The sequence below is a fragment of the Glycine soja genome, chromosome 1 (genome assembly GCF_004193775.1).
Source record: "Glycine soja cultivar W05 chromosome 1, ASM419377v2, whole genome shotgun sequence".
NCBI classification, from domain to species: Eukaryota; Viridiplantae; Streptophyta; class Magnoliopsida; order Fabales; family Fabaceae; genus Glycine; species Glycine soja.
The window spans coordinates 34,827,242-34,899,330 of NC_041002.1; positions in this window are offsets into that span (position 1 = coordinate 34,827,242).

Genomic DNA, 72,089 nt, shown 5'->3' on the forward strand with positions numbered 1-72,089 from the left:
TTAGATAAAGAGTCATCCAGATCTTCCCAAGTACTCATAAGACCCTTTTTTGTCTTGTAGTGTTTCTTTTTGTCCTAAGCATCTTAGTTCATTGAGAATAGTTTGAAAGCATACTTTGTATGTCTTTGCCTTCTTCCATACAAAAGAGTTCATACTTACGAGTGAGGAGACTGAGTTTATTCCTCTTTACTTATGACATGCCTTCGCATGTTACAGCCAGAGTGTCCTACACTTGTTTGGCACTTCTGAAGTTGTGTACCATGGTGTACTCCTCTTCTAGTAGAGCACACAACATCACATTTTGAGCCATGGAGTTAAGCAGGAATCGCAGTTTTTGCTTCTCCATCCATCGGCCTCTAAGAATTTCATTCAACTGATCATCATATGGAATATAATTTCCATTTTCCCACCACGTCCCATAGACCTAGATGAATGAATTCAAAGTGAGCTATCATTCGCTCGTTCCATTAATCATATTTTATGCCTCTGAACATTGATGGTTTGTTGGTCAAGAATCCTTCTTCTATATCTTTGAAATTCTATATCTTTTCCTTAGTATTGTCAGATACTAAATCCTTAAGGCCAAGCTCAAATACCAACTAAAATAACAACAATCATAAGAGAAGGGGAGTTGAGTAGTGTATTAATCAAAGATATTAACTTTTTAAAAATTTTAACACAAATATAGACAGATATGTATATGTATGGTAAGTCATCCACTACAAAGAAAACAGGTTTTAATAAAGCCAAGCTTGATCGTCCAGTGACTGAATAAGATAGATTCTTTAAAATAGTTTTTCAAGTAAATATTTGGTATGAAAATAACGACAGAGAGTGCTAACAGAATGCTTGATAAACTATTAAGAAGAGAAGTAGAAACACTTGGTTTATATTGGTTCACTCAACCTGAGCTACGTCCAATTCTCCTTTACAAAATAGTAAAGGGCTCCAGTAATCAACATGATTACAAAACTAGTGTTATGGCTTACCACTCTTAGCTATACAAGTATTCTTAATACCACTTCTTCCACTATCTTAGACTTCCCCTAAATCAAAGAGATACAAGTATTTTTTAACACTAAGCCACTCCTGGCTTTCACAAATAGTAGTTTGAATAAAAACAAGTATTCAATAACATTCAATGAGTGAATATATAGTAAAGTTCAAATAGAAAATTACTTTTCTTAGCAAAGGATAAATAGATAAAAGCTTTAAATCAATCATCCAATGATTTCAACAAAGTTTTGCTTTAGAGACATTCCCATTTTCTCGTGATGACTTTCGTTGTCCTTCTTTTTGGATGGAGATTGCCTTTTATAAACTTCATTGAAAGATCCATTATGGGATCAATGTTGATTTCTTGAAAAAAAATAGTTGTCTCTCAATGGGAGATAAGGCTACATGGAATTCACTGATTTGTAAGGATATATGAACAAGTACAGACAGTGCCATGTGCTCTTTGTCCTCGTCAAAAGCGACCCTTGAGGAATATTCTATGCAGATCTTGTATTCTCTTCTATTCTATCCTTTGCTTAAATTCAAATGTTAGCAATTCAAATAAAGAGAGGCAAACTTAAAATTCAAGAGAGAGAATATGTGCACATCCCTTTTCTGCTATTATAGCCTTTTCAGACCATGTTGATCATTTTGAACTAGTATACAAGTCTCATACTAACTGGACGCATATGATAATAGTACACAGTGTATAACACTGGTTTTTATCAGGAATGGACGCTCTTGGTTTTAGCGTGCTGGATGCTAGTTAGTATTTAATAGAGCGTATCCTTTTTTAGTGTAGACCATACATGTAGATTATAGTTAAATCCTTTAATAATATTGATTTTGTCCACTTGTCATAAACTCGTTAAAACGTCAATAATTTATACTTATTGTTAATCATGAAAATTCAAGGTAGATTTGACAAGTGGTTGTCCAGACCTAACAGATGTACATCAAGTTCAACCATTACAGGCTCTAGCTAATCATTACAAATGGAGATATACCCATCACCAGATTTGAAGCAAAATGGACAGACACAGACCTAGCTATAATGGAGCTAAATCCAAAATCTCATTATAAGCTGACATGTCCCTTATCCATAAAAGAGTACAACAAGATATGCAGATTAAAGACAACCAAAGAGATTTGTGATTCTTTGAGCATCAACTATGAAGGAACATAAGATGTCCAACTGAGAAAGGTTGCCACTTTGACGCGGCACTATAAGAGCTTTTCCATGAAAGTAGGAGAATTTGTGGAAATGTTTAGGAGATGCCAAGCTCTTCTGAATTGACTTGAAGCCCTAGGACACACCTTCACCAAAGCTCAAATTAACCTAAAAATTCTAGATAGCTTTCCCAAGGTGTGAAAACCAAGAACAACAACCACCCAAGAAGCGAGAAACCTAAAAATTTAGCATCGGATGAACTGTTGAGTATCCTAAGAGTTCATGAAGTTCACTTTCAGAATAGGGATCATCTACCTAAAAGAGATTTTACTACCCTTAAAACTGGAGAAACCGGCTCCAGACAAGAAGAAAGAAAGAACTTGTCTAAAGCTCTGAAAGTGTAGATGGTTGAGTTTGATAGCTCAGATAACAATTATGAGGGATCCACAGATGATGAAGTGGCTTTTATGTCTAGAAGGTTCAAACAAATGATGAGGAAGAAAGGAAAGTTCCAACACTCCTCAACACGAAAAGATACAAGATTCAAGAAGAAACACAAGGAGAAAGTAATAAGATCATTTTTTTCAAATGTAGAAAGCGTTAACATATGAAAGTGGAGTGTCCTCAGTTAAAAAGAAAGAGACACTCTGGTGATAAGAAAAAGAAAAGTCTAATGGTCAACTGGGATGACTTAGACAATGAGAAGAGTAATAGTCCAGATGATGAGCAAGCCAACATTTGTCTGATGGTAGATATGATAAACGTCAAATTTACCATATTTTCATATGCATTTTGTGATGTTTATTTGGCATTTTAGTTAGTTTTAGAGCTTATTTTGAATTAAATTAGCTTTAAATTCAGTTTTTACTTTGTCTTAGGTAAAATTTTATGTTTTAGATGTTTTTAATGAATGTTTGATAGTTTTTCAGCAAAAACAGGTCTTTTGGCTAGAGGCCAAGTTTTGAAGGAAAAATTGTAGAAATTGAAGATAAATGCTAGGAAAATCAAGGGCAAGATATTTTTCAAGGATAAATCAACTGAAGAAGAAGAGGATAATTACTTGAATTAATTAGAGATATTATGATGTTTGTAGTTTCTTGTGATTATCTCCTTCATTAAACCAAGCTATAATTCTATAAATAGGAGACTATACACTCATTGTAATAGTGTTGAAGTCCTGAGCAGTCCTTAGAATTATATTTTAGGCTTTCATCTACTAGACGCCTCCATTATTCCATTAGACACTCTAGGTTTCATTGTATTGTTTTTATGAGTGCAATTCCTTCCACCTAGGAGAAGAAATGATGAACCTTGTTTCGTACTTAATGCTTTTATTTGATTGGCCATCTTATAGATTAATTCAAGAATTGACTTGTGCTTTGGTGAGCCTTGTTGAAACCCAAACATGAATCAAGTACTTAATTGGGATTATCTTTAGGGATAGAATAATCTTGGTTAAACCTCGCTAATTCCTTACCATTAATGTTGATTGCTTGTGTCGGTATGTCCAAGGGATTGGGTATCGAGCAAGTAGTTTAGAATCTGTGACCATGCAGGAGCTGGGATAGAATGTATCATGTGAATTAGGAATAAGCAAAAGAGATGATTAGAGAATTGTGAAATTACAGTAGATCAAGCGGATTCCAAGTCCAAACCTAGACAATCATTCATCAAGATCGACGTCACTATCTAAGTCTAGTATTTCTATCTTTAGTTAATTATTTTGTTGTCATTTAATTTTTAATGCAATTTGCTTTATGTTATTTATTTTTTGACAATCAAAAAAGAAAAATACAAAAACCTAGTTCTTAGTTAAATAACTACATGAAATCCCTCCTTTATTCCTTTGAAAGATGACCTGGATGAAAGTTCAGTTACTACAACATGATTGGGTTACGCTTGGCATATAAGTTGAATCTAACATGAAATAAAACCTTAACAAGATACAGATAAGAAAGTTGAGGTAAGAACCTGCTCAGAATCTAATACTTCTTCTTGCTCTACATAAGACAATGAAGAAAACATTCCCTATGATGTTCCTTAGAATAGTCATATGATTTCTCTTTAGTGCAAGAATTATAAAGAAAAATACAAAATAACTATTTGTGAAAACACTAAGATGATGAAATCAAATGAAGATCTAAAAAAGAAAATCCAGTCTGTGGAAGAGAGTCTAAGTCAGGCCAGTAAGATTGACAAATCCTTTGCAATTGAAAAACTAAGAGAAGAGATTGCTTGTCTTACAAAAGACTTTGAGAAGTTTTTGCAGAGCTCTAACACTTTAACTATGCTCTTAAAATTCCATCAAAATCCATATGACAAGTCTAGTCTAGGACTAGAAAAAGGAGAATCATCTTCTAAGTCACAGACTATCTCAGACAAATGTGACTTTTGTGGTAAGCCTGGACCCAAAAAGAAACAAGTTTCTATGGGTACTAATGCTTACAGACTCAAAAAGATTTAGGTGCCAAAATTTCATATTGTTCCTACTATAAATATCCTTGTTAGTAAAAAGCCAGAGTTTAAGCTAGTATTTGGACAGTGGTTGCTCATGACACATGACAGGAAAAGGTCTATGTTCCTTGACCTAAAGCCAATTGAAGAAGGAACAATTGCCTTTGGAGGCATGGGTAAGGGAAATATTACTAGTATAAGTAAAATTGGTATTCATTCTTTAGCTTCCATAGACAATGTCTTATATGTTAGGTCTAAAGTATAACTTACTGAGCATAAGTGAATATTACGACAATAGTTATATTGTCTCTTTCAACAAAGACCAAATGCATAGTCAAGATAGAAGATGGCAATTCCTTCTTTACTGCTAGACAACATAACAATTTGTATGAGATTGATCTGCTATGTCTAAGTAAACAGAATGTAACATGTTTTCTTTCCAGAGAAGATGAGAGATGGATTTGGCACAAAAAACTTGGGCATGTCAATCTAAAACATATTTCAAAACTTTCTAAAAATGATTTAGTAAAAGGACTGCCTATGATTTGCTAGAAAACCCATCTTCTCTATGAAGCATGTCAACAAGGGAAACATATCAAAACTTCTTTTAAATCTAAAGATGTTGTTTTCATCACCAAATTGTTACAACTGTTGCACATGGATCTGTTAGGACCAACTCAAATGTTCAGTCTGGGATCAAAGAAATATGGCTTTTTCATAGCTGATGACTATTCTAGATATACATGGGTATACTTCCTTACACATAAACATGAGTCTTTTAAGGTCTTTGAAATATTATGTAAAAGGGTTCAAAATGAAAAAAAAAAGTTTTTGCATTTATTATATCAGGAGTGATCATGGAACTGAGTTTGAGAATGCTGAGTTTAAATCATTTTATTAAAAGAATGGTATTTTCCTCAACTTCTCTTCACCAAGAACACCTCAACACAACGAGGTAGGTTAGGAAAAAAATAGAAGTCTGCAAGAATTGGCTAGGACCATGCTTTACAAAAACTCATTTCATAAACACTTATAGCCAGAAGCAGTAAACCCAACTTGCTTTGTTCAAAACAAAATATTGATAAGAGCATTGATTTAAAAGACTCATTGGCATAGCTCCATGTGGAGCTTGTAGGCCTTAGATCTTCTTCATCAATGGAATCATTTTCTTCTTGAAGATCAATTATAGTAGAATGGAGAAGGAAGAAAGATGATTGGAGACACCACTTCAAGGAGAAGATGAGCCAAGAAGAAGCTCACCACCATAGGAAGCCATGGATAAGAGCTTGAAATTAGGAGAAGATGAGTGGAGGGAGAGGGAGAGAAGGAGCACGAAATTTTGTGCCTCAAATGAGGTCTGAACTTTGAAGTGTAATTCTCTAATAATCAAAGTTGAAAAAATGCACACACATGGCTATGATATATAATGATTGGATCATTCCAATGGAAGAAGAAGTCAACCAGTTCACCAAAAACGATGTCTGGACACTTGTTCCCAAGCCAGAAAACAAAAGCATTATTGGAACAAGGTGGGTTTCAAAAATAAACTGAATGAACAAAGTAAAGGTGGTAAGTGATGTGTCATTATTTTCTCTTATTTCTTAACCCTTTTTGTCACCATTTTAATTACTGATTAGCCTTAATTGTCAAATTAATTATGCAGTTTTATCATTTGGGGCTACTTGACTAATTTTGTGTTTTTAATTTAATTTCAGGATAATTATAAGCAATTGGGCTTGAATCCGAAATTGGACTTGGACTTGAAGAGAGTAGACAATTTTATTTTATCAAATCTTATCTTATCCAGATTTTATTTCATCTAGATTTTATTTCGTCCAGATTTTATTTCATCCAATCTTATCTTATCTTGTCCAGATTTTATTTTATTTCGTTTATGGGATTGGACTTAAAATAGATTTGTAAGCTTTGGGGCTGAGGACCTATATAACAGCACCAGGGTTTTAGTTTAGGGAGTTTTTTCTCAAAGAGGAGAATAATTCTAGGGTTTTAGAATTCCAGTTTTTACTGTTCATGCGCACTGTTCACGTAGAATAAAATTTGTTTTCTACAATTTTGTTTCTTCTTCAATCTACAATTTCTTTTTCTACTGATTAATGGAAGGCTAAGTCTCCAGTGTTGTTTTCTCTTGAGGATCAAGCAGAGCTCTCTTTGAGGTTTTGTTATTACTATTGAATTCTAATCAGTTTTTCCTCTTCACCAATTACTCTATATTTGTTGCTATTAATCCATGCATGCTTAGTGCTTGATTAATTGTCTCTGCGTTTAATTTACGTTTATGCTTAATGATCAGTTTCGTTCATGATTAATTGGTTTATGTGTTGCTTAATTACATAATGACAGCCTTATGTTAATTTTCGCTTAGTAATTTAATTTAGGGTTGGATTAAGTGGTTGAACTGATTAAGGATAAATTCTCGTAACCTAGGATAAGAGACTTGCTTGTGAATCAAGGGGAAACAACATGTTCTAATTATGTTATTTTCTAATTCAAATTTTCTTGCTGTTTAATTTACAAAAACAAACAACCCCCCAATTCGTTACTGTTTTATTACTATTTGTTATGAACGTTTGATTGACCATTGCTCGTTGGGAGACGACCTAGGATCACTTCCTAGATACTGCATTTTTAATGTTTATTTGATTCGGGTATGACCTCGATCAAATTCTAGAGTTTTAGAATTCCAATTTTTACTGTTCATGCGCACTGTTCACGTAGAATAAAATTCATTTTTTGTAATTTTGTTTCTGCTTCAATCTACAATTTCATTTTCTACTAATTAATGGAAGGCTAAGTCTCCAACGTTGTTTTCTCTTGAGGATCAAGCACAGCTCTCTTTGAGGTTTTGTTATTACTATTGAATTCTGATCAGTTTTTCCTCTTCACCAATTACTCTGTATTTGTTTCTATTAATCCATGCATGCTTAGTGTTTGATTAATTTTCTCTGCGCTTAATTTATGTTCATGCTTAATGATCAGTTTCGTTCATGATTAATTGGTCTATGTGTTGCTTAATCACGTAATGACAGTCTTATGTTAATTTTTGCTTAGTAATTTAATTTAGGGTTAGATTAAGTGGTTGAACTGATTAAGGATAAATTCTCGTAACCTAGGATAAGAGACTTGTTTATGAATCAAGGGGAAACAACATGTTTTAATTCTGTTATTTTCTAATTCAAATTTACTTGCTGTTTAATTTACAAAAACAAACAACCCTTCAATTCGTTACTGTTTTATTACTATTTGTTATGAACGTTTGGTTGACCATTGCTCGTTGGGAGACGACCTAGGATCACTTCCTTGATACTGCATTTTTAATGTTTATTTGATTCGGGTACGGCCTCGATCAAATTTGGCGCCATTGCCGGGGAGCAGTGGGCCAAAGGTTCATAATACTGTTTTTTTTTTTGTGTCGCTCTGTCGTTTAGGTTGTGAGTGTGTGTTGTTTTGTTTTGTGTAGCATTTTTTTTTGCATTTCAGTCGCGTCCCCTGTTTAGCGATTGTTTCAGTTTTATGTTTTGCTATGAACAGTGATTAGCGACTGATTCAGTTTTGTGTTTGCTGTGAACAGTGATTAGCGACTGATTTTGTAATTTAATTGGCGATTTTTGTTTTGATAGTTACAGTTGTTATTTTTGGCTGATTTTTTGTGTGGTAGTTTCTTTAGATCCATATTTTATGTGAAAAATACCAAGAGCACTTGGTGTGGCAGTATTTGAGAGAGACAAAAAATTTGGGAACTTGTTTTTAGCGAAACTTAAAACGGCCATAACTTTTGCTCCTGGTATCAGAATGACTATTATTATATATGCATTTGGGGTAGGAAGAAATTTCCCATACTGTGGCAACTGGCTCCCAAACTCGAAAAATCAGCCGTTTACTAATTTTTTTTTTCAAGTATTATTGTCCTATTTTTCTAAACTTTGCTTAGGTAGTTTTCATAGTTAGACTTTGAATTTTTGTTTGAAATTTTTTGTGCTATCTTTTCATGATTTTATGGTGTTCCTCACAAAATTTCAGCTCATTTGGATATCGTTTGAGTATAGCTGTAGTTTTACCCCCTTGTTAGGTGCTTATTGAGAAACACATTATCTGCTGCATATAATGCATGACTAGGGGCAATCCAAGTGATTTACAACCCTTTGATCCTGAAATAGATAGAACCTTTCATAGATTAGTTAGGCATAGTGTGCATCCTGGTCATTCTGTGCATTTTGAGCATTTTAAGCATTCTATTGCTGGTGATTCTGAATATTCTGATGTTGAGCATTCGACTACTAATTTTCACACTGAGAACATGGCTCAACCTGCACCTCGTGAGAGGACTCTTAGGGAGATGGTTGCACCTGATTTCACTTATGAAATCTTGTGCATTCAATATCCTGATGAGGGTGTTCCATATGTTCTCAAGATTGGACTAATACATTTGCTGCCCAAGTTTCATGGTCTTGCAGGTGATGATCCTCATAAGCATCTTAAGGAGTTCCATATTGTTTGTTCCACAATGAAGCCCCCTGATATCCAGGAAGATCATATCTTTCTAAAGACTTTTCCTCATTCTCTGGAGGGAGTGGCAAAAGATTTGCTATACTACCTTGCTCCCAGGTCTATTTTCAGCTAGGATGACCTTAAGAGGGTGTTCTTGGAGAAATTCTTCCCTGCATCTAGGACCACTGCCATCAGAAAAGACATTTTAGGCATCAGGCAACTTAGTGGAGAGAGCTTGTATGAGTACTGGGAAAGATTCAAGAAATTGTGTGCAAGCTATCCTCACCACCAGATTTCTAAGCAACTTCTTCTTCAATATTTCTATGAGGGACTTAGCAACATGGAGAGGAGTATGATTGATGCTGCCAGTGGTGGAGCTCTGGGTGATATAACCCCTGCTGAGGCTAGGAATTTGATTGAGAAGATGGCTTCCAACTCCCAACAATTCAGTGCAAGAAATGATGCTATTGTCCTTAGAGGAGTCCATGAGGTGGCCATGGATTCATCTTCATCTACTGAAAATAAAAAGCTTGAGGGAAAACTTGATGCCTTGGTCAACCTAGTAACTCAGCTAACAATGAATCAGAAATCTGCACCTGTTGCAAGAGTCTATGGTCTATATTCTTCTGCAAATCACCAAACAGATCTTTGTCCTTCTTTGCAGCAATCTGGAGTCAATGAGCAACCTGAAGCTTATGTTGCAAAAATTGATAATAGACCCCCTCAGCAGGAAAACCAACAACAGCAGAATAATTATGATCTTTCAAGCAACAGATACAATCCAGGTTGGAGAAATCATCCAAATCTGAGATGGGCAAGTCCTCCACAACAACAACAACCTGTCCCTCCTTTCTAGAATGCTACTGGTCCAAGCAAGCCATATGTTCCTCCTCCAATACAACAGCAACAACAACAAAGACAACAAGCAACTGAGGCCTCTCCTTAACCTTCCTTAGAAGAGTTAGTGAGGCAAATGACCATCCAGAATATGCAATTTCAGCAAGAGACAAGAGCCTCCATTCAAAGTCTAACAAATCAGATGGGGCAAATGGCTACTCAGTTAAACCAAGCTCAATCCAAAAATTCTAACAAATTGCCTTCACAAACTGTGCAGAATTTGAAAAATGTGAGTGCCATCACCTTGAGGTTTGGCAACCAAATTTAAGTGCCTCCACCAGTAGCAGCACCTGCGCCTGAACCTGTCAAGCTTCATTCTACACCTGAAAAAGAGGATGAGATAGTTGCACAAAAGAGAAAGCTTCCTAACAAAAATTTTCATGCAGGTGGACCCTCTTCTAGTAATTCTGACTTACCGTAGCCACCTATCCCTCTTCTATTCCCACCTAGAGCAATTCCAAACAAAAAAATGGAAGAAGCGGAAAAGGAGATCTTGGAGACCTTCAGGAAAGTAGAGGTGAAAATACCTCTGCTAGATGCCATCAAGCAGATTCCAAGATATACCAAGTTTTTAAAGGAGTTATGCACCCACAAAAGGAAGCTTAAAGGCAATAAAAGGATTAGCATGGGCAGAAATATGTCAGCATTGATAGGTAAATCTGTTCCTCACATTCCTGAGAAATGTAAGGACCCGGTACTTTTTGTATACCTTGCATTATTGGGAACAGTAAATTTGAGAATGCCATGCTAGATCTAGGAGCATCAGTTAGTGTCATGCCTCTATCCATTTTCAATTCTTTATCTCTTGGACCCTTGCAATCTATAGATGTGGTGATTCATTTGGCAAATAGAAGTGTTGCTTACCCCACAGGTTTTATAGAGGATGTGCTGGTTCGGGTTGGTGAACTTATTTTTCCTGTTGATTTTTATGTTCTTAATATGGAAAAAGGATTTTCCCATGGTTCAGTTCCAATTATTTTAGGCAAGCCATTTATGAAAATAGCTCGAACCAAGATAGATATTTATGCTGGCACATTGTCTATGGAATTTGGTGATATTGTTGTTCATTTTAACATTCTTGATGCCATGAGACATCCATCTGAGGATCATTCTGTTTTTCGTGATGAGATAATTGATCAAATTGTTGATGATTATATGTTTGATTTTGATTCTATTCTTCATGGTAGGAAACATCCATTTTTATCTGATCTGCATACTTGTCATTCCTTATGCATTGAATCTGAATCTGAGTTTGAATTTAATCCTGTATCTGATTTTTATGCTGAGAATGAATCTGAATTTGAGTCTGGTTCTAATTTTCTGGGTGTTGTACCTCTTGATGTGGATTTTTTAGAGTCAGAATGCACTAACCATGTTGCAGAAAGTACATATACTTCTGACTTGCTTTATAAGGTACAGGCTGAGGAACCTTCTTCTTCTCCTACCCTGGTTCCTCCCATTTTTCAGCCACCACCCACACCAGAGTTGAAGCCCTTACTAGCAACCCTCAAATATGCTTACTTGGAGGACAAGGAAAAATTTCCAGTGATCATCTTTGCCTCCCTTGCTGCTAAGCAAGAGGAGAATTTGTTGCTAGTTCTCAAGAAGCACAAGAAAGCCATTGGATGGACTTTAGCAGACATTCCTGGTATTAGCCCATCTACCTGCATGCATAGGATACTTTTAGAGGATGGAGCTAAGCTAGTGAGGCAGCCACAGTGGCGACTCAACCCCGTCATTCTAGATGTGGTGAAAAAGGAAGTGACCAAGCGGTTCCTAAGAAGACAGGCCTCACAGTAATTAAGAATGAAAGGGATGAGCTTATCTCCACAAGAATGCAAAACAGCTAGCGAGTCTGCATTGATTATGGGAGGCTGAACCAGGTAACCGGAAAAGATCATTTTCCCCTGCCATTCATTGATCAAATGCTTGAGTGCTTGGCAGGTAAGTCTCATTACTATTTTCTTGATGGTTTTTCTGGTTATTTACAAATTCATATTGCTCCTGAGGATCATGAAAAGACCACCTTCACCTGTCCCTTTGGCACTTTTGCCTATGCAACGCCCCTGGCACCTTCCAGCGGTGTATGCTTAGCATTTTCAGTGACTTTTTAGAGAGTTGCATAGAGGTATTTATGGATGATTTTACTATTTATGGATCCTCTTTTGATACATGTTTGGATAGTCTGGATAGAGTTCTTAGTAGATGCATTGAAACTAACCTTGTGCTGAATTTTGAAAAATGTCACTTCATGGTAGAACAAGGTATAGTTTTAGGGCATATCATTTCCAGTAGGGGCATAGAGGTAGACCCTGCAAAAATAGATGTTATTTCACAATTGTCTTACCCCTCTTGCGTGCGAGAGGTTCGTTCTTTTCTTTGTCATGCAGGGTTTTATAGGCGCTTTATCAAAGATTTTAGCAAAATGGCCTTTCCATTATCCAATCTGCTACAAAAAGAGGTGGAGTTTGATTTTGATGACTGATGCAAAGAGGCTTTTGATTGCCTCAAGCGTGCGGTGACTACCACCCTTATCATTCAGGCACCTGATTGGACAGCCCCATTTGAGCTAATGTGCGATGCATCCAATTACGCATTGGGGGTTGTCCTTGCTCAAAAGATTGATAAGTTGTCTCGAGTGATCTACTACGCTTCCAGAACTTTGGATTCTGCTCAAGCAAATTACACTACCACAGAGAAGGAGCTATTAGCGATAGTTTTTGCTCTTGAGAAATTTCGTTCATATTTACTTGGTACTCGTGTTATTGTTTATACTGACCATGCAGCTCTGAAGTACCTATTGAAGAAGGTTGAATCAAAGCCTAGATTAATCAGGTGGATGCTTTGGCTCCAAGAGTCCAGCTCACCTAGGCAAGCAAAATCTCTCCCCAGCAAGTCTTACAGGCTACAAATATGTCCAGCAGCGTAAAACACACATTTTCTTCCATCTTCTCCCCCAAACCCTCACCCAACACCCCTAACCTCCTCCTCCACCACCACCGACAACCGGTGACCACCATGAGTTGTCGTTGCTTGCCATTGAACCATCATACGAAGAAGAATAGTTTAATCGGAATAGAATCTTCAAAACTCAACTCAAGGATTTCGTAGAGAATGGAGCCTTCAATCCTCTATTCACGGTTTCTTTTAGGTAACCGTGATTTCTAAGCCTTCTCCTAGTTAGTTTGAGCCTATCTTTGCATCTATTGTGACTTGGGTATTGTTATTGGGTGTTTTTACACTTCCTTTGAAAAACCCTTGAAAATGAGATGGTGTACAAGTTGACTTTTTATAAAATAGACTTCATTTTTGTAACCTTCACTGAACCCCGATCACAATGGCGTGATTGAAATTTCAAAATGGCATCTCTTTGATGTGGATCTCGAAACACGCCTTTAACCCCTTTTTAAATTGAATGGGTATTTAACCCCCAAAATTTGATATTAATCTTGTCTTTGAAATCTATACTAAATTGTCTTCGATTTGGTATATAAAGCTCTATGTTTGGACGAATGGACGTGAACCTAAGAGATCTCAAAACAACGTTGTAAGAAACTAACAGAGAGATATAGATAGGTGAGGGGAGTTTGCTGTTTGTTTAAAGCTTTTGATACATAGTTGGGGTTAGGGAACCCAATTATATTTGTTTGTCCCTGTGTATGCTGGTTTTCAAGAAAAACTGTGTTTTTAACTAATGGGATGTGATATATTTGTTATTGATAAATGAAATTGTGAATGATGTTGACGTTGTAATGATGGGATTTTTTAGGAAAAGTCTTAATTATAGAGGAGACTCTACCCATTTTATATTTGTGCTTCTATCTACTTCTTTATTAAATTTTAAATGGGCATAAGAGTTTGTTTTGAGTACCATAGTTCTCCTCTTCAATTTAGAATTTTCCTTAAAATATCAGTCTCGTGATATTATGGATGGTTGTTGTATGAGGCTTATGTTGTTTGAAGGCTTGGGGAATGTGAATCCCAAACATGAATTTATAAGTATGTATGTGGAATGAAATTACTTGTCATGTTGATGATGATATTGATATGAAATGATGTTGATGTTCATGATGATATTGATATGAGATGATGTTGATGTTGATGATGATACTGAGATGAGATGATGTTGATGTTGATAATGATATTGAGATAAGATGATGTTTATCTTGATGATGTCATTGTGATTATGGATGTTGTGTATGTACATGGGGGGTGCAGTGACCATATTGGATATCCCTGGAGAGGGAAATAGAGTGTTTAAAAAGGTTTAAGCATCCCTAGAGAAAGAAGGGGATGACTTAGAATCTTTAACTATCCATGGTCAGTGCATTGATGATGCTCACGTTTCATACTTCATATTGCATGGAAATAGTATAAACTTTTTCAGTAAGTACTCATAGTTTTTCATGAGGAAAAATACTTGTACCTGGGGGCATGTCACTTGGTTTAGAACTTTCTTAAAACTCAGGTTGATCACCATAGAGGGGAAGTTGCATGTGCACGACAGGGTGACCTTGATAGTTGTTGCCTAGTTTTCCTAAGTGAGAGTGTCATGTGGACATGCTTAGGCTATTTCCTGATAAATGGTACCACATTGCATTTTAGAGTTGAGTCAGGTGCAAGCATCATTCTGAGCATAATTTATTTGAATTGTGGAAAAGTTAATGACTAGTTAAGTGTATGTTGAACTGATGGATTATTGAGAATGATTATGGTTATTGTTATCGTTTTCATGCAAATCATTGTCATTGAGTGTTTGTTGATCTTTTATAATAAACTCACCCTTGCAATTTTTGTACCATGTGGTTGGTGCCTATGATGATCTCAAACTTTCATTCATGGGAGCAGATGAGTAGTAATAGGTGACTTGAAGGGAAGTCTTTTGTTGGAGCCGCCAAGACAACGTGATAACATTGAAATTTATTTTGGGAGAGAGTTATGTTTTGTTATCAACTATTCCTTAGTTGGTTCCTTGACTCTTTTTGATTGGGCATGTAAAACGATAAATCCTTACATTGAATTAAAATAAATGCAGATGCAGAATAACTCAGTTTTTATACATAATTAAAATAACATCAGTAGTGCCATAGGATAAATAATATGGATACAACCCATAATTTTATGAAAGTGAGCAAAATAAACCATACACCACTACTACAACAAAATATATGCCCTCAGAGAAAACATCTCTTAAAATACATCAAAGTTAGTAAAAGAAACATAGAACCAAAGCATACCACTATCTTGCTTGAAGTACTGAACTATCTAAGACGTGTACTCAGAAGGATCATCACTCTCCTCCTTGGACGTCGGCTCTAACTGCCATAGAAGTTCCCTGTACTCCTTCATCTTTCGAATGATGTGTCCTAATGGTCTCCTCAATCCTATATAACTTCAACTAGGTGTACTGGCTCCACTTTATATCTGAGAACGTTGTCCCGTCCATCGTACTCCCCCAAAGTCAACAGGAATTTCAAATCATGACATGGCTCTCCCAGTCCAAGATACATGTGAAAGTCCACATAATAAAGGAGCTATAAGTGAGATGTAAATCCCTATGAGATATAATGGTTTGATGTGTGGTCTATGGTAGCAGGCATTGCATCCATATTTTCTACTGGCGTGAAGTGGACTCGAGTATGATAGGTGGAACATGTAGTCTGCATTACTACGCAGGCCATACCTTCTCTCTCTATGAGCTACGCCAAGCCTGCAGCTACCTCAGTGTCCTCGACATCGTTAATACCTAAAATTTGTTTGTTGTAGGGGTGAGTCTTCCACTCCTCAAATGCCACAAGCAAACAATCAAATAAAGAAGACATACAACCTATCTAACCACTACGTGTGGTTTTTATAAGCAACCAACACTCTTGAGATCCTAAGCACGTTACTAGCACACACTTGTCAACTATTAGGACCCAACCTTTGCCACCAATCCTCTCAGGTCTTGATGGTCTTATACATTTCGGTGGATGACAATCAGGAGCAATTGCCACATATGGATACAATGTACACCGGTCCCCAAGCTCTTAACTCAAAAAATCATAGTCTCGGAATCTGTCAGAAGTAGCAAAGTGAGGCCTATGACTTACCCGCGCCAAATGAGTACACCAAATGCTAGGTAGTCACCACTCACTAATTCTCCGAGGTTCTTCAAACCTCTTTGACTACTATACTCCAGTGCATCTCTGTTCATCATCCACTTTCTCAATGTAACCTCACCTTCTCACAGAAGAAATAGAACAATCGGTTCCTTACTTTTTATCCAATACTATGACTTTCACCACTGCATTGCGTGCATAGCCCTCATGCCATGTACATCAACAAATCCATACATTCAAACAAACAAGAAAGAGAGATGAGGCTTAGACCTATGTACTAATCTTAGGGAGCCAATAGTTTCCTTAAGTGATAGAAACCACTTGTCACACAAACAATCAGATAGCATAACAGTTGTAAATTCTGCCATCTAACAATCATAACAAATAATTTTTTCAAGGTCAGACACCCCCGTACCCAAACCACAATGCATACAGATAAAATGACAATATACAGATATATAGTTGAATATAAATTCACATGCCACACAAAAGTTTGTTGGAGTTCACACTCTATCAATCTTATCATTCAACAATGATAATATATATATATATATATATATATATATATATATATATATATATATATATATATCAATAATTCTATCAGTAGAAAATCACCATAATTCCAGAACATAAATCATTCATCAATTTTGCAGTTTATCTCAACAATACTATAACAATTAAATCTATTAGAGATAGGGGGAGCAACATGGTACAACCTAAGGCTAAAGCTTGAAGCTCAAGGAAAAGCTTGAAGAAGTTTTGGCTTTTACATGCCCAACTCCTTTGAGTGGCATTTGTATTGGTTGTTATCATGGTTAGTATGAAGAAAAGTTTCTAAGTTAGAAAAATTTCTTCAAAGGCAAAAACTCTATGTTTTAATCAATTACATAGTTGTCGTAATCGATTACAACAAGTTGTCTGAAGCTTGAAGAGTTAAGTCTCATATCGATTCAATCGATCACAGTAGTATTTTAATTTATTACACTATTGTTTGAGACAATGCCTGAGTTTTATAGGAGTCTCCACTTTAATCAATTACCAAGTGGATTAATCGATCACTTCTCTCTCGTTCAAGTGTTCAGAGGTGAACAAGAAAACTTTAATCGATTACTTAGGTCATTTAATCGATTACATTATTCTTGAGTTGTTTTCAAGATGTTGTATGCAAACTTTAATCGATTACTTAGATAATCTAATTGATTATTTTGCTAAAATAATCGATTACCTTATAGATTTAATCGATTACATACGGTTATAATTGTTTTCTCTGAAATTCTGATACCAGGGGACAGATGTCGTACAGGATGTCACGACATCACGCTTCAGAACATGCAGATTATATGTGTCCGTATGAACAGATTAAACAAGTAAATAACACAAGAGAATTGTTTACCCAGTTCGGTGCTACCTCACCTACATCTGGGGGCTACCAAGCCAGGGAGGAAATCCACTCTCAATAGTGTTAGTTCAAGGTCTAACAGCCCCTGTTTACAACCTTCTCACCTAACCACTACCCGTGCGATCTCTACCTAAGAGCCACTCTTAGATATGAGAACCTCCGCTCACTCCCTCTCACTCACACTCCCGTGTTTACAATTAAGTCAAAGACACACCAGAGATCAACTCTGAACAAAAGAGATCAACTCTACACACTAGAGATCAACTCTAGACACAAGAGATCAACTCTACACACATAGGTCCAACACTTGATGTTAGGGTACCATCAAGGTGGCTCACAAAAGACTCAAGTCCCAAAAACTCACAAACTAACTCTTCAATCCCGGACTTGGTACAGAACTCATGCAGCCTCCATGATTATATAGCCGTGTACGATTCTGGGCTGCAACGGCTTGATGCTGGATGAGATCTATCTTCTTCTGAAAAAATCTGCAGTTAAAGAACTAAAAGATAACTTTTGATCTTTTAGTTTGAATCTTTAATCTTTAATCTTTAATCCCTGAACGAACTCTTCTACTTTGAAATTCGAACTTTAATGATCTTTTAATTCGTTCCTAAAGATAGATCTTCTTATCTCTTGCTAACTGCACAATAATCTGTTAAAGATATAACAGATTTATGTGTCCAGTATTATCGGGCCGGATGTCAGGACATCGTGTCCGACATCGTGGATCCTGCAGCTTCACTTCTGCACTTGACTTTTATCTTGCATTGTACAGCAACTCCAGTATTCTCGGGCAGGATGTCAGGACATTGTATCCGACATCGTGGATCCTGCAACTTCACTTATGCACTTGACTTTTATCTTGCATTGTACAGCAACTCCAGTATTCTCGGGCAGGATGTCAGGACATTGTATCCGACATCGTGAATCCTGCAACTTCAATTCTTCATTTGACATTTTATCTTGTCTTGTGCATTGTGCAGCCCGATCTTATTCCTTGACATAACGTTGGACATCATGTGCAGCAACTCCAGCTTTCCTTCATTGTCTAAGTGCTTATGTTTTAACAAAATCTTAGCCAATCTTTTAAAGCTCAGTAGAGCTAAACACTAACAATCTCCCCCTTTGGCAAATTTTGTCTAAAACATACTTAGACACTTCCTGAGCAGGTACGAGCAGTTATGCAAGTGGGATCAGCAACTTCCATTATCAGAGTAATCAAGCACAGCGGAAATTCTTCAAGTTGCTAATCTACAAGTCTTCTCCAGGATGTCAGGACATCTCTCGTGACATCAGCTTTCTGCTTCTGCTCCCCCTGTCTCCATGCTTACTGCATCATCTTCTATCAGCTACTAGTCTTTTCCAGGATGTCAAGACATCTCATGTGACATCCGCTATCTGCTCCCCCTGTCTTCATGCTCCTTCTGCAGCATCTTCTAGTAGCTTACATCAATCATCAGTCATCATCAGCAGCAGCAGTCTCCCCCTCAACGTCATACAGCTCCCCCTCAAAATCATGAATCATGCATACATCGTTTCCTACTGCCATACATCATACATAGTATCCTACTACTCAATATCATGCATAATAGCAAGCATAATACTATTACTCCCCCTTTTTAGACATAAATTTGGCAAAAGTAGGATGCATGAAATTAATGTGCAAATATAACAGACCAGTAACAATGAATTGTTCAAAGGGACATGCCCTTATATCTAGTAACAGTGAGAAACAAAATTAAAGGTCTGATGATCATGGGGTGGCTTCAGAATCATCATCTGATTCTGTCTCTTCTGCTGCATCTTCCTCTTCCTCAGCAGCTTCTTCTTCTTCTTCAGCTGCTTCTCCTTCTTCCTCAGCTGCTTCTTCATCATCAATGCCACTCTCTGAGAGCCTTTTGATCAGCAGTTCTAGCTCCATCTTCTTCTCTGTGGTGGCTTTGATGGTTGCTTCCAGCACCTTGCATGTGTCCTTGAGTTCAGCAATCAGAGCATCCTTGGACACAGCACCTGAAGCAGCAGCTTTCCCTGATGTCGAGACAGATGTCGAGACAATGTCTGGGACATGTGTCCCCTCAAACAGTTTGTAATGCAGGGATAGAGGAAATTCTCTCTTCATCACAGAGTCAGTGTAGTTTAACATATTGGGATGCTGACTCAACATAATGCCACACAATACAGTAGGGAAGGCAATGGGTAATTTGACAGCAAAAGATTCTGAATGCTTAACAGTTTGATCAAATATATAGTTTCCAAAATTAAATTTGGACTTGGTTCCAACAGCATACAGAAATTTACCCAAACCTGTGGCAACAGTGGAAGTATGATTGGTGGGAACCCAGTTTGCAGCTCCAATCCTGTGCAGAATTGCATACTTCACACTTAGCTTCCCTGCTGAAAGCTTCCCTTTCTTTGGCCAATGCTGGACTCGTTTGGCAGTGATTTCCTTGGCAATTTGATGCTCAGAAACATCAATATCTATCACTCCATCAGTAGGTCTGCCCAGATATTTGTTAATCACAGCAGGGGAGAATCTAACACACTTTCCTCTGACAAACACTCTTTGATAATCATCACTTTTTCTGTTTGATATGTCAGAGGGAATGTTGACAATGAATTCCCTGACTAAGCCTTCATAGCAATCTCCCAACTTGCTGACAGTCTTCAGCAGTCCAGCAGCCTTGATGAGGTCCATGATCTCCTTGCAATCCATGGCAGCTCTTCCCAGTTCTCTTTCCAAGGCAAGTCTACGTTGATACACATATTTCCACTTTTCAACATTGCCAATGGAGTGGAAAGAGATGTTGTCCAATGGTGCATCAGGAACATTTCCAGGCACCTTTCTCCCTGAAGTCTTGGCCCTCTTAGATGTCGAGACATCTAGTTCGACATCATCATCAGTATCGGATGAGGAAATTTCTTTCCTTTTCTTGGAGGGGATAGCAACCTTGCTTCTTCTGGATGTGGCAGGAGTGATTGGAGCACTCTTCTTCTGGGCCATAGTCTTGATTCTTCCAGACCTCTTAATGGGAGTTTTTCCCTTTCGGCTTTGTAACCTTTCTGCAATGCCAGGTGCCAACCTGTTGGCAATGGGTTCTTCATCAGATTCGACTTCTTCCAAGTCAATGAGGTTACCTGGAGCAGGTTCTGGTGCCCTTGGTGCAGGGGTCTCCTCTGAGGCTTGATCCTCTTCTTCTGTTGATTCCTCTTCACTGGGTGAAGGGAGGGCTTCAGCATTTGGAGCGGAGGATGTTGGAACATCTTTATTGACATCAGGCACAGAAACATCTGGGGTGGAAGATGTTGGAACATCTTTCTCAGCATCAGGCACAGAAGCATCCTTCAGAATGCTACTCACAATACCGCGGATTTTCTTGTCCATCTCCGTGTCTACTTCCCTAGGACTTGTTGCAGGGCTAGGGTTTTCAGCAATCTTCACCCCCTGTTGTCTTCTGGGAATCAGTTTCTCAGGGACTGAAGCTTGACCAGGAATTATTTGTATGGGTTGAATGTTGAATTCCGGTTGTTCCTGGTGCGGAGATGATGGTACAGCGGGTGAACCAGAAGCGGAAGTTTCTTTTGGTGAGGTAGCCATGGAAAAGCAGAGCGTTTGGAATGATTTCATAAATCTCAGAAGGCTATTGGGAAATGCTGGTAAAAACACGAATGCCAAGCAGATATAAATTTGAATGAAGAATGTAGAGGGGCGTGTGAAGCAACGGTCGAATTTGCTTTGTGGTGAACGTGCTATTAATGTTAAATGATTCGTTTGGGCACGTTCAGATTGCAGTAGCTGCTATAATTCCTCTAGCAGACAAATGCCCAGCTTGCCCCTCAGTTTTTCAAACTGATTTGCATCCAAAGCCTTTGTGAAAATATCTGCTCTTTGTTCCTCAGTGTCAACATGCTTCAGTGTGATCACTTTATCATCAACAAGATCTCTGATATAGTGATGTCTAATGTCAATGTGCTTGGTTCTGCTGTGTTGAACAGGATTTTTAGAAATATTAATAGCACTCATGTTGTCACAGTACAATGTCATGACATCTTGTTCGACATTATACTCCTTCAGCATCTGCTTCATCCAAACTAGCTGTGAACAGCTGCTTCCTGCTGCAATATACTCGGCTTCTGCTGTAGATAGGGACACACAGTTCTGCTTCTTGCTGAACCATGAAATAAGGTTGTTGCCCAGATAGAAGCATCCACCAGAAGTGCTTTTTCTGTCATCTGCACTTCCAGCCCAATCAGCATCACAATACCCAACCAGCATTGAATCTGAACACTGACAGTACATAATCCCATAGTCACTGGTGCCATTTACATATTTCAGAATTCTCTTTACTTGAGTCAAGTGACTTATCTTAGGATTGGCTTGATATCTTGCACAAACACCTACTGCATAGGTGATGTCGGGTCTGCTAGCCGTTAAATATAATAAGCTCCCAATCATGCTTCTGTACAAACTTTGATCAACACTGGTGCCTGCTTCATCCTTTGACAGCTTCAAGTGAGTAGGTGCAGGTGTCCTTTTATGACCGGCATTCTCCATCCCAAACTTCTTGACAATGTTCTTTGTATACTTGCTCTGTGAGAGGAATATGGAGTCTTCCATCTGCTTCACTTGAAGTCCCAGAAAATAAGTCAGCTCTCCAACAAGACTCATCTCAAATTCAGATTGCATCTGTTGAACAAAATGTCGAAGCATCTCATTCGACATCTCTCCAAACACAATGTCATCAACATATATCTGTGCAATCATCAAGTTTTCAGCATCTTGCTTGACAAAGAGAGTCTTGTCAATTCCTCCCTTCCTATACCCTTGCTGAGTAAGGAATTCTGTTAGCCTTTTATACCAAGCTCTTGAAGCTTGCTTCAATCCATAGAGAGCCTTCTTGAGCCTGTATACATGATCTGGATGAGTTGGATCTGCAAATCCCTTTGGCTGCTCCACATAGACTTCTTCATGCATAGCATTGATCCAGAACTCATCAGTCAGTGCCTCTTTCACATTCTTGGGCTCAATTCTGGAGACAAAGCATGAGTTGGAGACAATTTCAATCTCCCTTGATCTTGTAGTGACTCCTCTGTTTGGATCCCCTATAATCAGCTCCTTGGGGTGCATCTTCTGGATTCTAATGGAGGGTCTCTTGTCAGGTTGGTTGATGTTTGAATCATCTGTAGCAGGATCAGAGTTTTCTGCATTTTCTCCACTTTTAGCTGCATCTGCTACATTGTCTCCCGATGTTCTGACATCTTCTTCGACATCCTTCTTTCTTGCTGGAGACAGATCATCAACAACCACATTGATGGATTCCATCACTGTTCTGGTTCTGGAATTGAATACTCTATATGCTCTGCTGTTTGTAGAGTATCCCAGGAATATTCCTGCATCACTCTTGGGATCCATCTTTCTCCTTTGCTCTCTATCTGCCAAAATGTAACATGGACTTCCAAAGATGTGGAAGTGCTTGACAGTTGCAAAGGTGTCTGATTTCTCTCTGATAAAGTTGACCCAGGTAAATCTGGAGAAATCATCCACACCCACATAGGCATACCTCTTTCCTCCAAGGCTTTCAACTTGCATAGGCCCCATCAAGTCCATGTGAAGTAGTTCCAGCACCCTGGAGGTGGTCTGATGTTGAAGCTTCTGGTGGGACATCTTGACTTGCTTTCCAATCTGACATTCACCACAAATTCTGCCTTCTTCTATTTTCAGATTGGGAATGCCTCTAACAGCACTTTTGTCAAGGATTTTCTTCATGCCTCTTAAGTGCAGATGTCCAAACCTTTGATGCCATATTCTGACTTCATCTTCTTTGGAGGATAGACATGTGGAGGAGTAGCTGGTTTCTTGGGGTGTCCATAGGTAACAATTGTCCTTTGATCTGCTGCCCTTCATTAGAACTTCACTCTTCTCATCTGTCACCAAGCATTCTGACTTTGTGAAGTTTACATTGAATCCTTCATCACACAGCTGACTGATGCTAATCAAGTTTGCAGTCAGTCCCTTCACCAGCAGTACTTTGTTCAGACTAGGAAGTCCATTATGAACTAGCTTTCCCATTCCAATGATCTTTCCTTTAGAGCCATCTCCAAATGTCACATAACTAGTGGAGCAGGGCTCAATGTTCAGCAGGAATTCTTTGACTCCTGTCATGTGTCTGGAACAGCCGCTATCTAGGTACCAATCTTCCTTAGCTGATGCTCTAAGTGAAGTATGAACAACAAGACTGACAGCCTTGTGTTTTGGAACCCACATCATCTTCTTTCTGCTGTTGCTGCTTTGAGTTCCATGATGTGGATGGCCATGTAGATGATAGCAAAAGGGCTTTATGTGACCATACTTGCCACAGTAGTGACACCTCCACTTCTTTCTTTTGCTCTTTTTCTGCTGCATTCCATGATGTCGAGACCGATGTTGTGACATCGTGGCTCCAGTCCTGTTTTTGGCAGGAACAAATTCTGTCATGGTTGTTCTGCCAGCAGACTTAGGATTAAATCCAAGTCCTCTCTGGTTTCCAGCATTCTTTCCAAGCAGCAGCACCTCATCAAGTGTATCTGAGCCTTTGTTCAGCATCTTTATTGATTTTGTCATGTTTTCCAGCTTAGAGTTCAGAAAACCGACTTCACCTTTAAGCTCAGAGATCTCCTCTTTATGTGCCTCCTTCTCAGCTTCCAGATCTGCAATGATCTTCTTCAGTTGTGCTTCCTGCTGAAGAATCTTCTCACTTTTGAAGCATAGTTCTCTATAGGATGTAGCAAGCTCATCAAAAGTGATTTCACTGTCTGTATCACTTGAATCTTCAGCAGTGTCAAATCTCCCAGTGAGTGCATTCACATCTCTGTCAGAGTCACTTTCTTGTTCACTCTCTGTATCAGAACGACATACAGAAAGTCCTTTCCTCTGCTTCTCGAGATGAGTGGGACATTCAGCTATGATGTGTCCATAGCCTTCACACCCATGACATTGAATTCCTTTGCTGTGACTGGGCTTTACATCTGATCTTTTCTGGTATTTGCTGCCTTTCCTGATGTCGAAAGGGATGTTCTGGACATGTGGCTTCTGCCTCCTGTCCATTCTGTTCATCACTTTGTTGAACTGTTTTCCAAAGAGCACAACTGCATTAGTCAGACCTTCATCAGTATCCAGGTCATATTCACCTTCTTCTCCTTCATCATTGGACATGAAAGCCAGATTTTTACTCTTCTTTTCAGCCCTATCCGAGAGTCCTAGCTCAAAGGTTTGAAGGGAACCAATGAGTTCATCTACTCTCATGTTGCAAATGTCTTGGGCCTCCTCTATTGCAGTGACTTTCATGTCAAATCTCTTAGGCAAGGATCTGAGGATCTTTCTCACCAGCTTTTCATCTGTCATCTTCTCTCCCAAGGCAGTGCAAGCATTGGCAATTTCAAGAATGTTCATGTGGAAGTCATGAATGCATTCTTCCTCCTTCATCTTCAGATTTTCGAATTTTGTGGCCAACAGTTGCAATCTGGACATCTTCACTTTGGAGGTTCCTTCATGAGTGATTTTCAGGATCTCCCATGCATCTTTGGCCACTGTGCAAGTGTTGATCAGTCTGAAGATATTCTTGTCAACTCCATTGAATAGAGCATTCAAAGCTTTGGAGTTTCCAAGTGCCAATTCGTCTTCTTCTTTAGTCCAGTCTTCTTCTGGCTTCAATTCTTCAGTGGGCTTTCCTTCTGTGTCCAGCATCTTGGGATGTTCCCAGCCTTTGATGACAGCTTTCCAGGTTCTGCTATCCAGTGATTTGAGGAAGGCCACCATTCTTGCTTTCCAATATTCATAGTTGCTTCCATCGAGAATTGGTGGTCTGTTCACTGGTCCGCCTTCTTTCTCCATGTTCATCAGAATTTATCTCCCTAGATCTCACTCTGTGATTTCGAGTGTTGGCTCTGATACCAATTGAAATTCTGATACCAGGGGACAGATGTCGTACAGGATGTCACGACATCACGCTTCAGAACATGCAGATTATATGTGTCCGTATGAACAGATTAAACAAGTAAATAACACAAGAGAATTGTTTACCCAGTTCGGTGCTACCTCACCTACATCTGGGGGCTACCAAGCCAGGGAGGAAATCCACTCTCAATAGTGTTAGTTCAAGGTCTAACAGCCCCTGTTTACAACCTTCTCACCTAACCACTACCCGTGCGATCTCTACCTAAGAGCCACTCTTAGATATGAGAACCTCCGCTCACTCCCTCTCACTCACACTCCCGTGTTTACAATTAAGTCAAAGACACACCAGAGATCAACTCTGAACAAAAGAGATCAACTCTACACACTAGAGATCAACTCTAGACACAAGAGATCAACTCTACACACATAGGTCCAACACTTGATGTTAGGGTACCATCAAGGTGGCTCACAAAAGACTCAAGTCCCAAAAACTCACAAACTAACTCTTCAATCCCGGACTTGGTACAGAACTCATGCAGCCTCCATGATTATATAGCCGTGTACGATTCTGGGCTGCAACGGCTTGATGCTGGATGAGATCTATCTTCTTCTGAAAAAATCTGCAGTTAAAGAACTAAAAGATAACTTTTGATCTTTTAGTTTGAATCTTTAATCTTTAATCTTTAATCCCTGAACGAACTCTTCTACTTTGAAATTCGAACTTTAATGATCTTTTAATTCGTTCCTAAAGATAGATCTTCTTATCTCTTGCTAACTGCACAATAATCTGTTAAAGATATAACAGATTTATGTGTCCAGTATTATCGGGCCGGATGTCAGGACATCGTGTCCGACATCGTGGATCCTGCAGCTTCACTTCTGCACTTGACTTTTATCTTGCATTGTACAGCAACTCCAGTATTCTCGGGCAGGATGTCAGGACATTGTATCCGACATCGTGGATCCTGCAACTTCACTTATGCACTTGACTTTTATCTTGCATTGTACAGCAACTCCAGTATTCTCGGGCAGGATGTCAGGACATTGTATCCGACATCGTGAATCCTGCAACTTCAATTCTTCATTTGACATTTTATCTTGTCTTGTGCATTGTGCAGCCCGATCTTATTCCTTGACATAACGTTGGACATCATGTGCAGCAACTCCAGCTTTCCTTCATTGTCTAAGTGCTTATGTTTTAACAAAATCTTAGCCAATCTTTTAAAGCTCAGTAGAGCTAAACACTAACATTCTCTATAAATAACCAACTTGTGTTCACATCTACACATCAAGAGACCGTTAAAGAATATTCATTACATCTTGAAAATAACTTCATAGTCTCAGAATGGGCAAGATTTTGTGTTGTTATTAATGAATAAGAGAATAGAAGAAAAGTGCTATATAGTAACTCATAACTTCTTAATCGTTTGATTATAAAGATCTTTTCTTGACAGTGAGTTGTTTCTTTTGAGTAGAAGAAGATCACCGTCTCAATCCAACAAGGATTTTATGGAAAGATTGGTCAAGTTGTATCTATTCTACTTGGTTTTTCTTGTGTATGGTTTTTACACGGTCTTTGTTTTTATAGGTGAATTGCTTATGGCATGCTAGAATAGGGTTTTCTAGTTTAGGCTAAGAGTAGGATTCTGTTAGGCTTATATTCACAAAGGATCCTAGTGTTGGGTGCCTTAGTCTCTTTTTTCGGGGTGGGAATTATAGATTGGTTGTGATTCATTGTAAGGATTCTTGATGCATAGTGGAAATCTAATTCAAGTTGTGGATTAGATAACTGGATTAGCTTCTCTAGAAATAGAGAGTGAACCAGTATAAAAGATTGTGTCTTTCTTCTCTTGTTCTAATCTTTTTCTCTCATTCAAAGTTTAATCAACTCATTCAAGTTTTAATCAAGTCTTTTGAGTATTAATCAAGTTTTTCACAAAGATTCAAGTTTTATGATAGTGAAAGAAAGGATGTTAATGAAGGATCATGTTTAAGGAAGGATTGATTAAGTATTGATTACATTCTATTCATATTTGTTTTGTGATACAATCCATATAAAAAGTTTTTTTGCAACTCAATTTTTTAAAGTATATTTTGTTTTGAAAACCAATTCACCCCCCTCCCTCTCTTGGTTTATTGAGTTCCATCATCTTTTTCAATTGGTATCAGAGCTAAGTCTTGAAAGATACTCAATATCACAGTTTTTCGAACAAGATGGGCTCAAAACAAATCACTTTCAAAGAGGATGCATCTTTGAATCAACCTCTGTTGTTTGAGGGTGAAAATTTTTCTTTTTGGCAAAAGAGAATGGAAATCTTTATTCAATCAATTGATCCCGGTGCATGGAATGCCATTATTAAAGGTCCTTTCATTCCTACTAAAGAACTGAATGGTGAATTAATACCTAAAGAATGGAATGAAATGAGAGATGATGAGAAAAGAAAAGTGCAAGATTATCAAAAAGCAAAATATATTTTAACTTCTAGTTTATCTTTTGATGAACTCTTTCGTACTGCAACGTGCAAAAGTGAAAAAGAAATCTGGAATATGCTTGAGGTCATTCGTGAAGGCACAATGGATGTGAGAAGAGCAAGAAATCTAAAACATGCTTTGAAGGTGGTAAGCAAGGCCATATTAAATCTAAGTGTCCTATCTACCTTAGAAAACATGGTGGTGAAAAGAAAGGGAAGAAGGACAGAAAACAAAAGAAAGCCTACATAGCATGGGAAGATAATGCATCAACAACTTCCAACTCTTCAAGTGATGAAGAAATTGCTAACGTGTGATTAATGGCAAAGTCCATGAATGATCCATCAACAAGTGAATAAATTGAGGTAAATCCTAGTTTTGAAGAACTTTTAGAAACATTTAATAAGATGCATGAGGAAGCTCAAAGGCTTGTTGTGTTAAAGAACTGAAAATGCATGTCAATAAATTGGCTTCAACGCAAGATGAGCCAAACAAACTGAAGCAAGAAAATGAAAAGCTTGTTTCAAAATGTAAAGCCACGGCTTGTAATGACACCTCTACTTCCTTTATCATGGATGATTACAATTTTTTGCAAACTAAGTCTGAAAATTTCAAAAAGGATCCCCATGTTGAATGTATGAAATTGCAAATTGAGCTTTCCTACCTTAAAGATTTGTTTGGAAAATTAAACAAAGGAAAGAGTGATCTTAATCACATGCTCAATATGTAAAAACATACTACAGATAAGACCGGCTTGGGATATAACAAGCAAACCTCCTTTTCAAAGAGAACTCAGTTATCCTCAAAAGCGATGAATCCAAATAAGGTCTCGAAAAGGAAGAACATGGTGTATTTTAGGAAAAATGCAAAAACATCTCATTATTGCATGAAAAAGGGGTCACACTTCATATTATTGCTATGTTAGAAAGTTTAACATTCCAAGAGAAAAATGCACGTGGATTCCAAAAGATTTTTTTGTGAAGATTAACCCCGTTGGACCCAACTTAAATTGGGTACCACCTCTCTCTAATTGATTTTGTCTTGTAAGTGTGCCTAAAAGCAAGAGATTCACCATGGTACTTGGATAGTGGCTACTCTAGGCACATGATGGGTGACAATTCCATACTCTTTGACTTTGTGTCAAAACATGGAGGATACATTACGTTTGGAGACAATAACAAATGAAAAAATAATGGGAGAAGGAAATGATGAGGAATACAAGGCATAGAAAGCCCCATGACAACAGCAAAAGCTAAAAAGACCCAAGAAACTTTGCAACAAATAGTGGCTAATCAGAGGGCAATCTAATTGTATGAGAGGACCCAACATCTAGAGGCCTGCATGCATAGGTTGCTAGTCACATGTATTGCTTGCTTGGAGTGAGAATAAAATACAATTATTGACTAAGGCATTTAATAAAAAAAATAATAAAGTGCTTGTAGCTAGTTTTGAGACTTGGACCTCAAGCTTAATTATGTCTCACTTAACCACTAAGGCATTTTAGTTATGCTTACAAGGTTGAGATTTTATGTTTCTTTTATTTTCTACCAAGTACATAAGAATTGACTTGTAGCGATCCTCAAGGCTTATCAAACATCATTGTTTGTGGTTCCTATCTTGTTCTTCCTTTCACATTTTTTTGTTTCCTTGTTTAATTCCCGCAATGCTAATTTTGTAATTCTGTCCGAATTTCTTATTTTCATATCTCTCATTTTACTTAACCTTTTTCGGTGTTTTTTTGTGCCTACATTGCGTTTCATAACGTCCTCTTTCACCTCGTTTTGGAATCGTTCCATTCTGTGTACTGTAGGCTAAGAAACAAATAAAAGTTAAAATGCATTTATGGCTCAATTGGTGTGCGAATTCCATCCTAGAATCGATCCGAACTTAAGCAAGGCAAGGGGGATTCACACCATTTGGTATTCAAAGCAAGGTTCTAGGGTTGGAAATAAGGTTGAGTTCATCCATCATGTTCTACATTTTTTGGTAACCCTAAACCCCTAAATTTTGTTTGCTTAATTTGAATTGTGCAATTTTGTTACAACCCTATGTTTGGTCATAATTTATTCTTTCAATTTCCCAGTGTGTCTTTTTCTTCAGTTCTTGTTCAGTGATACAGTTATGCATTTGTGTTCTTGGAGTTCATCCCATGTTCATCATTATACATAAACTTTAATCTTTTCAATCCATGTGATTTGGGCTAAGTTGTTGTTGAGTGTTAAATATTTTCTTGTTTTGTTGGGAATTTAAGTTCAATTTCATTTTCAATTGATGCAACTTCAAAGTTTCATTCCAAAATTATATATTTCATTATCAGAAGCATTTTGAGTAAAAAAAAATTGCAGCAAAAGAAGTTAAAAAAAAGTACATCAGTTGTGTTCATTAAATTCATTTGAACCACACTTGTTTAATTAAACTCCTAAGTGTCAGGTGTCTTCTCTAATCATTTTTTTCCATAAAATTAATGTTTGTCTTACTTGTTTGTTGGTAGTGAAATTGTTCTTTACTACTTCTTTGCATTTGTTGGTGCTAGAATTTTGTTTAAGCTCTATGATTGCTACCTTTAAAAGTGCTTCTTGATTATAGATTGTTGGTTCAAGTAAGAACTTTAAGTGAGGGAAAGAGTGGTAAAAGGAAAAGAGTGAAACATTAGAGAAAAAGCCATAAAAGATAGTACTATACACGAGTGATACATCTTTGAGTATAAACACTTGAGAAGAGTGGTGAGGTCCTATTACTTCATTTTTTTTCTGGTCCTTTACTTGAAATATGGTAGGTACAAGTGGTGATGGTACCCCTCCTCTAGGGGGAGACAATAGATTGTTGATTGATGCCATTACAACCCAAATGTAAAGAATGTTGACATAACATACCAAGGAGTTGTATGGGCGAATTGAACAACTAGAAACTCAAGGAATTCGTAATGATGGTGGAGGTAGAAGGAGGAGATGGAGAAATAATGAGGGTGATGCTAGAGAGGACAAAATTGAAGGAGTAAAGTTAAACATACCCCCTTCTTAAGGAAAGAGTGATCCAGAAGCATATTTGGAGTGGGAAATGAAAATTGAGCGGCTATTTGCATGCCACAATTACACTAAGGATAAAAAGATGAAGGTGGTAGCCATAGAATTCACTGACTATGCTTTCATCTGGTGGAACCAATTACAAAGGGAAAGGGCGAGATATGAAGAACCCTTGGTGGATAGTAGGGAAGAAATGAAGAGGTTGATGAAAAGAAGATTTGTTCCTTCTCATTATCAAAGAAACCTTCATAACAAGCTACAAAGACTCACACAAGGTAGTATAAGTTTTGATGAGTATTATAAGGAGATGGAGGTTTCCATGATTAGAGCTAATGTTACGGAGGATTGAGAGGCTACTATGGCTTGTTTGCTACATGGGTTAAATAGTGATATAAGGGATGTTGCAGAGTTGCAAAATTATGTGGAGTTGGAGGACTTAGTACATTAAGCTTCTAAGGTGGAACAACAATTGAAGAAAAAGAGTTCCATAAGGAGGAGTTCATCTAATTTTCACTCTCCTGGTTGGAAGGACAGAAATAAGGAGGGAGGATCATCAACAAGAAATCCCAATGTTACAGCTCAAAGAACTTAAAATAAGTCTGATGAGGCACTTAAGAAAGCAAGGATTAGTGAGATTAAGTGCTTCAAGTGTTTGGGAAAAGATCAAATAACTTCTCAATGTCCAACTAAAAAGACTATGTTACTTAAGGAGGATGGAGAAATAATTAGTTAATCTTCTTCAGAATCTGCCCCATCTAGCGATGAAGAGGAAAGAGAGTCAAAAGGGGATTTGTTCATGATTAGAAGGATGTTGGGTAGTCAAGCAGTTGAATTGGATGACTGTCAAAGAGAAAATATTTTTCATGCGTGGTACCTCATCCAAGGGAAGTTATGTTCTTTGATAATTCATAGTGGGAGTTGCACTAATGTGGCTAGTGTAAGGTTGGTTTCAAAAATGAATTTGGAGACTAGGCCACACCAGTGATCGTACAAACTTCAATGGCTTAGTGAAGATGGTGAAATGACTGTGAATAGGCAAGTTGAAGTGGGCTTCTCCATAGGGAAATATGAAGATTTTTGTTTTGTGTGATGTGATGCCTATGGAGGCTTGTCATTTGCATCTTAGGAGGCCTTGGCTGTATGATAAGAGAGTTATGCATGATGATTTCACCAATAAGTTCACTTTTGTGCATAAAGATTGCAAAACTACTCTTGCACCATTGGCTCCAAGAGAATTTAGTGAGGATCAATTAAAAATGACAAAGAAAAGAAAAGCAAAGAGAAAAGAAAAAGAGAGAGAAAAGAGAAGAAAAATAGAGTGAAAAGAAAAAGGAAAAAGAGAGTGGAAAAGAGAAAGATAGAAAAGAATCAAATCTGTTTATAAAAGAAAAAGAAGTGAAAAGGGCTATGCAACTGAGAAAGCCAATACTCTTACTTTTGAGTAAAGAGTGTAATTCAAAGGGCACATGTCCTACTAACTCTCTTCCAAAAGACGTTTCTTCTTCGTTGCAGGATTTTGAAGATGTCTTTCCCAAAGAAGTGCCTCAAGGTCTACCCCCTCTTAGGGGCATTGAGCATCAAATTGATCTCATTCCAGGAGCTTCATTGCCTAATAGGCCAGCCTATCAAAGCAATCCCCAAGAAACCAAGGAGATTCAAAAGCAAGTTGAAGACTTGATGCAAAATGGGTGGGTTAAAGAAAGCTTGAGTCCATGTGCAGTTCCAGTCATTCTAGTCCCTAAGAAAGATGGAACTTGGAGGATGTGCACAAATTGTAGAGCCATCAATAACATCACGGTAAAGTATAGACATCCAATTCCTAGGTTAGATGACTTGTTGGATGAATTGTATGGTGCTTGTGTCTTCTCTAAAATTGACTTGAAAAGTGGATATTATCAAAGTAGAATTAGAGAAGGAGATAAGTGGAAAACACAACCTTTAAAACTAAATATGGGTTGTATGAATGGTTGGTTATGCCCTTCAGGTTAACCAATGCTCCTAGTACCTTCATGAGATTAATGAATCATGTGTTGAGGAAATTCATAGGAAAGTTTGTTGCGGTCTATTTTGATGACATTCTTATTTATAGCAAATCTTATGATGACCATGTTATGCATTTGAGGTGTGTTTTGGAAGCACTTAGGTGTGAGAAATTGTATGCTAACATGGAAAATGTGTGTTTTGTATGGACCTTGTCATTTTTCTTGGATTTATTGTTAGCTCACAAGGAGTGCAGGTTGATCTAGAGAAGGTGAAAGACATTCAAGATTGGCCAACCCCCAAAAATATAAGTGAGGTAAGGAGATTTCATGGCTTAGCAAGTTTCTATAGGAGGTTTGTTAGAGATTTTAGCACTTTGGTTGCACCTTTAAATGAAATTGTTAAGAAAAATGTTGTTTTTTAATAGGGTGATCAACAAGAGAAGGCTTTTACTACTTTCAAAGAAAAGTTAACTAATGCTCATGTTCTTGCTTTGCCTAATTTTGCTATATCCTTTGAGCTTGAATGTGATGCATCTGGGGTAGGCATAGGGGCTGTGTTGATGCAAGAGGGGCATCCCATTGCATATTTTAGTGAGAAACTGAAGTGGGCTACTCTGAGCTATTATACATATGATAAGGAATTGTATGTCTTAATTAGAGCTTTGCAGACTTGGTAACATTATCTCTTGCCCAAGGAATTTTTTATTCACAGTGATCATGAGTCTTTGAAATATTTGAAAGGACAAGGAAAGTTGAACAAGAGGCATGCCAAGTGGGTGGAATTTCTTGAATAATTCCACTATGTGACCAGACATAAGAAAGGTAAGAATGATGTGGTCACTGATGCACTCTCCCACAAGTATGTATTATTATCTACCCTTGAAACCAAGTTCCTTGGTTTTGAGTGCATTAAGGAATTGTATGACCATGATTCTGACTTTTCTGATATATATCGAACATGTTCTCGTACTACATCTGATTGGTATTTGTTAAGGGACAAGAGACTTTGTGTGCCTAAGGGTTTAGTTAGGAACTTGCTTATTACAGAGGCATATGAAGGGGGCTTAATGGGGCACTTTGGGGTACAAAAGACATATGATAGCTTGCATGAACATTTCTACTGGCCTTACATGAAGCATGATGTGCATAAGTTTTTTGATAAATGTCTCTTGTTTGCAAGAAAGCTAAATCCAAGGTCATGCCACATGGTTTGTATACTCCATTGCCAGTTCCTAAACATCCTTGGATTGACATTTCAATGGATTTTGTTCTAGGTTTGCCTCGGTCCAAGGGAGGAAAGGACTCGATTTTTGTGGTGGTTGACAGGTTTTCTAAGATGGCGCACTTCATAGCATGCAATAAGGTAAATGATGCTTGTCATGTTGTTGATTTATTCTTCAAAGTGGTGGTAAGATTGCATGGTTTACCTTGGAGTATTATAAGTGACCGAGATTCCAAATTTCTTAGTCATTTTTGGCGAACTTTGTAGGGTAAGATTAGAACTAAATTGTTGTTTCAACTACATGTCATCCCCAAACCGATGGGCAAACTTAAGTGGTCAATAGAACTTTTTTTACTATTCTTAGAGCTGTTATTAAAAAAAATCTTAGGACTTGGGAAGAGTGTTTACCACATGTTAAATTTGCTTATAATAGGGTTGTACATAGTACTGCTCAGATGTCACCCTTTGAAATTGTTTACGGTTTTAATCCTTTGACTCCTTTGAATTTTTTGCCTTAACCTAACATTTCTGAATTTAAAGATAAGTTTGTGCAGTTTAAAGCATAATATGTCAAGAAGTTGCATGTCAAATTCAAGGCCCAAATTGAGAAGAAAATAGAAGGGTATACAAAGTATGCAAACAAAGGATGGGTGCATTTTAGGAAAGAGTGATTCCCTTCACAAAGGAAGTCAAAGTTTATGCCAAAAGGAGATGGTCCTTTTCAAGTATTGGCCAAAATCAATGATAATGCCTACAAAATTTATTTGCAAAGTGAGTGTAGTATAAGTCCTACTTTTAATGTGGCTGATCTAGTAGCTAGTTTTGAGACTTGGACCTCAAGCTTAATTATGCCTCACTTATCCACTAAGGCATTTTAGTTATGCTTACAATGTTCAGATTTTATGTTGTTAGACAAGTGGCCTCAGATATCTTAAGAAGGGGGGGTTGAATTAAGATATTCCAAACTGTTTCCCCTAATTAAAAATCTATTTCACTTTTTACTCAAGTTATGAATTCCCTTAATGACAATCTTCTTAAATATTAATTCAAATGAAACAATTTGAATATGAATATAAAGCAATAATAAATAAAGGAGATTAAGGGAAGAGAAAATGCAAACTCAGTTTTATACTGGTTCGGCCACACCCTTGTGCCTACGTCCAGTCCCCAAGCAACCCGCTTGAGAGTTCCACTATCTTGTAAATTCCTTTTACAAGTTCTAAACACACAAGGACAATCCTTCCTTTGTGTTTAGAATTCCTTTACAACAAGAGACTCACAGTCTCTTAATCCCTTAGAGAATGAGAAGAAGAAGAAGAACAAATCTCTCTAGAAAGAGATGGATTTTACAGATTGAGCACTCAAATAATTCCTTAATGAATTGCAATTGAATTGGCCAAGGAATTCTTAAGAGGATAAAATGAATTTGCTCTTTGAGAGGATAAACACTTTGTTGTTCTGAAAATCTCTGAGCAATTTCGTGTTTAAGTCACATATATATAGACCAATGGTGGTCATGAATAAAGCCTTTGAAAAGTTGTGACTCTTGAAATTATTTTTCTGAAAATCCTGTATGGTAATCGATTTCAGTAATTGTGTAATCGATTACAGCTTTTAAAATTTGAATTAAAACGTTTACTAACTACTGGTAATCGATTACCAAAATTGTGTAATCGATTACACAGTCTAAAATTTCGAATTCAAATTTTTGTAGCTGTTATAAAACGTATTTGGCCACTGGTAATCGATTACATCCTCTGGTAATCGATTACCAGAGAGTAAAACCTTTGAGAAACACTTTTTAATTTAAATCACTTGGCCAAACCTTTGCTAATTTAATTAGGAATTCCCTTCCTAATATTCTAGTGATCATCTTGATGTTGTGACTTGTAATCTTGAAGTATTGTCTTGAATTTTAATCTTGAAAAACTCATTTGCATCAATTGCAACACATCATCAAAACATCAAAGCCAATTGCATCTACATATGTTTCTTTTATTTTCTACCAAGTACATAAGAATTGACTTGTATAAATCAATTGTGAAGTGAATGGACAGGGACTTTTGCTGGTTTTATCATTGAAGCGAGAGAATTATCTCTACTAGGGTTCTTCCTTGAACCATTTGATCTTATCAAGAATTGCTCAATTCTTGTAGCGATCCTCAAGGCTTATCAAACATCATTGTTTGTGGCGCCTATCTTGTTCTTCCTTTCACATTTTTTTGTTTCCTTGTTTAATTTCCGCAATGTTAATTCTGTAATCCTGTCTGAATTTCTTATTTTTGTATCTCTTGTTTTACATCACCTTTTTCGGTGTTTTTCATGCCTAAGTTGCGTTTCAAAACATCCTCTTTCACCTCGTTTTGGAATCATTCCAATCTGTGTTTTGTAGGTTGAGAAACGAATAAAAGTTAAAATACGTTTCTGGCTTAATTGGTATGCGAATTTCATCCTAGAATTGATCCGAATTAAAGCAAGGCAAGGGGGATTCACATCAGGAAATATAAGGAATCAACACAAAACTCAGATAGAAAATGTGTTATATATGGATGGACTAAAGCATAACCTTCTAAGCATTAATCAACTTTGTGATAAAGGTTTCAAGATAGAGTTCAACAGAAATTGTTGTCTTATAAGTGAAGTCATATCCAATAAAGTTGTCCACATCGGTAAGAGAATAGGTAATATCTATATGTTGAATGTTGAGCATGCATCTTTTCATGAGCTAAGTTGCTTGGTGAGTAAGATAGATTATTCACGGTTGTGGCATCGTAGGGCTGCACACATTAACATGCATCATTTAAATCATTTACTTAGGAAAGACTTAGTAATTAGTCTTCCAAAACTCAAGTTTGGGAGAAATAAATTGTGTGAAGATTGTCAAAAAGGGAAGCAAGTTAAAAACCCTTTTAAAAGCAAAAATGTTGTTTATACTTCAAAACATCTTGAACTACTTCACATTGATTTATTTGGTCCCTCTAGAACTATGAGTTTAGGTGAAAATTACTATGGCTTGGTAATAGTGGATGATTACTCAAGGTTTACTTGGACCTTGTTCTTGAAAACCAAAAATGAAACTTTTGATCATTTTCGCAAACTTGCCAAGCTGATTCAAAATGAAGAAGGTCTCAACATTGTTTCAATTAGAAGTGATCATTGAGTTGAATTTCAAAATGAGTCTTTTGAAAATGATCTATATCAATGGATGCATTGAAGAAGAAGTTTATGTAGACCAACCACAAGGTTTTTTGGATTATGAACATCCTAACTATGTCTACAAACTGAAAAAGTCTCTATATGGTATGAAGCAAGCACCAAGGTCATGGAATGATAGATTGAGAAGTTTTTAAATTGAGCAATCTTTCACTAGAGGTCAAGTTGAAAAAACTTTATTTATTAAGAAAGTAAACAATGATTTTTTAATTGTTCAGATATATGTTGATGATATTATATTTGGCTCCACTAATGAAACCTTGTGCAAGGAATTTTCATGTTGTATGCAAAAAGAATTTGAGATGTCTATGATGAGAGTATTAAATTTCTTTCTTGGACTCCAAGTCAAGCAAATGAAAGATGGAACCTTCCTCAATCAAACCAAATACTTGTGAATGTATGAATACATGATTTTGATGATGCCAAAGAATAATCAAACAAGGTTACTTTCAAGATTACTTCAACAAACATTCAAAGGTTAAGCATTGCTTCAAGATTAAGATTTTGCCTCAAAACAAAGTATTTCCAAGAGATCAAGGCTCTGGTAATCGATTACCAGGCAATGTAATCGATTACCAAAAGACAATTTTGAAAAATCAGCTTTTAGAAGGGTCTTGAAATTTGAATTTAAAAGTTGTAATCGATTACCATTGATGTGTAATCGATTACCAGCAACAGAACTCTTGAAATTCAATTTAACAAGTCATGACCCTTCAAAATATAACTGTGTAATCGATTACCAGAAACCTATAATCAATTACCAGTGAAGAATTTCAAAAAAAGCTTTTTGAAAAGACACATCTCTTCAAACCATTTTGAAAAGGCGCGAAGGGCCTATATATGTGTGTGTCTGACTTCGAAAAGAAAGAGAGAAATATTCTAAGAGAACTTAATCGCCAAATGTTTTCTCAAAATCTCTTGGGCAAACACTTGCAAATCTATTGAGAATACATAGTCAAATAACACAATAAATACAATTAAACATCGATTTATAATTAGTAACAGGATGTTACATTAGTCAGTCATTGAAGCATCCCTTGTGGAAGCAAATGATGACATCATTGAAATCGTTCCTGGAGTGGCTCCCACTCATCCTAAGCCAGTGTCTAATGTTGATGAACAACTCTTTCTACTCAGTATGATACAACAAATGAAGATAGGCCAAGACGATTCGAAGCGATCTATGGAGGCCCAGAATCTATCTTTATAGCAATGATAAAAGGGCATCTAGAGGCACGAAAGCAAATGATGATGTTTGAAGAACCCTTAAGGGTATCATAAATCTTCAACAAGCTTAACCGCAGACTGATGAAGCCCGCTGAACAAGAAGCCACAGCCTGGATCTTTCCTTCAAGACCACCAGTTTAGACGCACCCAAATATTCAAGTGCATCCCTTTCTACACACTAGACTGGAGTGGCAGACTTTTACAATCTCTAGAAAGAAAAAGTTGATGTTGGGACTCATTCTTCATGTAGAAATGCTAAAATTGGAGTTGGAAAAGTCCAATCTCACCAAGATTTGGAAGACAAGTTTCCCAGGTATTGATCATTTCTCCTATTCATCTTAGGATACCTTACCTGAAGAAGAAGAGTACGCACTTAGCATCTATGGTGATAGGGGACCAATGATCAAGGAAATCCCTTCAAGACAAACTAGTGCTCTTGATCCTAATAGTCTGATTTTTTAGCATCAACCTACAAACTCAAAGGTGTATCCTCCTAGTGCGAGCGTCTAGAAAAGTAGAAAGGATGAGTCTAATGAAATTTCTTTCTCTACTCCCTTGGATCTACAACAATTGATGGGTCTCTTATGCATCTTCAATGTTGTTCTTTCTTGGGATCACACTTAGTCTAGAGAGACTTCTCAGAAAAAGGAGATTCATTTGGAAGCACTTCAAGAAAGTATGAATTTTCAAGACTAAGAGCTACCAGACTATGGCCCTGAGCTTAGAATGAAGTTATCCGCCTATAGAAAAGAGATCAAATCAAGACAAGCTTTTTTTTGTAAAATTCAAAGGCTCAATACTCACATGACTTTTAAGTTGGGGTCACAATTCTCTTGCCTGGCTACTCTAGAGACTCAATTTCAAATAGCCATTGGTAAGCATGTCCTATATCAAAAGGCTAATTGCTACAAAGGAATGGAGTTGCAAATTGATGATGAAGAAGATCCTCCACCAATCAAATTCATTAAAGCTCGACCTGGTTGTCTTTTCGGAAATGAGCTTGAAGCTCTCACACAAAAGACTAAGCTCACCAATCTGGATTTGTATGCCATGAAGAGGTTTTACAGACTAAAGGAATATTGTTCTAGTCTAGAACCTGATGAAATACCACCTATAGATGTAGCTCATCATGAAGTTGGGCAATACTATCAAACCCTGAACCATTCTTGCTTCAGCCAAGAAACTTCTTTCAACATTGTTTGTGTAACATCCTGGAAATTTCTATCCGGAATTTTTGGAAACGATGTATTTTGAATGATTATATATAAGTATTATTCAGTGTATATGCCTATATGTTCTTGGTAGAAGTAGGAATAGCGGGGGGCAAGATATGCGGGTTAGGCTAATTAAGGGAGAGAAATCCATAACTGGGAGGTTATGGGTTAATTCCTAATTAATTAGTTAAAAATCATCGTTTTGCGTGCGACTTAAAATTTAACGAAACCAACCTCTAAACCACGCTCGGGGTTTCATTCTGAGCGTTTTGATATATATATTGCTTGCTTTCGAAAACTGGCCCCGGCGGACGCAGAGAAACGCGAGAAACTGGAATCAGAGAAATGACACGCAAACCGAGGCAGGATTTTAGCGTTTCAAAGGTCAGATTTTTCTCACTTTTGTGACTGAGTATGGGTCACAGTCAAAAAGAGAAAGTGGGCCCTTTTGCTCCAATCAAATAGGGACATGTGGCAGAGCATGAATAAAATAATAGAAAAAGAGGAAAACCTTTTATTTAAAACCAAAAAGCTTTTCTCTCTCCTCACTCAGCCAAAACAGAAAATTCAGAAGCTCTCCCTCTTCCTCACGTTGCTTTTTCCTTCTCCTCCATTCTCCATTGAAACCCCAACAAAGCTCCAACCTTTGGTGCTCATTTCTGCTCCAAATCGCGAAAGGAGAGCATTTTCGGAGTCGTGAAGTGCGTGGCTACGAGTGGGACTTCGAAAATTCAGGTTTGGGTGGACTTCTTTCTCTCTTAAATTTCGTGGGTATGGGGTTTTGGGAGATATGATGGGTAGTTTTGTTAGTTTTCTGCTTCATGATGGTTATTTGTGAAGACTCTTGTTGAAAGCTTGTTGAAATTGCCATGTTTGGATGAGTTAAACATACCCATTCTGTTTTAGGGTTTTTGTGATGATGTTTGTGATGTTTATATGCTGAAATTGCTGATGGAAATCTGTTAGAGATGAAGGGTAGAACTAACCTAGGGTTAGAAAGTGAGAATGTGATGTTATGAGTGGAAAAAGAGTGAGGCTTTGAGAGTTGGAAGGTTAAGTCTGAATTCTGTGGTAAATGGAGGTTAAAGTGAGTTAATCCTAGCTTGAAATGTCATTTAGGACTTATGAGAAAGCTTGGACTGTGCTAGAGAGAAAAACAAATGACCAAAGTGAATCCAAGAGCCATTTCTAGGGCAAAATTGGGTGTTGAGGGGTCAAATTTTGATTCGGTGGAATTTTTGGTGTAAATTCAGTTTGAGCAAGTTTAGATTGATGTTATGGACTTGTGTGAGGTGAGAGTTTGCTTCAAATTTACCTCATTCTAAATTTCACTTTTCAAACCTAGAAAACCCATTGAATTGAGGGGTTTTGGACACCTAGATTTTGTGTTGCTGTGGTTTGAAGCTTGGCTTTGGTTTAGACATGTTTGATACATGATTTGAGACTTGTAGGATTTGATTTGAGCAAGATTGGATGAGGGGAAGTGTGATTTTCGAAATCTGCACTTATGCAGAATTTTGTTGTCAAAATAGGTGCAGCAGGATTTTAGCTTGGTGCAGAAAATGCTTGTGTGTGGTTGGCTGTGGAAAGAGTAATGTAGAATGAGTTCTGGATGTTTGCTAGTAGATCCCAACGGTCAAAATGTAGGCTTATGCACTATAGACTTCCAGTAAAATTTTGGAGTCGATCCAACGGTTAACGAATTGGATCGAAGGAATTGTTACTGGGGTCTTTAAGTGAGAAAAGCTGTGATTTGGTTGGTGTTTTGGCAGAGTTTTCTGCCTTTGCTCTGTTTTGCTTGGCTGTGATAGCTTGTGCTGTTTGAATGTTGTTTTGCTTTGATGTTGGGAAGGCTTGGGAGGATTGATGGGGACCCGGTGTTGAGAGAAAAGAGGATATGGGCTACGTGGGAGTACGTGAGCTCAGTTGGAGGTGGGCAACAGGGGATGGTGGGTTTATGCGCGCATTGTGGATGTGGAAAACTTGTTGTGCACCATCGCCCGACCGCCACCTAGTACCACATGTGATGGGTACCCCATAATCCTACAAGCTTGAGATGAGGAAGTGTTGAAGGGTGAAACTTCCTGCTTTTATTGTTGACCACAGAGTGGTACCTGGAGATATGTCGCGGGGGTCAGGAGACCTTGGGGACGTCAGGTGGGGTGCTATTGCCCAAAACCAAGCTTGACCAATCCCGACCCAACCCGGGCATAGTCGGTCAGTGAGAACCTGTGATGTACCTAAGCAGGCGAGCTCCTGGCAGTCAACAGATAAAAGGAACAAAGACCACAAAGCAAGGAGGCTTGTGGTGGCTGGCCAGCTGTGAACTTTGATTGATATGTGGGTTATGGCCTCTGGTAATCGATTACCAAGGGTGGGTAATCGATTACAAGGCTTAAAAATGAAGACAGGGGGCTAAGATGGTCTCTGGTAATCGATTACCAGGGGATGTAATCGATTACCAGGCTTGAAAACAGAGTCAGGAAGCTAAGGGAGCCTCTGGTAATCGATTACCAGCCTGTGTAATCGATTACACAGAGGGATGGGTCACTGGTAATCGATTACCAGGCATATGTAATCGATTACACAGTGCATTATTGCATATTTCATGTCCTGAGGCTGTGTAGTTCAAGTTCAGCCTCTGGTAATCGATTACCAGGCATATGTAATCGATTACCAGAGACGAAAAGCCTTAAGATACCCTTCTTACTTGCATGTAATGGTTTGTGGAAGTATTGTGTGCAGCATAGTTAGATTCTTGTGAAAGAGTCTACCCCTTTCTCTTCTTTCTTGTAGATCGTGATGACGGCGCAGCTAATCCGTGATCGAGTAGAGATGGAGTGCCTAAAGGGAGCTTGGGAGACCCTTGAAGGCAACACGAGGTGCCGATTTCGGGGCACCATTCGATTCCCGACTACTTCTTTGGTGCATCCAGATGAACCTGCACGGACGCTTCAGCGCACGGTGGAGTGGACAACTCCTTGGATTAGTTTGGTATACTTTTGAGGGGGGCGTATCTAGGACTGACTGTTAGGTTTACTCTTTTGCTTTGTATGGGTAGACCTGATGTATAGGAATTTGACAATTGTATACTTGTGGCTGAAGCCACCACTATGGACACCTTTGCTCTGGATGACACTATATATATTTTGTAAAACCCCCATATTTTGGACAACTTTAAATGATGAATGCATTTGTGATCGATCTTGTTATTTGAAAAGAAAGCGTTAGCAACTTTATTTGTAAAAGAGTTTATCGACCGTATTTTATTCTTTTACTTTCACGTGACGACCTAAAGTAATGGCTGGTACATTCTTTCTTTTGAAAAAGCAAAATAGTTTAGAGATTATGAGCGGTAAGAAAGAAATGACTCCGAATAGAGTTGTGAACTGGCCATTCAGGACTTTATAGTGAGGATTTTCCTTCTAAACCTAGTTATAGTGAAAAGAGAAAGAAATGAAAAAGAAAAAGAAGAAAAAAAAATTTACCATGCTTTCTTTTATTTAAATTATTACTATTAAACCAGTCATTAATTTAGGGACGCCACAATTGGTGGTATCAGAGCAAAAGTTGGATTCTAGTGAACCTGTTATGGTCTTGCTGTGTGAATGCTGTGTATCTCTGAAACTTGGATGTAGGTTTCGGGGAGTGACGTTAAGTCACACATTGTGTGTATTTCTGCCTTATTGTCTTGAGCATGGATGTGTGACTGATTCATAGGGTTGTTGTGTGTATGAGTATGTATAAAGAGAAGGATGTTGTTATAACTGTCATAGCCTGTGTGGTACACTCTCTCATTAGGATTTCTTGGGTGCTAATAGTTTCCCTACAGGATAGGTATGGCAGGACGTGGTAGAGATCAGAACCGTGATGTCCTTGACCGCATCACCGCTGTGCTGGAAACTCTAGTGCAGGAACGTGATGTGGAACCGGCGGAGTATCGAGGACTCATGGCTTTCCGTAAGAACCACCCGCCAAAGTTCAGTGGAGACTATGATCCAGAAGGTGCTAGGTTGTGGTTAGCTGAGACGGAAAAGATTTTCGAGGCGATGGGTTGCCTTGAGGAGCATAAGGTTCTTTATGCGACATTTATGCTCCAAGGGGAGGCTGAGAATTGGTGGAAGTTCGTGAAGCCTTCATTTGTTGCACCTGGAGGCGTGATTCCTTGGAATGCCTTCAAGGACAAGTTCCTGGAGAATTACTTTCCACGAGATCTCAGGAAGCGGAAGGCGAGGGAATTTCTGGATTTGAAGCAAGGAAACATGTCTGTTGGGGAGTACACGGCTAAGTTTAATGAGCTTCTGCAGTATTGGCCTCAATACCAAGATGCTCGGAATGAGGAAGATCTGTGTGCTCAGTTTGAGAATGGGCTTCGGTTGGAGATCCAACAGGCGGTTAGTTATATGCAGATTACGGATTTTAATCAGTTGGTGACAAAGTGCAGGATTTTTGAGGACAAGATGAAGGAGAGGCAAGCTAGAGGTGTTGGAGGACCTCAGAGAAACCATCCTTTTAGGGGGAATGGTAACAAGAGGATGAAGCCGTATGCTAGCAACAAGGGGAAGCAACCTATGGCTGCCTCCAACATGAGCCAGTCAAGGGGGACTGGGGTACAATGCTTCCAGTGTGGAGGACCGCATCTTAAGAGGAATTGCCCACAGCTCCAGTAGACACAGGAGAACCGTTGTTATGTGTGTGGCAAGGTGGGCCATTATGCTCGAGAATGTAGGGTGTCCGGGAGACCGACGGTAACTGCCAATTCCAACACCGTCAATCGTGGACCCACTAATTCCACAAGGAGCGGTAATGTTAGCAACAACAACATTAGTGGTGGAAGACCAAAAGTACCCTCTCGGGTATTTGCTATGAGTGGCTCAGAAGCGGCTGCCTCCGACGATTTGATACGGGGTAAGTGTTTGATTGCTGATAAACTACTAGATGTACTTTATGATTCAGGTGCCACACATTCTTTCATATCTCATGCATGTGTGGAGAGGTTGGGGTTATGTGCGACGGAGTTACCATATGATATGGTGGTGTCTACTCCGACGAGTGAGCCTGTAACCACCTCTCGGGTGTGTTTGAAGTGTCCTATAATTGTTGAGGGTCGATCTTTTATGGCGGACTTGATTTGCCTACCTTTAGCTCATCTAGATGTGATCTTGGGGATGGATTGGTTATCTACTAACCATATCTTTCTAGACTGTAAGGAGAAGATGCTAGTGTTTGGTGGAGATGTAGTTCCACGTGAACCATTGAAAGAGGATGCGGCCAACGAAGAAACGGAAGATGTTCGAACTTACATGGTGTTGTTCTCTATGTATGTGGAAGAGGACGCTGAAGTTAGTTGTATACCGGTGGTGTCAGAATTTCCAGAAGTTTTTCCGGATGATATTTGTGAATTGCCACCTGAGAGAGAAGTGGAATTCATTATTGACTTGGTGCCTGGGGCGAATCCAGTGTCGATTGCGCCTTATAGAATGTCTCCGGTAGAACTAGCAGAGGTGAAGGCACAAGTGCAGGATCTGTTGAGCAAACAATTTGTTCGTCCAAGTGCATCACCATGGGGAGCACCGGTCTTGTTGGTTAAAAAGAAGGATGGAAGTATGAGGATGTGTGTAGACTACCGGCAGTTAAACAAGGTCACTATCAAGAACAAATATCCGCTACCAAGGATAGATGGTTTGATTGACCAATTGAGGGGAGCAACGGTATTTTCGAAGATAGATTTGCGATCGGGGTATCATCAAATCCGAGTTAAGAAGGAAGATATCCCAAAGACTGCGTTTCGGACTCGGTATGGGCACTACGAGTATTTAGTCATGCCATTTGGAGTGACTAATGCTCCGGCTATTTTCATGGATTATATGAATCGTATATTCCATGATTACTTGGACCAGTTCGTGGTTGTGTTCATTGATGATATCCTAGTGTATTCGAGAAATAAGGAGGAGCATGAGAAGCACTTGAGGATTGTGTTGCATATCCTGAGGGATAGGAAGTTGTTCGCCAAATTGTCGAAATGTGACTTTTGGTTGGAGAAAGTGCAGTTCTTAGGGCACGTGATTTCTAAGGACGGGGTCGCGGTGGATCCGAACAAGGTGGAGTCGGTTATGGAGTGGCAACAACCGACAACTCCAACGGAGGTTCGAAGCTTCTTGGGGTTGGCTGGCTATTATAGAAAGTTCATTGAAGGATTTTCTAAATTGGCATTGCCCCTAACTAAGTTGACTCGTAAGAATGAGAAGTTTGTTTGGAATGAGAAGTGTGAGCAAAGTTTCCAAGAGTTGAAGAGGCGGTTGACGACAGCTCCGGTGTTAATTTTGCCCGACCCTAAGAGAACATTTGAAGTGTATTGCGATGCAAGCGGGCAAGGCTTGGGGTGTGTGTTGATGCAAGAGGGAAGAGTAGTGGCGTATGCATCACGTCAATTACGTCCTCATGAAGTTAACTATCCGACTCATGACTTGGAACTAGCAGCGGTGGTCTTTGCCTTAAAGATTTGGAGGCATTATTTGTACGGTACTCGTTTTGAAGTTTTCAGTGATCACAAGAGTCTCAAATACTTGTTCGATCAGAAGGAACTCAATATGAGACAACGAAGATGGATGGAGTTCCTCAAGGATTATGATTTTGGACTTTCCTACCATCCAGGAAAGGCTAATGTAGTAGCCGATGCGCTAAGCCGGAAATCTTTACGTGTTGCGACTATGATGAGTTTGGAGCAGAGATTGATAGAGGAGTTCCGAGATCTGAATCTAGCAATCGAGGTGCGACCCAAGAGCTTATTTGTGGGAACGTTGCAGATTACCAATGAATTTGTAGACCACATACGCGAGGCTCAAGGGGATGATCCATTTTTGCAAGGCAAGGTGTTAGATGTAATGGGGGATAGGGGTGTGGAGTTTGAGAAGGATACAACCGGGTTAATTAGATTCAAGGGGAGGATATGTGTGCCATCTCTAGATGATTTGAAAGTTAAGATTTTGGAGGAAGCACATAAAAGTCGTCTTAGTTTCCATCCAGGAATGACTAAGATGTACCAAGATTTGAAGAGAAGTTTTTGGTGGCATGGCATGAAGAAAGATGTAGCCGAATATGTAGCAAGATGTTTGACATGTCAAAAGGCTAAGGTTGAGCACCAGCGACCATCGGGAGAATTGAAGCCATTGGAGATTCCGGAATGGAAATGGGAGAGCATATCTATGGATTTTGTATCTAGTTTACCCAAGACTAGTCGTGGGCATGATGCCGTGTGGGTCATAGTAGATCGACTCACCAAATCTGCTCATTTTATTCCGGTGAATATGAAGTATAGAATGGAAAAGCTAGTGGAGTTGTACATCAAGGAAGTAGTAAGGTTGCATGGAATTCCTTCTAGTATTGTATCTGACAGGGATCCGAGGTTCACTTCGCGATTTTGGACGAGTCTACATGAAGCCTTGGGGACAAAGCTGAAGCTTAGTTCAGCTTATCATCCTCAAACAGATGGTCAGACTGAACGAACCATTCAGACTCTAGAGGATCTACTTAGGGCGTGTATTATAGAGCAACAAGGTAGCTGGATGGATTGTTTGTCGTTGATTGAGTTTACTTACAACAATAGTTACCAAGCCAGTATTGGTATGGCTCCTTTTGAAGCTTTATATGGACGAAAGTGAAAAACTCCTATTTGTTGGTATGATGATGGAGAAGCAGTACTTCTTGGACCTGAAATGCTACAACAGATTAATGAACAAGTGAGGTTGATTCGAGAGAAGATAAAAGCATCTCAGGATAGGCAGAAGAGCTACTATGATAGAAGGAGGAAGCCACTAGATTTTCAGGAAGGAGAACATGTGTTTTTGAAGGTTTCTCCCTTAACCGGAGTCGGAAGGGCTCTTAAAGCTAGGAAGTTGACACCCAAGTATCTAGGTCCATATCAGATTTTGAAGAAGATTGGGCCTGTAGCTTATCATATCGCCTTACCTCCGAGTTTATCGAATTTGCATCCTGTGTTCCATGTCTCTCAACTGAGACGGTACAACCCGGATCCATCACATATTCTTGCAGTGGACGAGGTACAGGTGAAGGATAACCTCACCTATAAAGCACAACCTCAGAAGATCACTGACCGACGAATGAAGTCGTTGAGAGGAAAGGAGATCGCGTTGGTGAAGGTGCAGTGGGGAACCGATGAGGGTGATTCTACATGGGAGTTGGAAGATAGGATGAGAGAATTGTACCCAAGTTTGTTCATAGAGTAGTAATTTCGGGGACGAAATTCCTAAAAGGGTGGGAGTATTGTAACATCCTGGAAATTTCTATCCGAAATTTTTGGAAACGATGTATTTTGAATGATTATATATAAGTATTATTCAGTGTATATGCCTATATGTTCTTGGTAGAAGTAGGAATAGCGGGGGGCAAGATATGCGGGTTAGGCTAATTAAGGGAGAGAAATCCATAACTGGGAGGTTATGGGTTAATTCCTAATTAATTAGTTAAAAATCATCGTTTTGCGTGCGACTTAAAATTTAACGAAACCAACCTCTAAACCACGCTCGGGGTTTCATTCTGAGCGTTTTGATATATATATATTGCTTGCTTTCGAAAACTGGCCCCGGCGAACGCAGAGAAACGCGAGAAACTGGAATCAGAGAAATGACACGCAAACCGAGGCAGGATTTTAGCGTTTCAAAGGTCAGATTTTTCTCACTTTTGTGACTGAGTATGGGTCACAGTCAAAAAGAGAAAGTGGGCCCTTTTGCTCCAATCAAATAGGGACATGTGGCAGAGCATGAATAAAATAATAGAAAAAGAGGAAAACCTTTTATTTAAAACCAAAAAGCTTTTCTCTCTCCTCACTCAGCCAAAACAGAAAATTCAGAAGCTCTCCCTCTTCCTCACGTTGCTTTTTCCTTCTCGTCCATTCTCCATCGAAACCCCAACAAAGCTCCAACCTTTGGTGCTCATTTCTGCTCCAAATCGCGAAAGGAGAGCATTTTCGGAGTCGTGAAGTGCGTGGCTACGAGTGGGACTTCGAAAATTCAGGTTTGGGTGGACTTCTTTCTCTCTTAAATTTCGTGGGTATGGGGTTTTGGGAGATATGATGGGTAGTTTTGTTAGTTTTCTGCTTCATGATGGTTATTTGTGAAGACTCTTGTTGAAAGCTTGTTGAAATTGCCATGTTTGGATGAGTTAAACATACCCATTCTGTTTTAGGGTTTTTGTGATGATGTTTGTGATGTTTATATGCTGAAATTGCTGATGGAAATCTGTTAGAGATGAAGGGTAGAACTAACCTAGGGTTAGAAAGTGAGAATGTGATGTTATGAGTGGAAAAAGAGTGAGGCTTTGAGAGTTGGAAGGTTAAGTCTGAATTCTGTGGTAAATGGAGGTTAAAGTGAGTTAATCCTAGCTTGAAATGTCATTTAGGACTTATGAGAAAGCTTGGACTGTGCTAGAGAGAAAAACAAATGACCAAAGTGAATCCAAGAGCCATTTCTAGGGCAAAATTGGGTGTTGAGGGGTCAAATTTTGATTCGGTGGAATTTTTGGTGTAAATTCAGTTTGAGCAAGTTTAGATTGATGTTATGGACTTGTGTGAGGTGAGAGTTTGCTTCAAATTTACCTCATTCTAAATTTCACTTTTCAAACCTAGAAAACCCATTGAATTGAGGGGTTTTGGACACCTAGATTTTGTGTTGCTGTGGTTTGAAGCTTGGCTTTGGTTTAGACATGTTTGATACATGATTTGAGACTTGTAGGATTTGATTTGAGCAAGATTGGATGAGGGGAAGTGTGATTTTCGAAATCTGCACTTATGCAGAATTTTGTTGTCAAAATAGGTGCAGCAGGATTTTAGCTTGGTGCAGAAAATGCTTGTGTGTGGTTGGCTGTGGAAAGAGTAATGTAGAATGAGTTCTGGATGTTTGCTAGTAGATCCCAACGGTCAAAATGTAGGCTTATGCACTATAGACTTCCAGTAAAATTTTGGAGTCGATCCAACGGTTAACGAATTGGATCGAAGGAATTGTTACTGGGGTCTTTAAGTGAGAAAAGCTGTGATTTGGTTGGTGTTTTGGCAGAGTTTTCTGCCTTTGCTCTGTTTTGCTTGGCTGTGATAGCTTGTGCTGTTTGAATGTTGTTTTGCTTTGATGTTGGGAAGGCTTGGGAGGATTGATGGGGACCCGGTGTTGAGAGAAAAGAGGATATGGGCTACGTGGGAGTACGTGAGCTCAGTTGGAGGTGGGCAACAGGGGATGGTGGGTTTATGCGCGCATTGTGGATGTGGAAAACTTGTTGTGCACCATCGCCCGACCGCCACCTAGTACCACATGTGATGGGTACCCCATAATCCTACAAGCTTGAGATGAGGAAGTGTTGAAGGGTGAAACTTCCTGCTTTTATTGTTGACCACAGAGTGGTACCTGGAGATATGTCGCGGGGGTCAGGAGACCTTGGGGACGTCAGGTGGGGTGCTATTGCCCAAAACCAAGCTTGACCAATCCCGACCCAACCCGGGCATAGTCGGTCAGTGAGAACCTGTGATGTACCTAAGCAGGCGAGCTCCTGGCAGTCAACAGATAAAAGGAACAAAGACCACAAAGCAAGGAGGCTTGTGGTGGCTGGCCAGCTGTGAACTTTGATTGATATGTGGGTTATGGCCTCTGGTAATCGATTACCAAGGGTGGGTAATCGATTACAAGGCTTAAAAATGAAGACAGGGGGCTAAGATGGTCTCTGGTAATCGATTACCAGGGGATGTAATCGATTACCAGGCTTGAAAACGGAGTCAGGAAGCTAAGGGAGCCTCTGGTAATCGATTACCAGCCTGTGTAATCGATTACACAGAGGGATGGGTCACTGGTAATCGATTACCAGGCATATGTAATCGATTACACAATGCATTATTGCATATTTCATGTCCTGAGGCTGTGTAGTTCAAGTTCAGCCTCTGGTAATCGATTACCAGGCATATGTAATCGATTACCAGAGACGAAAAGCCTTAAGATACCCTTCTTACTTGCATGTAATGGTTTGTGGAAGTATTGTGTGCAGCATAGTTAGATTCTTGTGAAAGAGTCTACCCCTTTCTCTTCTTTCTTGTAGATCGTGATGACGGCGCAGCTAATCCGTGATCGAGTAGAGATGGAGTGCCTAAAGGGAGCTTGGGAGACCCTTGAAGGCAACACGAGGTGCCGATTTCGGGGCACCATTCGATTCCCGACTACTTCTTTGGTGCATCCAGATGAACCTGCACGGACGCTTCAGCGCACGGTGGAGTGGACAACTCCTTGGATTAGTTTGGTATACTTTTGAGGGGGGGCGTATCTAGGACTGACTGTTAGGTTTACTCTTTTGCTTTGTATGGGTAGACCTGATGTATAGGAATTTGACAATTGTATACTTGTGGCTGAAGCCACCACTATGGACACCTTTGCTCTGGATGACACTATATATATTTTGTAAAACCCCCATATTTTGGACAACTTTAAATGATGAATGCATTTGTGATCGATCTTGTTATTTGAAAAGAAAGCGTTAGCAACTTTATTTGTAAAAGAGTTTATCGACCGTATTTTATTCTTTTACTTTCACGTGACGACCTAAAGTAATGGCTGGTACATTCTTTCTTTTGAAAAAGCAAAATAGTTTAGAGATTATGAGCGGTAAGAAAGAAATGACTCCGAATAGAGTTGTGAACTGGCCATTCAGGACTTTATAGTGAGGATTTTCCTTCTAAACCTAGTTATAGTGAAAAGAGAAAGAAATGAAAAAGAAAAAGAAGAAAAAAAAATTTACCATGCTTTCTTTTATTTAAATTATTACTATTAAACCAGTCATTAATTTAGGGACGCCACAGTTTGTCCATGGACAAGGGAGTTTTATGCTTTGTCTAATTACACCTTCTCTTTTGTGGGGTCCCTGCCCTTCTCCAGATTCTTCTTCACAGACCATGTGGATCCTATCATTAAAGAAGCTAAATTTGAGGCTGAAGCTACTTCTACTTCCATGGCTATCCAAGTATATGATCCTTCACCCTCACATGTTTATGTTCATCTGCATGAAGCTGAACTCGCCAGAACAAAAAAAATCCCTTGCTCAAGCCTTACAGGATCGTGCTCATGCTAAAAAAGAGGCTCGCAAGTGGTTCATGATTGGGGATTATTTTTATAACAAAATCACTAGATGGAAATTTTATCTTCCTCCTAGGCATCTTGGTAGTCATATTCATCTCTCACGTGATTTTGATGACTCTAGTGATGAGTTTGTTAGCAAGCTTGATGAGGAAGTTGCCAAACAAAAGGGGGAGAAAAAGTAAAAGCTAAAGCCGGCATCATCTAAGGGCAAATGTGAAATTCTCAAGAAAGCATCAGTACAGGGGGAGTTTTTATGATTCAGAATTTTAACTTTTTTCGTAGAACTTTTTATTTTGTACTTAAAACACATCTTGATGTGAAAATCTTTATATGAATAAAATGAGATATTTTCTTTTATCTATTCAAACTTTATCTCAAAGTCTTATAATGCATTCTGATTTGCCATGTGTGTGTGTGTGTGTGTGTATTCTCTCCATTTGATAAGACTGACTAATGCTTTTATGTAATATCTTATAAGTATGCCTTCAACTTTTACATTTGTGTTTGTTTGACATCATCAAAAAGGGAGATTGTTAGGTCAAAAGACATATGTGTCCTAAGACGAATTAGGACCCTTAATTAATTTAATTAGATGTAAACAAATACAAAGATTAAAAGTTGTGTCTTATGTGCTATTAGAACATGTTTCGCAAAGTCTGCATCTGATGTTTCAAACGCTAGCAAGATGGAATCATGATCTGATACGACATTAAAGTTGACATTTAATACTTCATTTAATATTGTGTCTGAGATTTGTTTTGCAAAGACATTCTCTTAGGATCTATAGAATCCTATGAAGAATAAATGAAGTCAAGCTCTGAAATTCCTCAATCACCATCAAAAGAAGAGCTCTACTGCATAGACCTACTTTAACACAAAAGGAAGTGGTTTCCTGTTAAAGTGTTCAACACACCAACAATAAAGAGTGGTTTCTCAGCATGAAGAAGTACGTGCATTTAATGCCTCCAACAACCATTTTCTTCAGGCGTGAGCTTAAAGAGAACAAATGTGTCTATTTAGAGACAACAGATACTTAACTAAAGGAGGCCTATAAATATCTAAAGCTTTGAAGACATGACATATGATTTGAAGCGCTCATTATATCATTTTTTACATAAAATGCTCTCTGTGTAAATTCTTGTAAAGTTTAGAAAAGCTCTCAAAACACTTTAATAATCTTCATAGAAAAGACTAAGTGATGAATTTGTTTATATGTCAATAAGACGGTAGACTATTAGTCATTATGCAATCAAACCAACAAATTTTCTTACTTGTGTTAGAGCCAATAGTGGCTTGGTAGGACAAAGAATACTAGTTGTAACAAGCTAGGTGTAAAGCTTGACTTAAGAAGCTAAAAGTAGCATTGATAAATACTTGTAACTTGTTGAAGTTAGTGAAACTTTGTGGTTTATCCAAAACTAGACGTAGTCTCGATGGTTGAAATGAACCAGTATAAATTCTTTGTGTCTTATTTTGTTTATTTTCTCTTCTATTTTTGAACTAACCTAGGGTTTGAATTTGATCTTTGATTTTTAAAAACTATGTTTGTTTTTCAACAATATGAAACTATCTTCTGATTTCTCCTGTAAAAACCTATTGTTTGTTTTTTTTTTAAGTCTCATTAGACAATAACTTCGTTGTTTTAGAAAATGGTTTTAAATTTAGTAAAAATCACAACTCACTCCCCCCCCCCCCCCTCTTCTTGTAATATTTGTCTTTACAGTATGTATCAGCTCTCAAGTGGACTTCCTTAATAGTCTCTTCAGCCAAGTCGAGTGCCTCATTGAACATCTCATCATTCTCTTTCTATATAAAATTTTCCCTTCGAAAAGAGGGTTCTCTAACTTCTACTAGTATCATGGCATCTTATCCATATGAGAGTTGCAAAGGAGTATCGCTTAATGTCGATTGCAAAGTGCAACAGTAAGCCAATAAGATGCCCGGAAGCTCTTTGGTCTAGTTGCCTTTAGCTTTTTCGACTGGCTTTTTGATCTCTCAGAATATGACCTTATTGGCTGCTTAAGTTTGTCCATTACTCTGTGGATGTTCTATTGAAGTAGCTCGGTGCTTAATCCCCACATTTATAAGGAATTCTTCAACTCCTTTGTTAATGAAGTATTTTCCATTGTATGAGATCAAAGTGTGGGAAATCTCAAATCGACACACAATGTTCTTCCAATTAAAATTATGAACATTGACTGCTATAATTGTTGCCACCGGCTGGGCCTCAATCTATTTTTGAAATGCTCAATGCCGGCTAGGAGAAACTTTACTTGTCCTTTCACTGATGGAAAAGGTCCAAGAATGTCTACTCCTTAAGTTGCAAAGGGTCATAGAGCCACTATGTTGTGTAACTCCTCAGCTAGTATGTGAGATATATTGCCAAAATTTTGGCATTCTTCTCATTTCTTCACGTACTCCATGCAATCTCTTCTTATTGTCGACCAGTAGTATCTGCCTCTCAATACTTGAGCAACCATTGACCGTGATCCTGAGTGCATTCAACATATTTCTTCATTCATCTAGTTCAGCACATACATGGCCTACTATCAAGTTAAGCACTTCAACGAAGGGGTTGTAAAGCCTCTTCTATATAAGTTATCTCCCTCAATAATGTAGTAGCTGGTGTTTCATTTAAGCTTTCTTGTTGTTGTTGTGTCTTCCAGGAGTGACCCTTTTTTCCAGGAAATCCCAAATCTCAACCATCAACCCTCAGTCAACAAAAGTTACACTCGATACCATCTTGTCAAGACTCGTGTCTAAGATGTTTTCCTAGATAATTGTTCTATGCTACCTACTTTTCTTGGTGCTAGTGAGCTTTGATAGCTAGTCGGCTCTCTCATTATTTTCTTTTACAACATGTCTGAGCTAAAACTTAGTAAATGCCTCTTTAATTTGGGTAGATAAGTGAAAGTACCTTATCATCTAGGGGTCTTTAGTCTTAAAGTCTCCATTCAGTTGTCCAGTGACGAGCATGGAATCACTCCATCACTTCACATGTTTGGCTCCCACTTCTTTTGCAAGCCTTAGGCCGGCTAAGAGGGCTTTATACTTGGCTTAGTTATTTGTTTTTTTGAACTCGAACTGAAGCGATTGCTCTAGAATTATTTCATCTGGGCTTTCTAAAATGACTCCAGCCCTACTACCCTTTGTGTATCCATCTACAAACAACTTCCACCATAATGTCTTTGCCTTTGTAGCGGTTATCAACTCAGCAACAAAGTTCGCTAGGCATTGAGCCTTCATTGGCCCCCTTGGTTCATACATGATTTTGAATTCTAATAGTTCGATTGGCCAAGCTATCATTTGGCCTATGAGTTTGGGTTTCTTCAACACTATTCGGATAGGGTGATCAATTTGGACCACTATCTAATGATTCTAGAAATATGGCCTTAGTCTTCTGACAGAAGTGACTAGAGCCAAGCATAACTTCTCAATCATCTGATACCGAGTCTCTACATCCTTGAGGACTCAACTAATGTAGTTGTCATACCCTAATTTCGTCCGGGGATTATTATTTGATGATATACAACCTTTGATTGGCCGCTTCGAGATACTTGGCACACTTTGTTGCATAATAAGTGAAGTCCCGGGACGTGCTGAAAATCAAAAGGAAGCAGGCTTACGCGATCCGTGAAAATTCCGTAATGTGACGGAAATCGAAATGAGGTGTTTTTTTCGCAATCCGTGAGTTTTCGTAACGTCTTCGAAAGCTAAAAAAGAGTAAATACATAATTCGTAAGGATTCGTAACCTTGCAGAAGGAAAATAAGTATCGTTACGAAATTCGTAAAGTTTCGTAACATTACGGAAAAAGAATCACCAAAAAAAGATAAAGGGGGGTGAACTTATAGAGATAGGGGTGTAAATAGCAATTCAAATCTAGGCCCTTCCGGAACATTTTGGAAGTTGGGTTGCTTAAGGAGGAAGCAACTGGGCGGCAAGCTCCTCCACGTTTTTTAAAAATGGTTTCCGGGGTTTCTGCGGCTTCCGTAATACTTCCGTAAAATTTCCGAAAACCTTGGGTAAGCATATTCCACTTAACATTGGTGAAAGGGAAGAGAAAAAAGATGAAAATCAAATTCGAAAACACTTCCGTAAGGCTTCCGTAACTTTTCCGTAAAATACGAAAAGGGGGGTGAACTTAGTAATTCGGGTGCGCTTAGAAATCTTCTTCATTAAGTCTCTGGGCGGCAAGCACCTCCCTTTTTTTCTATAAATAGGGGAGGGGGAGCTGTTTCAAAATGTTCAAGACCCCTTTGGCTATGCATTTCGGCTATTTTGGGCAAAAAAACATGTTTTCGTGAAGAAAAATCGAGTCGAAATGCTTCTGTAACGCTTCCGTAAGCGATTCTGTGGAAATTCTTCATCGTTCTTGGTCGTTCTTCACCGTTCTTCATCCGTTCTTCGTTCGTTCTTCGTTCTTCAACAGGTAAGTTTTCGAATCCGAGACTTTCAATTCATTTCTTGTTTTGTGTACTTTCACTTTAACTTCGTTTACTTTCAGTTTTCTTTTCTTCCGTTTTTAACGTGCTTTAACCGTTTATTTAAGTTGTTTTCTTGCCTAATCTAAAAATAAAATAAATTTCCACCGATCATTTGAATTGTATCATCCGTTAATTTCGGTTAAAATGAATTCCGACCGTTCGGTCGTGCCGTAACCACGTTGGAAATCAAAAAAGAGGTAAAATAATAATATAATAATCCAAAAAATACCTTTTAGTAAAATGAAGCGAAAAAATCAATCGGACGTTTTCTCTTTGGGATTTTTCATTCTTAATCGAATTGACTAATAACTAAAGTGAAACTAAGGCTAAAATCAACTCGCCTAGTCAAGCTCGTCCACAAAAAAGTCACTAAAAAAGGGTTTGAAAGTTTATCATCTCAGTTTTCCTTATCAAGTAAATGGATCATTTTTTAAGGTCCAACGCCTTAAAATGATCACCTTTCAAGTAAAAAGAATCGCTTGATTCACGGTTAAGAAAGAACTACGTAGGTCTGATTTCCTCTTCAATGGAGGGTACGTAGGAGCAAAAGTCTCGCTTTTGTCAACCTCAAAAAATAAAAAGAAATAAAAGTTAAGATAACACAATTTCACAATTCTGAAAAATAGGCTGTTGTCCTTTGAGACAAACGTGAGAGGTGCTAATACCTTCCTCAAACGTAAATACAACTCCCGAACTTGGAATTTTCGTTTCGACCGGTTTCCTTCGGTTTTTCCGACGTTTTCCACAAATAAACATTGGTGGCGACTCCGCGCATCTTTCCTCTTTTGGAAAGCGCACCCGTGAGCCACGCCTTCGCTCGCCCGCAAAAGGGCATGTTGCGACAGTTGGCGACTCCACTGGGGACTATTTTTGTGAGTTAGGCCTATTTTAAGGAATTGTGGATTTGTGAAACTTCGTGTGTGCATTTGTTGAACTGTGTAAAATGTAAATAATTGTTGTCTATTTCGCATTCTTTACACTGCATTCTAAGCACCCACGGGTTTGAGTAAAAAAATGGCCCTATACCCGGGTTCATGGGAATTTAAGGAGTGGAGGTGAATCTATCATCATGTTAGGTCCCCGACTTGCTTGATAATAGTGAAACCTCGTCTAGAGCTTTCTCTCTTTATAAGGTGTTGTCGCTGGTATTCCATACCGCCACAATATTATTATCTTGAGTGATGATACCTCTAGAAAACAGCCGTGTGAGTTATGAATTGTTGGGGAGTAGTTATTAGAGACCCCTAGATATTGTCCTATAGGTTCCCAAATAGGGGCAAAGAGCAAACACGCTCCGTGCCATTCATTCTCATGCATTTTTTGGTAAATAACACTAGTTTATAGTTTTTCTAGTGATGTTTGGTTTCTTTAGAGTAATACGTAACCTTTTTAATACTACGTTGAGGCGCCATCATGCCCAAAACGTAGCATTAAAGTTGGATCTCTGCAGTCTCGTATGTGTGAATTACCCCTTTGTGTTGTTTTCTTTCCGTTTCATGCATGCGCATCTGCATCATACCGTCACACATGCGTTGTATGTGGGTCTTGTCTTTTGTCATGGGAAGCCGGAAGATCCATATCGTCTTCTTAACTGCACACATGGGGCACTGCGCCCCCCAAATGCGCAATAAGGAGAGATAATTTTACGGGCTCTCGTGTCCGTAAATGCATTCATATCATGCACCGCATAAACATCTCTTCAGCATCATAATGAACATATCGTTCCTGCATTTGTTCGTTATCACATTCTCATTTTGCATGAGTCATTGCATCATCATGCATATGCGTTCAACATACTTTTTGTTCTACATGTTTGCTCATACATGATCCTTGTATTTTCCTCTACAAAACAAAAACAAAAAAAAGTGAAGCATGAAAATTCATGATGCATTCTTAGTTGCATGTGTTAGGTACCATGAGCCAACCATGTTGGGATCATAAACCCATTTCTAAAATTAAAAAAAAAAACACAAACAACAAAACCAAATGATTGAGCATGGTACCTAATGCATGGTTAAGGATGTCTCTTCGAGCATCTCAATCTCATAATTACATTTTCCATGCATAGCATGCGTATTCTTGAGTCTTTCATCCCTATGAATTGTTGATGAAGTATTGGCGATCAAAATTGCCATTTCCTGGGTTATGGGGTTGAACCAAGCTCGTGCTTTTACGAAAAGGTTCATCGAGTCAAGTTGAAGTATGGAAGTAACCATCTTGAAAAAAATTGGGGCAAAAGATCGTGTTACATCGCTGCTTCGTCTACTGCCAAACACATTTAGGGCTGCTGATGTCCCTGTTACTTCCAGTTTCACCTTGACGGAGATGTCATGGACCATGTTGAAAATCTAAATTGATTCAACCCCATATCCAGTGTAAAAATTCGCAATACTTCAATTGTGCATCATTCGCATACATCCATGTTGTTCATTAGTTGCATTGCTCATTGCATTCTTTCCTTGAAAAATAAAAATAAAAAAGAACTTAATCATTGTTATAAAAAAGAAAAGAACCCGCTTTATGGCGCCCTTAGCTAACCTGTGCTAGAGCTAGAGTAATGGGTAAAGCAGAGGAGGTGCAAGAGAAGGTGAAGGCCGACATGGAGACCATGAAAGAGAAAATGGCCACAATGATGGAGGCCATGATGAGAGTAAAGAAGATAATGGAAGCCAATGCGGTTGCAATTGCCGCTACCAGCGTTGTTGCTAATGTGAACCCGACGTCCCCATCCGGCATCAACCAAATGAATCATCCAACCTCAGATATGGTAGGCAAAGATTTGGGAAGTACGGGCGGCCCCCATGATGTGCAAATTCAAAACGAGCATTCCTTCCCGCCATATGGCTTTCCTCTCAACTATACGCCACCCAATGTGGCGTACACTCCCAATAAGGATGTCAATAACTCCACTCCTATACCCATTGAGAGCCAACAACCCCAAACTGATCATGCACATGTCTCTTAAACCGTGGGGGGGACACATGAAATTCCCCACCACAATCTAGCCGACTTCGAGCCTTGCCTCGGATATGTCACTGAAGGGCAAGCAATTGGTGGTATACCCCTACAAAACCCTTTGGAGGGCCCTCAGTATCACCCACAACTACACCTCTTGCATTCCACAACAAGTAAAATCCCTCATGCTATGGCAGAAATGGGAAAGTTGGATCATCTAGAGGAAAGGCTCAGGGCCATTGAAGGAAGTGAAGATTATGCCTTTGCTAACCTAGAAGAGTTGTTCCTAGTACCCAATATCATCACCCCTCCCAAGTTCAAGGTGTTGGACTTTGACAAATACAAGGGGACTACTTGCCCCAAGAACCATCTAAAGATGTATTATCGGAAGATGGGGGCATACGCAAAAGATGAGGAATTGCTGATACATTCCTTCCAAGAAAGTCTTACTGGGGTAGCTGTTACCTAGTACACTAACTTGGAACCTTCCCGAGTCCATTCTTGGAAGGACTTAGTGGTTGCCTTCGTTAGGCAGTGTCAGTATAATGGCTTCGGATAGGATGCAACTACAGAACATGTGCAAAAAGAGGGCACGGATCTTTCAAAGGATACGCCCAAAAGATGGAGAGACTTGGCAGCTCAAGTAGCGCCCCCAATAACAGAGAAAGAGATTATCACAATGATAGTAGACACGTTACCAGTGTTCTATTATGGAAATGGTGGGTTACGCACCTTCAAAGCTTTGTGGATTTGGTCTTTGCCAGTGAAAGGACCGATGTGGGTCTGAAAAGAGGCAAATTTAGTCATCCTGCTTGGACGAATGAGAAAACTGGGGCAAATGAAGAGGGTGAGGATGAAGTAGAAGCCCATGCTGTGACTGCCATTCCAATACAGCCAAGTTTCCCACCAACCCAACAATGTCATTACTCAGCCAATAACAAACCTTCTCCTTACCCACCGCCCAGTTATCCACAAAGGCCATCCCTAAAATCAACCACAAAGCCTACCTACCGCACTTCCAATGACAAACACCACCTTTAGTGTAAACCAAAACACCAACCAAGAAATGAATTTTGCAGCGAGAAAGCCTTAGAATTCACCCCAATTCCACTGTCCTATGCTGACTTGCTCCCATATCTAATTGATAATTCAATGGTAGCCATAACCTTAACCAAGTTTCATCAACCTCCATTTCTCCGAGAATACGACTCGAACGCAACGTGTGCTTGTCATGGAAAAGTCCCGGGGCATTCCATTGAGCATTGTAGGGGCCTGAAGCATAAGGTGCAAGGTCTAATTGATGCGGGCTGGCTAAAATTTGAGGAGAATCGCATGTAAATCCTGACATTAACAAGAGATGCCACACATGGGGCAATTTTGAAAGCTATTGTTAGATGTCTCTAATGACTCATCAGGATTTTCAACTTTCACCAGAATTGAGTGCAAGCCATTGGTCCATTTGCTCAAGCGACCTGTGCTCCTGAGTTTGGACTTCTAAGACCATTCAATCAGAGATTACTCGTCTTGCACGTTGGTGGGGCTGCCGTAAAACAACGTGTAAAGTTCAAAACAAATAAGTTTCAAAATAAAAAAAAAAAGGCATTTGATTGACTGTGTTTTCAAGACGTTCATGTGACCTCATTCCGGAAAGTTTGTCTTTTTAGAGAGAAGTGAGTTATCAAGAATAGGATGTTGGACAAATGGCCTTAGTTACCTTAAGAAAAAAGGGGGGTTGAATTAAGATACAAAGATTATTCCCCAATTAAACTTTCACTCTCTCTTTTCGAATTAACAATGCACACAGGGACAACCCTTCCCTTGTGTTCAAGAATCCCCTACAACAAGAGACCCACGGTCTCTTAATCCCTTTTCAGAAATAAGAAGAAGAGAAGAAGAAATCTCTCTTAAAAGAGATGGATTGTAAAATGAAGATCAATCAAAATTCCTTATTAAATATACAAGTGGTTGACCAAGGAATCTTTTTGAGAGGATAAGACATTTCAGTTCAGAAAAACTCTCTTAATCTTTTGAGAGGATGAAACTTTTTGGGCAATAAAAGCTCTCTTTAAATTCGTGTTTCCAAGTCACATATAAATAGACCTTTGATGGCCATTCATAAACCATTTGAACAGATGTGAATCTTGGAAATTATATTCTGAAAATCCCCTCTGGTAATCAATTACAAGACTTGTGTAATCGATTACAGGTTTTAAAAATTTGAATTAAAACATTTTCAACTGCTGGTATTCGATTACCAGAGAGCAAATCTCCATTTGAAATAATAGAACTCTTTGGTCAAACCTTTTGTCTGTTTTCAATTTGGAAACTTCTTCCTAAAGATTCTAGAGATCAACTTGATCATATATCTTGATTTTCTTGGATTCTTGTCTTGAATAAAACTTAGAAGCACTTGATCCTTTAGCATCATCAAGACATCAAAACATCTTGCTTCTACATAGGAGTCATTTGACTTAATCCGTCAACTGAAAGATCCTTCAACTATTTCTCGTCCTTGGAAAATTCTTTTTGCAAGAATCAGCTGCTTCTTCCTCACTACGAGGTTGTGAAAACAAGACAACAATTGGTACCTCTAAGCCCTACACTGGGGCAACGAAAGGCACCATGCAAAAACCTCAAACGAAACTAGGGGCAAATTAGAAGTTTTCACCCAATAGGTTCCCAGCTACAAGGTCATGACGAAAGATAACAATTGGTATCTCAAAGCCTTACACTGGGGCAATGAGGGGCATCATGCATGAGCCTCAAGTGAACATAAGGGCAGATCAAAAGTTCTAACCCGTCGATGTTTTTAAACAAGAAAAAAAAAGGAGACAAGCCCTGGAATTTCGATAGATTCATTAAACGTCAAACGGCTCCATTGTCGTTACTCCAAAATGGTCAAGTGACTAAATCAAATAGAATATACACTCTGAGGGAGTTCCCGGAGAGATTTGCAAAAGATAGGATGAGGTTGCATGAATTATCACCTTTTTCAAAAGGACAGTCAATCTGTGTTTTCCAAAAAAAAATTAAATCAAAATCAAAATCACAAAATAGGGAAAGAATGTCATGAACATTGTACAACTTTCCATTGCATTGCATTGTTTCATATGAGGTCAGCATTACCAAATTTTACGACAAAGGTTGCTTGTGTCTGCATCCCTAAAAATCATGTTAACTGCATAGATTTCCTACATCTCGTGTCCAATCTTGTTGGATGACCGGCCCTCTCGATGAGTCGATCTCTTGCTTTCTCATAAAGGTGGATCCTTGGGTACTAGTACCTATCACTTTTAGAGGACTATATGTCCTCGCCATCAGAGGACTGCACATCCTCGCCTGCAGAGGGCTGCACGCCCTCGCCTTTAGAGGACTATATGTCCTCGCCTTTAGAGGACTATATGATGCAATCCTCCCTAGGAAGGGACCAATCACTAGAACCATGAGCAAGAGGCTCCAAGAAGATTGGGCTAGAGCTGCTGAAGAAGGCCCTAGGGTTCTCATGAACCTTAGGGTAGATTTCTGAGCCCATGGGCCAAGGTTGGGTCCAATTATCTTTGTACATATTAGACTAGGATGTCATTATATTTGGTCCTTGTATATAGGGCTCCATATTGTAGGTAGGGTACCCTAGAAATATAGGATTTTTCAGCCCTTGTATTTTTGGGCACCTAGACTAGTTTTTGTATTAGGGGTAGTTTTGTAATTTCACATGCACTAAGTGGATATTTGATGTGTGTGGTTGGAAATAAATTTAATTGAATTGGTAGAAGCCCAATCCAATTAAATTTTAGAGGGGGAGGTGAGCATTTGCTTACTACACCCCATTGCCACATCATATAGTCACACTTTGTGCATGTCCTTCATGCTTTTCATGCCTCATGACACCTAAGCACACTTAGTGGAGAATCTTGTAATTGATCTTGGATTAGTGGGCTGAACCATAACCAAAATTCACTAATCATAATTAGTGAAATTTTGGCTCCAAAGTTTGGCTCCACAAATTCAATTTCAAATTCAAGTGAAATTTGAATTTCCCTCCAATTTTGTGTGACACTTAGGTTATAAATAGAGGTCATGTGTGTGTATTTTTTTCAACTTTGATCATTTGAATATTAACTTCAGATTTCAGAGCTCCTTTTGAGCACAAAATTTCGTGCTCTTCTCTCTCTCTCCCTTCATTCATCTCCTTCTTCCTCCAAGCTCTTATCCATGGCCTCCTATGGTGGTGAGCTTCTTCTAGACTCATCTTCTCCTTGAAGTGGCGTCTCCTCTCTCTCTTCCTTCTCCATTCCGCTGCCATTTATCTTCCAAGAAGCAAAGGAATCCATTGATGAAGAAGATCCTAGGCCTACAAGCTCCAATGGAGCTTGCATCATGTGGTATCAAGAGCATCTTCATCTAGGTGATGTTCTTTTGCTTCCTCTATCTTTTTGTTCGGTGAATTCTCTTTAATTCCTTGTTCTTCATCTTATTCTCCATGTATATCCTCCATTGTCTTGTGGTTTGGTGCTGTTTAGAGTAGATTCAAAAAAAAATAAACCGATTAAATCTTAGATCTACACTTGTTCTTGCATTTCTATGGTTCAAATTTTGTAGATCTACTCTTGAATCTTGTTTTTGTGTTGATTTTAGGTTCTATCATTTTTCATTCATAATATTCTTGTGCTGAACCTTTAGATCTAAATTTTGTTCCAAAATATTGATTAGAAAAAAAAAACACAAAAATCTAAGTGTAAATCACTTAATCCATGTTGTCTTAGAGTCATGTTTAGTCATAGTAATTGTCACATTATGCTCTAAGTTTGTGTTGAATTTTTATTTTGTTTTTTGAATTCTAGATACATTTTTTCATGTATTCTTGTCATTCTTAGCCTATCTTTTGAATTTTGAGTCTAATTCATGCATGTTATTTAGTTCATAACATGTTCTAAATCAATTCCTAGAAGTAGTCTTGTTGTTGAACTCTTTTTTGTTTTCTAAGATTCCTACATGATGCCTATGATGAAGTTGAGATGTGGTGTTGAGTTGTGGCTGGATTTGTGAATCAAATAAGTCTTAAGCTCTCTTGAATTGTGTTATTCAAGATAATTGAGCATAAGCAAACACAAATTGTAACTATCCAAGCCTTAAGCAACATAAACACTACTCTTGATTTCTAGGTTGAAATCGCTGGTGCAGGCAGCTTGAACATACAAAAGTGTATAAATTACTGGGAATTGGTCACTACGTTTTTTGAGCTGAAACTTTTACTGAATTTTTTAGACATCTGGACCAAAATTATAAAAAAAGAACCAAGCGATTTGGATTAAAGGAAAAATAAAGAAAAATCTCACAAGTTGGCAGAAAAATCAGTGTCCAGGAAAAAAAAAAAAGTGAAAGGAAAGTGTGCTTGTTGTTTTGGCTCAAAATTTGTTCTATAATTGGTGCCTATTTTATACCAATCCTAGTTCTGAAATTTCAATTGAAAATTATTGTGAAAACAAGTGCCAAAACTAGAGGTTTCTTGAGTCTTTTTTTTTTTAGTTTTTCTACTCTACTCTAGAGCCATTCTAGGTTTCTCTTTGAGTCCTAGCTTGCTTTTTGTGCTTTCCATTGCTTTAATTGTTGAATAATCCTTGGAAATTTGTCTTGTTAAAACTCTATTGGTTTAGCTTTCATTTCATTTTTTTTGTCTTTGGTTATTGCTTGTCTCTTTGTTTCCTTGCTTGTGAGTTGCCATATAGGGAATTGGAAAGGAGGATTGGTGCCATATCTTGAAGAATTTGAGTCAAGAAGCAAGGGGCCAACCACCTTAAGAGCTATTCGACTAAGAAGCACTCCAAATTGAGTGAAACACTAAAGAGAGAATAGCCACCACAATTGAGGACTTTTTTCTTTGTAATTTTGTAATTGGCAATTTGCTTTGCTTTCAAATTTTGTAACAAAAAGGCCTTTCATTGGAAGTAAGTTGGGAGCCTCCGCTAGGTCACCCTACTTCCATTTGTGTGTAATAATTTTAGGAAATTTTCCCTTAGGATAGTGAGTGTTTTGTTGGGAACCTTAAATGAGGTCATCCAAACACTCTTAGGATCCGCCTAGTTTGCATTTCTTGCACTTTAATTTCTTGCTTACTTTCATAGCTTATTTCCTTTACCCTCCATTGTCAAACCGCCTAGATAGCTTTCCTTTTACCAATTAGTTTTTACCTTATCTTTCACACCTTTTTTTAGTGTTTATTTTGGCTAGTTTCAACCATAGTTTCTTTTACCTTTTTTTCAAACCCCCAACAAGAAAGAACCATAACTTAGGAACCAACATGAGTCTTCATTCTTCATCTAGTGTTAATGGTGAGGGTTCTACTCCTAAGGACCCCTTGTATAAGATATTAGATGAGTTGAGATCCCTTAAGTTGTGGAAAGAAAAACAAGAGAGAAAAGAAAAAGGTAAAAAAAGAGTGGAAGAAATAAGTCAAGATGAAAGAGAGAAAATAAGAGAGGAAGAAAGAAGAAAAATAATGAAAGAAATGAAAAGAGAAAAACATGTCTCCTATAGTAGTCATGACTCTTGCAAGAGTTTAAGTGACGAACTTAGCGACTATTATAGAGGGCGTCATAGTTCACATACTAAACATCACTCCCAAAGAAGAGCAAAGGATAGAAGGCCTCAAGAGGTTAACATTAGCCTCCCATATTTCCACGGAAAAGATAATGTTGAGGCCTACTTAGATTGGGAAATGAAGGTTGAACAACTCTTTGCTTGCCATCATATTAGCGAAGAGAGAAAAGTTCCATTGGCTACCCTTAGCTTTCAAGGGTATGCCCTCTATTGGTGGACTTCCCTTGTTAAAGAACGAAGGATTCATGAGGATCCTCCAGTAGAGTATTGGAATGATCTTAAGAGTGCCCTTAGGAAGAGGCACATTCCCTCCTACTATGAAAGGGAGCTTATGGACAAGCTCCAAAGGCTTAGACAAGGGAGTATGAGTGTTGAAGAATATAGACAACAAATGGAACTACTCCTTTTAAGAGCTGGACTTAGGGAGGAGGAAAGAACAAGCATAGCTAGGTTCCTTAGTGGGCTCAATATGGAAGTGAGGGACAAGGTTGAACTCCTTCCATATAGGGACCTAGATGAGCTAGTCCAACTTTGTATAAGAGTGGAGCAACAACTTAAAAGAAAGCCTTCTTCAAAATCTTATGGCTCTCACTCTTATCCAAGGAAGGACCAAGCCCATGGAATTTTAGGGGCTGCACCTTCAAAACCCAAGGAAGATAAGGGTAAGACCATAGAGAAATACACCCCTAAGACTAGTTCCCAAGAAAGGACTAGCAACATTAAATGCTTCAAATGTCTTGGGAGAGGTCACATTGCCTCTCAATGCCCCACAAAGAAAACCATGATCATGAGGGGTCAAGACATTTATAGTAGTCAAGAGGAGACTACTTCTTGCCCTTCCTCTAGTGGAAGTGAAGATGAAGTAAGGGGTGAAGAGTCTAGTGAGGAAGTCTACCCTCATGAAGAAGGTGACCTCTTAATGGTTAGAAGGCTCCTTGGAGGTCAATCTTGTGATCTATCTCAATCCCAAAGAGAGAACATCTTTCATACAAGATGCAAAATTTTAGATAAAACTTGTTCTCTCATTGTGGATAGTGGATCTTGTTGCAATTGTTGTAGCACAAGATTAGTTTCCAAGTTGAACCTCACTATCATTCCCCACCCAAAACCTTATAAACTTCAATGGCTCAATGAGCAAGGGGAAATGATAGTTAACCAACAAGTGAAGGTACCTTTCTCCATTGGGACATATAAGGATGAAGTTAATTGTGATATAGTTCCCATGGAGGCAGGACATATTCTTTTAGGAAGGCCGTGGCAATTTGATAGGAAGATCATTTATAATGGCCTAACTAATGAGATTAGCCTCACCCATCTTGGCACTAAATTTGTGTTGCATCCTCAAACACCTTCACAGGTGGCCAAAGATCAACTAACTATGAAAGATAAGAGGGATGAGGAAGAAAAATTAGAAAAACAAAAGAAAAAGAAGGATAGTAAGGTCTCGTCTTCAAAGGCCAGGGGGAAGGAAAAAGAGGGAAAGGATTCCTCCAAGAAGATTGTTAAGAAGGAAAATCATTTTGCAACAAAAGGTGATATTAAAAGAGCACTCCTTCTTAAACAATCTTTCTACCTTCTCCTATCAAGGGAAACATCCCTTAGCACTGCCACAATTCCTACATTTGAGACCTTACCCCCAAAGGTCCAAGAACTCTTACATGAATTTGGTGATATATTTCCCAAAGAGATACCCCCTGGGCTACCTCCTTTAAGGGGAATAGAACACCAAATAGATTTAGTCCCAGGAGCAAGCCTTCCTAATAGGCCAGCCTATAGGACTAACCCTCAGGAGACTAAGGAGATAGAGTCTCAGGTTAAAGAATTGTTGGAGAAGGGCTGGGTCCAAGAGAGCCTAAGCCCATGTGCTGTGCCAGTGTTGTTGGTGCCCAAAAAGGATGGTACGTGGAGAATGTGTACAGATTGCAGGGCCATCAACAACATCACTGTAAAGTATAGGCACCCCATTCCTAGACTTGATGATCTGCTTGATGAGTTGCATGGTGCCAATATCTTTTCAAAAATTGATCTTAAAAGTGGTTATCACCAAATCAGGATGAAAAAGGGTGATGAGTGGAAAACTGCTTTCAAGACCAAGTTTGGTTTGTATGAATGGCTAGTGATGCCTTTTGGGCTCACTAATGCACCAAGCACCTTTATGAGGCTTATGCATCATGTCTTAAGGGATTTCATAGGTAGATTTGTAGTTGTTTATTTTGATGATATTTTAGTGTATAGTAGGAGCCTAGATTTTCACTTAGGACATCTCAGACAAGTTCTTTCAGTCCTTAGGAAAAACACCCTCTATGCAAATATAGAGAAGTGTACCTTTTGTGTAGATAATATAGTTTTCTTAGGTTTTGTAGTTGGTAGAAATGGGGTCCAAGTGGACCCTGAGAAAATCAAGGCCATCCAAGAATGGCCCACCCCAAAAAGTGTGGGAGATATTAGGAGCTTCCATGGGTTAGCAAGCTTCTATAGAAGGTTCGTTCCTAATTTCTCTACAATTGCATCACCTCTCAATGAGCTGGTGAAGAAGAATGTGGCATTTACCTGGGGTGAAAAACAAGAGCAAGCCTTTGCTTTGCTCAAAGAAAAGCTTACTAAGGCACCTGTTCTAGCTCTTCCTGACTTTTCTAAAACTTTTGAGCTAGAATGTGATGCCTCTGGAGTGGGAGTTGGAGCTGTATTGTTACAAGGTGGGCACCCTATTGCTTATTTTAGTGAAAAACTTCATAGTGCCACCCTCAACTACCCCACCTATGATAAAGAGCTTTATGCCTTAATAAGAGCCCTCCAAACTTGGGAACATTACCTTGTTTCCAAGGAATTTGTCATTCATAGTGATCATCAATCACTTAAGTACATTAGAGGGCAAAGCAAGTTAAACAAGAGGCATGCAAAATGGGTAGAGTACCTAGAGCAATTTCCATATGTTATCAAATACAAAAAGGGAAAAACAAATGTGGTAGCTGATGCCCTCTCTAGGAGACACACATTGTTTTGCTCCCTAGGAGCTCAAATTTTAGGATTTGATAATATTAGGGACTTGTATGCTTTAGATGAACATTTCTCTCCCATTTATGAGAGTTGTGGGAAAAAGGCCCAAGATGGATTCTATTTGGCTGAGGGGTATTTGTTCAAAGAGGGAAAGCTTTGCATACCCCAAGGATCCATTAGGAAATTACTTGTGAAAGAAAGCCATGAGGGTGGGCTCATGGGCCACTTTGGGATAGACAAGACCCTTGTCTTACTCAAAGAAAAGTTTTATTGGCCCCATATGAAGAAAGATGTCCATAAGCATTGCACTAGGTGTGTGGCTTGTTTACAAGCCAAGTCTAGGGTGATGCCTCATGGGCTATACACACCCTTACCCATCCCATCTGCACCTTGGGTAGACATTAGTATGGACTTTGTCCTTGGGCTTCCTAGAACCCAAAGAGGTGTAGACTCTATCTTTGTGGTGGTGGATAGGTTTAGCAAGATGGCACACTTTATACCATGCCACAAGGTGGATGATGCTTCCCACATCTCAAAACTCTTTTTCAGGGAAGTTGTGAGACTCCATGGTTTGCCTAGGACCATTGTGTCAGATAGAGATGCTAAGTTCCTTAGCCACTTCTGGAAAACCTTATGGGCTAAGTTAGGAACTAAACTTCTTTTCTCTACCACTTGTCATCCACAAACTGATGGGCAAACAGAGGTAGTGAATAGGTCTTTATCCACCCTTTTAAGGGCTCTTCTGAAAGGCAACCATAAGTCTTGGGATGAGTATCTTCCTCATGTAGAATTTGCCTACAACAGGGGGGTTCATAGAACCACCAAGCAGTCCCCTTTTGAGGTTGTCTATGGGTTCAATCCCCTAACACCGTTAGACCTCATTCCCCTCCCACTGGAAACTTCTTTTATACATAAAGAAGGGGAATCTAGGTCAGAATTTGTAAAGAAGATGCATGAGAGGGTTAAGAACCAAATAGAGAATCAAACAAAGGTGTATTCAACTAAAGGCAATAGAGGAAGAAAAGAGCTAGTTCTTAATGAGGGTGACTGGGTTTGGCTCCATCTTAGGAAGGATAGATTCCCTACTAAAAGGAAATCCAAGCTTAGCCCTAGAGGGGATGGACCTTTTCAGGTTTTGGAGAGGATCAATAACAATGCCTATAGGTTGGACCTCCCAGAAGAGTATGGAGTCAGCACCACTTTTAACATTTCTGATTTAACTCCTTTTGCAGGTGGAGCTGATATTGAGGAGGAGGAACTAACAGATTTGAGGTCAAATCCTCTTCAAGGGGAAGGGGATGATGCAATCCTCCCTAGGAAGGGACCAATCACTAGAACCATGAGCAAGAGGCTCCAAGAAGATTGGGCTAGAGCTGCTGAAGAAGGCCCTAGGGTTCTCATGAACCTTAGGGTAGATTTCTAAGCCCATGGGCCAAGGTTGGGTCCAATTATCTTTGTACATATTAGACTAGGATGTCATTATATTTGGTCCTTGTATATAGGGCTCCATATTGTAGGTAGGGTACCCTAGAAATATAGGATTTTTCAGCCCTTGTATTTTTGGGCACCTAGACTAGTTTTTGTATTAGGGGTAGTTTTGTAATTTCACATGCACTAAGTGGATATTTGATGTGTGTGGTTGGAAATAAATTTAATTGAATTGGTAGAAGCCCAATCCAATTAAATTTTAGAGGGGGAGGTAAGCATTTGCTTACTACACCCCATTGCCACATCATATAGTCACACTTTGTGCATGTCCTTCATGCTTTTCATGCCTCATGACACCTAAGCACACTTAGTGGAGAATCTTGTAATTGATCTTGGATTAGTGGGCTGAACCATAACTAAAATTCACTAATCATAATTAGTGAAATTTTGGCTCCAAAGTTTGGCTCCACAAATTCAATTTCAAATTCAAGTGAAATTTGAATTTCCCTCCAATTTTGTGTGACACTTAGGTTATAAATAGAGGTCATGTGTGTGTATTTTTTTCAACTTTGATCATTTGAATATTAACTTCAGATTTCAGAGCTCCTTTTGAGCACAAAATTTCGTGCTCTTCTCTCTCTCTCCTTTCATTCATCTCCTTCTTCCTCCAAGCTCTTATCCATGGCCTCCTATGGTGGTGAGCTTCTTCTAGACTCATCTTCTCCTTGAAGTGGCGTCTCCTCTCTCTCTTCCTTCTCCATTCCGCTGCCATTTATCTTCCAAGAAGCAAAGGAATCCATTGATGAAGAAGATCCTAGGCCTACAAGCTCCAATGGAGCTTGCATCACTATATGTCCTCGCCATCAGAGGACTGCACATCCTCGCCTACAGAGGGCTGCACGCCCTCGCCTTTAGAGGGCTACGCGTCCTCATTTTCAGTGTGCTCCATATCCACACCTTAGGAGAATATAAGGTCCTTTGCCCTTAGATGCTTAACCGAGACTTGCGCTCCCAGTTAAGGGGCCAGTAGTTTCCATTTATCGGTTCCTGGGCCACCCCCTGATATTGGAGGGCGACCAACTGTGCGAGCACATTCAGAGAGGGAGGCTATCATGCATCTACTATGCATACCGGGGCAAGATTTCACTCGTGCCGCTGCAAAAAGACGAGTGCGGATCATGCGCACCAACATGACCACTCTTACATGGATATGGATGACATTGCTATTTAGCAACATTCTGCCCAGCGACCACAATGCCAATCTCCCCCAACAGATGTATCGGTTGGTCTGTGCCGTCATGACATAGGTAAGTATGCACATGGTTCAATTGATTTCTGATGTCATCTATTGTTTGCAGGGATCGCGCCCACAAGACGCCCAGTGGACCCGAAGAAGTCCAACAGGGCCCTGGGGTTTCCAGCTCTGGTTACGGGCCTCTGTCAGTCATACAGGGTGCCCATTCCCCCTGCAAGGTCATGCCATCGTGACATAGGTAAGTATACATATGGTTCAACTGATTTCTGATACCATCTATTGTTTGCAGGAATCGCTCTCACAAAGACACCCAGTGGACCCGGAGAAGTCCAACAGGGCTCTGGGGTTTCCAGCTCTGGTTACGGGTCTCTATAGTCCTACAGGGTGCCCATTCCCCCCGGCAAGGTCACGTCATCATAGGTAAGTATGCACATCG